Below are 72089 nucleotides of genomic sequence, written 5' to 3'. Positions count from 1 at the left end.
TTCTTTCAAGGTAATAATTTTATTTCTTTTGGATGTATACCTACAAGTGGGATTGCTATTTCATGGTAGTGTTATTTTTATTTTTGCGGAACCTCTATATGATCTATGCTAAATAATACTGCGTGTGCACTTGAGAAGAGTGTCTGTTGTGCTGCTGTTGAATGGAGTGTTCTTAATATGTGTGTTAAGATCATTTGATTTAAAGCGTTGTTCAGCTCCAGTGTTTCCTTATTGATTTTCTGTCTGGATAAAAAGTTCCCTACTTGAAAGCTGTTAATGTTTGCTCTATATATTAAGGTGCTCTGATGCTGGGTTCATATATATTTACTATTTTTATTTCCTCTTAATGGAATCCACTCATCAATGTTTTTTCTCTTATTACAGTTTTTTACTTAAAGTCTATTTAGTCTGATGTAAATGTGGCTACTTCTCTTTTCTTTTGGTTTCTATTTGCATGGAATATATTTTTTTGTCTCTCAATTTCAGCCCATATGTGTCCTTAAAGCTGAATTGATTCTCTTTTAGGCAGCATATGGTGGGATCTTTTTTTTTCCTTAACCATCCATGCATTCTGCTTCTGATTAGAGAATTAAGTCCATTTACCGTTAAAATAATGATAATAATTAATGATAATGATAATAAAATTATGATAATAAGATAAAATAAAATTATCATTATTTTAAATAATGATAATAAAAGTGATCAGCTCAGAGGACTTTTTGAGGAGGATGAATTTTATGTTGTGGAAAATCCCATTGTGAGAAATTAGATGTGTTTGCTATAAAAAGGGAAGGCAACAGCTAAGTTTGGGCATAGTAGTTATAGAGAGGGAGTTGAGTTTCTCCATATAACAAGGAGATGGAGAATGGTGGATTTCCAAAACCAAGCTCAGATGGAGGAACTGTAAGATGACGGAGGGAGAAAAAAGGAGGTGAGGGAAGCAGGGAAATGGCATCGTGGCTTGTAATCCTGTGCCCTGAAAGGACAAGGGGAAATCCCTTATGGGAGGAGGTCAAAGGCTAAAGAAAACAAGCATGTCCAAGGCTTGATACAGTGTAAAGGCTTCTTCAGCTTGCAACTGTTAACACCAAGTGGTACCCAGTTTTTTATTTTTCCCCAGTGAAGACAGACTTTTATCACTTGAAAAGCATTCCCTTAAGACTGGGGTTGCCATTCCCTCCTTCAGGGGGTCTTCCCAACCCAGGGATCAAACCCAGGTCTCCTGCACTGCAGGCAGATTCTTTACCGTCTGAGCCACAAGGGAAGCCTTGGTGCACCTGCTAATAAATTTGCTCGTTTCTTGTTTTTCTCTTACTGGTCTCTCTTTTCTCAGTCTAATTTGTTGAGTCTCAGCCAATGAACTTAAGATGGGTAGAGAAAAAATTTATTTTTCTCCCTTCCACAAGCAAGTTGTTTACATTCTGTCTTATATGAAAGGAAGTTTATTTGATGAAAATGACACATTTTCTAGAAAAGTCACAAAAAAGAAGCTAAAATATCCAAGTAATTTATCTTTAAGAAATCTACATTCAGCAGTTCTTATTTCCTAAGAAGAGAAATGTGTTTTGGTTTAGATTGTTTACATTTAGATTGTTGTTTTATTTCTTATGAAATTAATAGACATATATATTGAAACATCTGGAAAGACTAATTTTTGAAAACATCTTTTCTTATGTTATCCCACTCTGATAACAAACAGGAAGCAGTCATTCAGTTCAGTCCAGTTCAGTCGCTCAGTCGTGTCCATCACTTTGCGATCCCTTGAATCGCAGCACACCAGGCCTCCCTGTCTATCACCAACTCCCGGAGTTCACTCAGACTCATGTTCATCGAGTCAGTGATGCCATCCAGCCATCTCATCCTCTGTCCTCCCCTTCTCCTCCTCCCCCCAGTCCTTCCCGGCATCAGAGTATTTTCCAATGAGTCAACTCTTCACATGAGGTGGCCAAAGTACTGGAGTTTCAGCTTTAGCATCATTCCCTCCAAAGAAATCTCAGGGTTGATCTCCTTCAGAATGGACTGGTTGGATCTCCTTGCAGTCCAAGGGACTCTCAAGAGTCTTCTCCAACACCACAGTTCAAAAGCATCAATTCTTTGGTGCTCAGCTTTCTTCACAGTCCAACTCTCACATCCATACATGACCACTGGAAAAACGATAGCCTTGACTAGACAGACCTTTGTTGGCAAAGTAATGTCTCTGCTTTTGAATATACTATCTAGGTTGGTCATAACTTTTCTTCCAAGGAGTAAGCGTCTTTTAATTTCATGGCTGCAGTCTCCATCTGCAGTGATTTTGGAGCCCCCCAAAAATAAAGTCTGACACTGTTTCCACTGTTTCCCCATCTATTTCCCATGAAGTGATGGGACCAGATGCCATGATCTTCGTTTTCTCAATGTTGAGCTTTAAGCCAACTTTTTTCACTCTCCACTTTCACTTTCATCAAGAGGCTTTTTAGTTCCTCTTCACTTTCTGCCATAAGGGTGGTGTCATCTGCATATCTGAGGTTATTGATATTTCTCCCAGCAGTCTTGATTCCAGCTTGTGCTTCCTCCAGCCCAGCGTTTCTCATGATGTACTCTGCATAGAAGTTAAATAAGCAGGGTGACAATATACAGCCTTGATGTTCTCCTTTTCCTATTTGGAACCAGTCTGTGGTTCCATGTCCAGTTCTAACTGTTGCTTCTTGACCTGCATATAGGTTTCTCAAGAGGCAGATCAGGTGGTCTGGTATTCCCATCTCTTTCAGAATTTTCCACAGTTTATTGTGATCCACACAGTCAAAGGCTTTGGCATAGTCAATAAAGCAGAAATAGATGTTTTTCTGGAACTCGCTTGCTTTTTCGATGATCCAGCGAATGTTGACGATTTGATCTCTGGTTCCTCTGCCTTTTCTAAAACCAGCTTGAACATCTGGACGTTCACGCTTCACGTATTGCTGAAGCCTAACGTGGAGACTTTTGAGCATTCCTTTACTAGCAGGCATTAGTCTTACGGAAATAGTTGCCTTATGCAGGCCACCATGGCAGACAGGAGGTGGTGGGCCAGGGTGCAGAGTGGGGATGCCGTCTCCCCAGTGCTTCTCCTTTGAGGAGAAGCTACAGATGTCCCACCAACTGTTAGAGTCCCTGAATCTTGTGAAGATGGTACTTTGGACCCTCTTCCTTTTCTCTTTCTGTATTTGGGTGAGGGGTTGCAGAGGGAAAAAAATGATAGAGTTTGAGAATAGGTGGACTTTTTGTTCAGTTATTCATGGTTTCTTTTTTCAGCTTTAATTTTTTTAAAAGATTGAAATATAGTTGATTTAAAATGTGTTAATTTATGCTGTACAGGGACTCCCCTCGTGGTCCAGTGGCTAAGATTCCATGCTCCAATGCAGGGAGCTCCAGTTTGATCCCTGATCAGGGAACTAGTTCCCTCATGCTGCAGCTAAGAGTTTGCGTGCTGCAGCTAAGAGTTTGCTTACTGCAGCTGAGGGTTCACATGCTGCAACTAAAGATCCCGTGTGCCACAACTGAGATCTAGAGCAGCCAGGAAAAAAAAAGTATATATATATTTCCCTGGTGGCTTGGTGGTAGAGACTCCACCTATAATGTAGGAGATGCAGGTTTGATCCCTGGGGCAAGAAATCCCTTGGAGGAAAGCATGGGAACCCCCTCCAGTACTCTTGCCTGGAGAATCCCATGGACTGAGGAGCCTGGCGGGCTACAGTCCATAGGGTTGCAAAGAGTCGGAGATGACTGACCAACTAAGCACAGCACAGCGCGCGCGCACACACACACACACACACACACACACACACACACACAAATATAGTTCTCTGTGTTATAGAGTAGGACCTTGAAGTTTATCCATCCTGTATGTAAAAGTCGACAGCTTCTAACCTCTACCTCCCATTCCGTCTCTCTACCAATCCCCTCCCCCTTGGCAACTGCCAGTCTGTTTTCTATATCTGTGATTCTGTTTCTGTTTCCTAGACAGGTTCATTTGTGGCATATTTTCGATTCCATATATACGTGATATCATGTGGTATATGTCTTTTTCTGACTTACTCCACTTAGAATGGAATCAGTCCATCATCTAGGCCAGAACACTGGAGTGGGTAGCCTTTCCCTTCTCCAGGGGATCTTAGCAACCCAGGGATCGAACCCAGGTCTCCTGCCTTGCAGGTGGATTTTACCAGCTGAGCCACCAGGGCAGCCCTATACATACACACATGATTTATATATATTTATCTATTTGATAAATAACAACTATATATAGCTAATGCACATATAACATGTATATGTGTATCTCTATCTGCTTTCTATCTATCTAAAATCTTTAAAGCAAGGGATGATGGCTCCTTTGGAGAAGTACAAGAGGATCCATTATTTACCCCATGATTTGAGGAAAACAGACTCTAGGTCAAATCCTGAGTATGTTGCTGTTTCTTTTCATCTCCTTTTTCTGATTCTCTTGCCCTCTTAGTGCTTCCTATGCATCAGGTGCTCAGGTCTTAAGCCATTGCTACTCAGGAAACAAAAGATCTAATCCAGAGAATTTTTAACTTCATGTGCCCAAACCCTAAGATATACCAAAGGGCTTCAAGGGGCAGTTTTGTGCAGCTTCTAGGCCTGGTCTTTGATCTGTATCCTAACATCCCCTTTCTGCAGGATCAGTGCCTAAGAGAGCATTGACCTTGGAAGCTGTGTGTTAAAGGTGGCAGAGCCTGAAGATGGGAACTAGCCTGGGTTCCTGAATCACCACTTAGAGCCTCCTGCTGAGCAGGAGTATCTGTTTTGGACTTTATATGAGTGAAAAATAAGCTTCTGTTGTGTTTGAGCCACTGTACATTCTGGGATGGCTTTTTATAGCAGCTGAAGTTGCACTGGTTAGCCACAGGGTTCATAGCTTTCACTAGATAAGCAAAGAAGCCCATCACTATGGATAGTTAGGAATTCTTGACTCATGTTGGAGGCATAGAATGTTTTTGCAGGACTCAACCTCGGATTTCTTAGCTGGAGTTTGGGGTGCAGCAGATGAAGTGGGTGGAAGGATGAGGATGCAGTGGGAAGTGGAGGTGGTCCATGTGTGGTAGGTGGTATGACGAACGTCCTCACTAGGAAATCCTTCTAGCCTCCTCGCATCTAAACCCCTGTTCTGATGAAGACATCTGGATCCAACCCAACTACCTTGTCTTTTATTGAAGCCCAGGATGATGGTCTCATCTCAGGTCTCAGGGAGTTGGCATCTTTGATCATTAGTTCAAGCCGTAATGTTAATGATTTATATACTAATCCTCCCACAATATTTGTATTTTAAAGTGAAGCTGATGCCTGCTGCTTGGTGCTAGTACTTCTTCTTTTCTAATATTTATTTATTTGGCTGTGCCAGGTCTTGTTGCAGCAAGCAGGATCTTTAGTCTTTGTTGCAGCGAGCAGAATCTTTAGTTGGCATGCAGGATCTGGTTCGCCGACTAGGGGTCGAACCCAGGCCCTCTGCGTTGGGAGCGTGGAGTCCTAGCTCCAGGACCACCAAGAAAGTCTTTTAAAGCAAACCTGAAGAAAAGGAAATTTTAAACTTCGAATTCAATTCTGCTTTAAGCTGTATGTCTCTTTCCTGGTGGTGTTTCCAGTGTTTTGAAACCTGGGTGCAGAGACCTTCTTAGAAGATTTCAGGGAATCGCTGCAATCACAGTATCAGGTATCTGTCTGCTCTGCTTGTGTGTAAAGCCATTCTGAAGATAAAGATTTGCATAGGGTAAAAGGAGTGAATTCTCCCCATAGCTTGAAGCAAATAGAGTTAGTCTGATATATTGGGGTTATTGTATTGGAATAAAAGGGCCAAATAGCTTTGAGATCAAGAGAATTGTGAACATGCCCAAGCAGCCTTTGAGGAGGTCTTCAGTAGGGGGTCATATTATTTTTCATTAGCTAAGAATAAAGTTACTTGGGCTACAGTATTTTAGGCCAAAATTTTAATTAGTCATACCATTAGTTTATATTTTCTTTTGAAAACTTAATTAATAACTAACTGTGCAACTGAATCTCCTGAAAATTTCATCAGCAGAATATTTTTGTATTCTGCTATAAATTAAGCTGTATAATGAGCACATTTACTTTCTTTCATTTCCTTCTTAACACACACAGTGGTGAGACATTAGGATTTATATGACTCGTTACCTCATTTCCTGCCCAGGCCTTTCCTGCCCATTTCCTTGTTCAGTTTTCCTAACTTTTTTTGAAGGCTGGGAGGGAGCCACTGGATATTTTCAAGCTGCTTTTATCTCAGGATTTGAGTCAGTACCTAGAGTCCAATTGTTTTGGGTGTTGCTCTGATTAACACCTTCCTCTCAGGGCTTTTAATCCTGAAAAAGCTGTGGTAGTTTGGAAAATCAGGGTCCAGATGTTAACTAGCCATAGGAGAGACAAAATGATGTTCCCAGACACCATTATCTCTGGCAAAAACCAAAGCTGCAAGAAACAGACATGTAAATTCAGTTGAAGGGGTTCAAGGAGTTAATGAGGGATTAAGTGGACAAAGATTTAAACAGGAGGTTGCGGGGAGGGAGTTAGGGGGTGACACCATTTTTCAGGTTGGCAATTGAGGAGTTAAGCTTTTAGGAGCACAGAGAACAGTTAAAACCTTTGAAAGTCCCACTAGCAGTTCTGACCTTTATCTCCAGGGTCCAAATCCAGGCAAGGGTCTTAATTAGCTGCAGAAAAATCAAGCAATTTGGCAACATACCAACACACATTAGAAAAATAAGAAAACCCCAAACCAACCAGTAAATAAAATTTATTTTAAAAAACTTAAAAAAAAAAAACTTCTCTTTTTTTAAGTTAAATACGAGCAACATTAATATAAATCTTCTGATGTCTCTGTTTCCCAGTTTCTCACTTTTTTCCTAGTCTCCCAATACCATCTTAACACTTGATTCTTCTCCATGACCTTCACCCTATCCCATCTGTTTCTGTCTTGTTTTTCTTCTCTCTTTGTTGTCCTTCTAGCATTTAGATACATTTAAAAATTTTTTCCTGTATTTTACTTTTTTAATTATAAAATTTTATAAAACAATAAATTATAAATTTATAAAATTAATTATGCATTGCTTATAAATAAATAATTTTCAACAATGCAAAATGCATAGTTATGAAGAGTCTCCCATGTGTCCAAACAGTTTTTTTATACGTGTGAGTCTAATCACATATACACACACACAATTTTTTTAACAAAAAAGGATTGTATGTGCAATTCTGTAGCTTGTCTTTTTAAACTATTCATATATCTCATTATAGTTCTACATTGAATTGACCCAGGTGGTGTGCATTTTTTTTTTTTATTTTTTTATTTTTTTAATTTTAAAATCTTTAATTCTTACATGTGTTCCCAAACATTTTTATTTTAAAATTCCAGCATATTTTTAAATCCCTGATCAGAATATCTTAAGCTATATGTCCATTCAGTTCATGTAGGTGCTATGATTTATGAAATATGATTTTATTTGTAACTATAGCTCACATATTATATTTGGATGCATAATCAATATTTCTTTCTGCTCTTGTCATTATTACTATTTTTAATTTATTTTTATTACTATATTAATCTTTCATTCATTCAAATAATTATTTCTGTGTTTTTTTTTTTTTTTCCTGTTTAAGCCTTTCTTGTAAGCTTTGATTTTTCCCTCATTCGTTTATCCCCTTCTCTACTGGCTTGGAAGTTATATACACTATTTCTATTCTTTTAATGTTTCTCTAAGAATTTTAACATGTGTATGTAACTTAGAGTGTTTATTTGTTATCTTTGCTGTCCTGTCAGATACTTGAAACCTAAGATGACCAATTCTGGTTATCCTCTCTGACTTAACATGGTTAGTATATTTAGCTCTATACTGATTGCTTTTTAATGTCACAAATTAGACACTTTTTTGTTTTATGTAGTTGAAGATTTCTCCACCTCACTGTGCCTTTTTGCTTTCTTGCCTCCCAGGCTCTCCTCTGGAATAATTTTTACACTTCCTGAAATGCAAGTTCTAGAATTTCATTTTGTGAGAGTCATTTAGTAAGAAATACCTCTGTGTTTTTCCTTTTGGAAAATGTATTTGTTTGCCCTTATTCTTGATAGTTTTTAAAATTCTGCATTGAGCGTTATTTGTTCTCAGTTCATTGAAGATATTCCACTGTCTTTCAGCTTTCAGTGTTGCTTGCGATGAAGGTTAACTAACTCTTCCCTCTGGTTGCTATTAATACCTTTACTTTGTTTTTTGTGTTCTCCTCTGACATGATTGTTATTGTTTTTTTTCTTTTTAAATCTGTCAATCAGTTTATTTTTGGCTGTGGTACATCTTCGGTTGCTGCGTGTGGGCTTTCTCTGCTTGCGGCAAATGGGGACTGCTCTGAAGTTACAGTGCATGGGTTTCTCATTGTGGTGGCTTCTCGAATTCATAAAGACAGAAAGTAGAATGATGGTGCCAAAGGTTGAGGGAAGAGTAGAATCAGGAGTCGTTGTTTAATGGGCACAGAGTTTCAGTTGTGCAAGATGGAAAAAGTTCTGGAGATGGATGGTGATGATGGCTGGATAACAATGTTAGTGAACTTAATGCCATTGAACTATGCCCTGAAAAATAATTAAGATGGAATGTTTATGTTATATATATTTTACTACAATTTAAGAAGAAAAGGAAAAAAAAGTTGTTTTTTTTATAACTTATTGAGCTCTTTTCAAGGTTCTATTCTGTGATGTCTAGTCTTCCACAATGCTAGAATTAGAATCCCCACTGGACCAATGTTCCTTTGTGCTTGTGGTGTCTACTGGGTATTTGGCTTCCCTGATGGCTTAATGGTAAAGAATCTGAGTGCAATGCAGGAGAGGCAGGCTCAGTCCCTGGGTCGGGAAGATCTCCTAGAGAAGGCAATGGCAACCCACTCCAGTATTCTTGCCTGGAAAATCCCATGGACAGAGGATCCTGGTGGGCTACAGTGCATGGGGTCTTAAAGAGTCAGACAAGACTTAGAGACTAAACCACCACCACCAGTCACTGGGCATTCAGGTTTTGCTACGTGTGTACTCAGCCAGACTCCAACACTGTGGAAACCGAGATGATAACCTAGGAATTTGAAATCCTGCATTACCGAGTAGTCTGTATTGTTTTTTCTGTTCTTTGACATTCCTAGATATTATTTTGTTGTTGCTGTTGTTCAGTCGCCAAGTCAGGTTTGACTCTTTGCGACCCCATGGACTGCAGCACACCAGGCCTCCCTCTCCTTCACCCTCGCCTGGAGTTTGCCCAAGTTCATGTCCATTAACTCAGTGATGCCATCCAACCATCTCACCACACTGTTTACACATTTTATGATAATCTTTATTAGTACCAACTCCCCAGTTCTGCCTTCGAGGAATCGATCCATATTTTGTATCAGAAAAGCATGGATAAATTTGTGTCAGTATAATTTGACTTCAGTTGTCATCACTGTGTGTGCGTGTAGATACTTCTTTCACTCATTAATGTATTCACTCACTGTTGTGTAATGGGTACTATCTAGGCATTGGGGATGCAAAAGTGAAAGGACAAGTTTGGAGACGGTGCCTCTATCAGTAGGCAGGAAACAAGAAAGTTCTCAATTTCACAAAGAATTTGAATGCAGGGTGATGGGATAGACTGTGACAGTGAGAAGGGGACTGCAGGGGTGAAGGCTGTCAGGATGGAGTCTCTGGGAATGATACTTGATGTTGATGAGGAAACTGTGTATCTGAGGGAAGAGCTTTTCATGACGGGGGAATAGCAAGAGCAACGAATCTGAGATAGGGTTCAGTTCAGTTCAGTTCAGTCGCTCAGTCGTGTCTGACTCTTTGCGACCCCATGAATCACAGCACGCCAGGCCTCCCTGTCCATCACCAACTCCCGGAGTTCACTCAGACTCACATCCATCGAGTAAGTGATGCCATCCAGCCATCTCATCCTCTGTCGTCCCCTTCTCCTCCTGCCCCCAATTCCTCACAGCATCAGGGTCTTTTCCAATGAATCACCTCTTCACATGAGGTGGCCAAAGTACTGGAGTTTCAGCTTTAGCATCATTCCTTCCAAAGAAATCCCAGGGCTGATCTCCTTCAGAATGGACTGGTTGGATCTCCTTGCAGTCCAAGGGACTCTCAAGAGTCTTCTCCAACACCACAGTTCAAAACCATCAATTCTTCAGCGCTCAGCCTTCTTCACAGTCCAACTCTCACATCCATACATGACCACAGGAAAAACCATAGCCTTGACTAGATGGACCTTAGTTGGCAAAGTAATGTCTCTGCTTTTGAATATGCTATCTAGGTTAGTCATAACTTTTCTTCCAAGGAGTAAGCGTCTTTTAATTTCATGGCCGCAATCATCATCTGCAGTGATTTTGGAGCCCCAAAATATAAAGTCTGTCACTGTTTCCACTGTTTCCCCATCTATTTCCCATGAAGTGATGGGACCAGATGCCATGATCTTCATTTTCTGAATGTTGAACTTTAAGCCAACTTTTTCACTCTCCACTTTCACTTTCATCAAGAGGCTTTTTAGTTCCTCTTCACTTTCTGCCATAAAGGTGGTGTCATCTGCATATCTGAGGTTATTGATATTTCTCCCAGCAGTCTTGATTCCAGCTTGTGTTTCTTCCAGTCCAGCATTTCTCATGATGTACTCTGCATAGAAGTTAAATAAGCAGGGTGACAATATACAGCCTTGAAGTACTTCTTTTCCTATTGGGAACCAGTCTGTGGTTCCATGTCCAGTTCTAATGGTTGCTTCTTGACGGGCATATAGGTTTCTCAAGAGGCAGGTCAGGTGGTCTGGTATTCTCATCTCTTTCAGAATTTCCCACAGTTTACTGTGATCCACACAGTCAAAGGCTTTGGCATAATCAATAAAGCAGAACTAGATGTTTTTCTGGAACACTCTTGCTTTTTCGATGATCCAGCAGATGTTGGCAATTTGATCTCTGGTTCCTCTGCTTTTTCTAAAACCAGCTTGAACATCTGGAAGTTCATGGTTCTTGTATTGCTGAAGCCTGGCTTGGAGAAGTTTGAGCATTACTTTACTAGCATGTGAGATGAGTGCAATTGTGCGGTAGTTTGAGCATTCTTTGGCATTGCCTTTCTTGGGATTGGAATGAAAACTGACGTTTTCCAGTTCTGTGGCCACTGCTGAGTTTTCCGAATTTGCTGGCATATCGAGTGCAGCACTTTCACAGCATCATCTTTCAGGATTTGAAAGAGCTCAACTGGAATTCCATCACCTCCACTAGCTTTGTTTTTAGTGATGCTTTCTAAGGCCCACTTGACTTCACATTCCAGGATGTCTGGCTTTAGGTGAGTGATCACACCATCGTGTTTATCATGGTCTTGAAGATCTTTTTTTCCCATCGGAGAAACCTAAAATCCTAGGAACGAGGAAGTTTAGTTTGGTGCATGTTATCTTTAGTGTATGTGACATCTTAAAAAAATGTACTTATGAAATAAAAGTTTACCATTCATTTGAACTCAGCTGGTAAAGAATCCTCCTGCAAGTCAGGAGACCCCAGTTCACTTCCTGGGTCAGGAAGATCCCTTGGAGAAGGGACAGGCTATCCATTCCAGTATTCTGGCCTGGAGAATGCCACGGACAGAGGAGCCTGGTAGGCTACAGTCCATGGAGTGGCAAAGAGTCAGACCCCTGAGAGTAACTTTCACTTTCACATCTATTTGAATCAGCAGCAACTAATTTTCAACACTGAAATCAGCTAGCACTTTCCTCTACCATTTCAGTCTTCCTAAACAGTCTTTCACTACTCGCTCCCATGTGCATGCGTTTAATAAGTAAACTCTGAGGGCTATAATGATTTTGCTTAGGACTTTATATAATGATTAAAAATAAACTTAGCTTTGTGTATGGATAGAGCATTAGAGTCTCTTTGTGTAATTTAAGTGCCTTGAATAATTGGAGGACCTGAGCTTTCCAGTTAATTATTTAAATTTACCCTGTAACTTGCAAAGTGCTACCTCCTTTTAAAATACAAAAGTCACAGGCATAATCATAGAGATAGTATATAGAAAGATCAGCTTGCCAGTTCAGCTTGGCTTTGATTGAGAAATAATAGTAAACCCTAAATGTGTTCACATTCTGTGATTCTGATTTATATACTCCCCAATTAGTGCCCCATTTACTCTGCTCACCTGTTGTTGTTTTGTTCCGAATTTCATGGGTCTGTTGTTTTAAACTCTGTCTTGTATATATTTTCGGAGTGAGGCTGATTACTGCAACCCCTTGGTTTTGGGAACTTGGAACATTGCCACAGTGTCTGAACTGCCTGGATAAAGAAAAGTAGGTTCTGTAATTATTTTATTTTCTGCCCAGCATGTGATTTGTTATTGATGACATGTGCATAGGGTGCTTTCTCCATTAGCCTGGCTGATCCCTCTACTATGGTACTAATGTCACTGTCACTCTCTGCTCGAAGCTATAGTTTGTTAGGCAACTCTAGCATGGGGAAATGAGCATGTACTTTTTAATGTGTCTGAAATAGCTACACACTGACAGATGTTCCCACATGCTTGCTGATGTCATGGCTGGGGCTCATTTAAAGCCCGGGAAATTAAAAGAAAGAAGAAAATGTTAGTTGAGGCTCCAGAAGGAGAGATTATAGAGGCAGACAACAAGAAATTTTGAAAAAAGAAAGCCCGATATATTAACTTCCCTTTTAGGTCTGGTGCTCAGCACCCCGCTTCTCCCCTCAACCCCCTGCATATAGGGATGCATTCATGGCTCAGTCTGTTAAATGTGAGAAAATGCAATATTGAGAGCTGTTCTTGGGTATGCTCTCTTACAAACAAAACAAGCATTCATACAAACAAAAAACCCCAATAAATTCAGGTGGTCTTTACTGCCCCCCCCCCAAAATGCATATCACAGTGTTTACTTGGTAGGCCAATTATTTTAAAAACTGGGTTTCAAGGAAAGAGTCACTCTCTGGCAGAGCCCTTACATGACAAGTTCTGTTCCACAGTGGATTAAAATGGTCGAGGGGAGATGCTAACACAACTTCAACTACAGCAGTGTGAACACACCACTGTAATAATTCATTTAGAATGATGACACCTGAGACCTAATTTAAAAGTCCTAGATGAATACCAGTCTCACATTCAACCCCGAGGGCTGCTGCAAACATACCTAAGGAAGTCTAAGAACCATAGTGAGTCTAATTGAATTGGACTTAAACGGACCATTGAGATGGCCTCACTGAGCTCTGGGGAATTCATATTGTCTATAGTGTATCAGAATCACAGCTTGAACTGAATAACTGGTTACATTCAATCATGTTACTGTAACTCACGCTTGAGGTAAAGGGGAAACCTTTTGCTATCAGCAAGACTGGATGGAAAACAATTTCAAATCACTTTAAACCCAGTTGGCAACTACTTTGCCAATTATGGAATCCAGTGGGAAAGGTGTATGTGAGGGCTCAGGACTAAATGATTTATGTCAGGCATCTGGGCCTCCCGAGGAATGTGGGAGAGTGTGCAGAGGAGGGGCTTGTGGCTAATTATTTCTCCTAAGAATACTTGGGCAAGGTAATTTTTGCTTGCAGATGAGCCTCGCTGCAGGCTGGATAAAAGGCGAGGTAAGCACACGAAGTCCTAAGATCGCATTTAGAGACAGATAAAGAGGGAACCAAAGGATTCAATGCACTTTCTCATCTCTTCACTCTGAAACATTTGGAGATATAAAATAAAAAGAGCAAACCTAGTTCTCTGTTCTAACGGGCACGTTGGGATCAAGGTCTGTAATTTGTACTGCAGATATTGCATTGACTGCTTTCTAACACAGAGTTACCAACACAGATGACATAACTATAATTCATCTGATGAACCAGTGTGAATCTGAGACCCTCTACAATGACCCTTTTTTTTTAAAAAATCCAAATTTATTTTTGATGTCTTTGATTGTAGAGATGAGAATTCCTGTACTACCCAATGCTTTCCAAAGAAGAATGTCACCATTCTCTGGGATTCATGGATGAAGCTGTCCAGCTGAGAAATAATCCTGAAAGCTACCCCAAGAGTTTTGAGTTCTGCCAGCCCGCTCCAAACCAAAATAAAAGTGATGATAGAATTCCACTCTGGTAGTTCACAGTGGAGACATACAAGTTTATTGTATAGTCTCTTCAGTTCAGTTCAGTCACTCAGTCGTGTCCAACTCTTTGCGACCCCATGGACTGCAGCATGCCAGGCTTCCCCGTCCATTACCAACTCCCGGAGTTTGCTCAAACTCATGTTCATCAAGTCGGTGATGCCATCCAACCATCTCGTCCTCTGTTGTCCCCTTCTCCTCCTGCCTTCAATCTTTCCCAGCATCAGGGTCTTTTCCAGTGAGTCAGTTTTTCACATCAGGTGGCCAAAGTATTGGAGCTCATTACCTAAAGGATTTTAAAGGTGTTTTTAGTAATCTGGAAGAGATTATTAATGCTACAATTATATTAAACCCAGCACTGGGTTAAAACTTCATGTTGGTACAAGGCTGGCGCTCTTTTGCTCTCTCATCTTTCCTCTCTTTTAGCAGCTGCCTACCATCATTACAGTTAATATAGTGGATTAAACTTTTGGGCTAGCTGGCGGCTCTGAGTATCTCTCTGATGGTTTCCATTGTGCACATTCCTAGAAAACACTTCTGACCAATGAACCCCTAACTGCAAATGACACAGGCAAGCTTCACTGAAAATGACACCACTGGAGGGAAGCTTGCACTCATTGGGATATTTCCTCACTGGGGAAAGAAGGCCATTTCAATGGTTGTACCAAAGCGATATTGTGATGTGGCATTTGCTTTTCTAAGGCACTGAACAAAGCAGTGGGGGCAGCATGTACTCCTGCGTGCTAACTATGTGCTTAGCTGTGTGATGTCCGAATCAGAGTCCCAGCACGGCCATAAGATGCTGAGAACCACATACAGAACAGAGAAGGTGGACGTCACACAGTCTACACTAAATCATGGTCCATGTCTGGAATCAGTCTTAAGTGCAGACACTGTGATACGTGGGAGTTAAATACTGTTAGTAAGGGGGAGGGTTGCTTGGGAAGAACCCCAGCACTGATCGTGAGGAAAGCTAGATTCTGACTATTGTGTTATTGATGAGTCACTAAGTCATGTCCGACTCTTGCAATTCCATGGACTGTAGCCCACCAAGCTTCTCTGTCCATGGAATTCTCCAGGCAAGAATACTAGAGTGGGTTGCCATTTCCTTCTCCAGGGGATCTTCCTGACCCAGGAATCGAACCCAAGTCTCCTGCATTGCAGGCAAATTCTTTTACCAACTGAGCTATGAGGGAAGCCCTATTCTCACTATTGGCTGCAACCAAAGATGCTTGGTTTCTTCTGGTGAGTTTGTTCACCCCTCTGGGTCCCCTTCAGGTCCTTCTGTAACACAAGGGGAGGTAGACCAGATGGTTAAACCTGATTTCCCAATCATTCATCCAGTGTCCAGCTAGTGTCAAGATTTGTGCTGGGCAATGGGAAGATTATGAGAGTAAATTGAATATAGTTCATGCCCTTTTACATTTTATGGGATAGCAAGTTAGACTAATGTTAAAAAAAAAAATGATTCTGAGGTGATGTACCTTAGGAAGAGGGAAGTGTGTGGTGCTCTGGAAAGATAGGACCGAGTTGGCAGAGTGAGGAAGGCTTCCTGAGGAAAGTTGTTTAAGTTGAGACTGAAGGATAAGGAGGAATGAAGTCTGGATGAGGTAGAGAAGCATTTCAGACAGACAGGCTGCACTTGTGCAAGTTCTGCAGCAACAAATGGGTTGGGGTGGATTACGGAGCTTGAAGGAACATGTGGGCCAGCTGAAGGTTACATATATTGTGGTCAGCGTTTTGACCTCATCTCAAGGGCCACAGGAAGCCAACTGAAGTGTAGCCTGCTGAAGAATGAAGTTGATGTCTGAGGTTTCCTCAAGACCCACTGTTCTGGGGCTTTCCGCATGGTTGTAGGACCTCCTGAAGACCTATCAGATTCAATATTCAGGTTCAATTCAGGCACGAGACACAAAACAGTAACCCCAGCAATTCACTTCCAGTCTGCAGTGTGTTGTGGTCTGATGTGTAAAGACAGCTTTGTGTATGCAGGTTGGTGCCTTTGGCTTTGTTCTCCAGGGCTGAAGTTAGTCTGGACCAGACTCTTTGGTTCTCTGTTGGGCTCACCAGAAGGTTTTCAAAGAAAGTAAGAGGGGTTTGTTATATGCCTAAGGCTCCTCACCCAGTAAGAAGATGGGAAACAGTGTCCTTCTGAACACCAAACTTTTCTTGACCAACTCCCTCAGGACAAGATTTTCTGAGTCTTGCGTGTGTTGTTCTTTTCCACTCCTGGGATATAAAGACATTTGATAGCAGTGGGACCTCATTCAGAGGGACCTGGATTAGGTGGCTAGACAGTGTGCACGTGTGCTAAGTTGCTTCAGTCGTGTCCGACTCTTTGGACCCTATGGACTGTAGCCCGCCAGGCTCCTCTGCCTGTGGGATTCTCCAGGCAAGAATATTGGAGTAGGTTGCCATGCCCTCCTCGAGAGGATCTTCCCGACCCAGGGGGCGAACCTGTGTCTCTTACGTCTCCTGCACTGGCAGGTGGGTTCTTTACCATTAATGCCACCTGGGAAGCCTGGATCGACACCAGTGACATCACTTATGGAGTGCTGCCTGGTGAGGGTGTTTTGTATCCTTCTCCCATTCAAACACCTCAGAGCCTGGTGAGCTAAGTGGGACAGGCATGCTTACTTTACAGGTGATGCAGTGGGGGCTTGGGAAGATAGGCACCTTGCCCACATCACAGAGTAAGTGGAAGAGCTGGGAACTAAACCCAACATGGCAAACTCTGAGATCCAGACTTTTTAATCCCATGCTGCCTTCTGTGGAAGCTTCTGCTATATATTTGGGGGTGAGACAGGGGCAGATTTTAATCTCTCAGTATGCTTGTAACTCCTTCCTGCTTTTGAGTGGCTGTAAGTACGATAAACTCCACGGCCATGGTGCAGTCATCTATCTCTGAGACAGGACAGGCGGAACGTGGGTCTGCAGGTGATCCTTGCATGGCGGATGCCTGTGTGCACTCACCTGTCTCCATACAGGCAGCACCAAGCAGCTCAGGATTGTCTCTGCAGCATCTGTACAAAGTGTCAGTTGTCCTCTGCCCCTCGGGAGATGCTTTGAGAATTGTCCTTGTCTTTCAGGAAGAACATAAGTTGCATCTTCATTTGGATAAGACACCACCTGCATTTGGAATCTGTTTATTCTCTAGTCTCCAAGGTAACAGCAGAGGTGGTGATCACAGAAACCCTCACTTGTGAAGGAAGAGTGCAGAGAGAGGACAAGAAGGTCATTTTCCAGGTTTGGGTATACTCTCTTGAGGCCTTAGTGGCCCTGCTTGAGTGTACTGGAAGTAAGACAAAAATGGGAAAAATGAACTGCTTAATGTTCCCAATTTTGCAAAGAGTTATTGTTACCGTTTTCCTTTCAAGTAAATAGACAACGTGATTTAAAATGAAAGCAAATATGGTCTACAGTGTGAAAGGTACTTTAAAGCTCTCACTGCTTTGTAGTTTTTGTACTTTTTTTTTTTTATGGACCACCACCAGACGTCAAACAGCAGAGCTATGCACTCAGAGCCTAAACGATGCTTTACTCTGACGTTGTAAGTTATGTAGCTTCTCCAAAGCATATGTGGTATAGTTCAGTGTTTAGTTTTTTTGGTAGAATCAATATGATAACCTTTTTTTGGTGATAGACTATTGTAAAATGAGTTTTCATCTTAGAAAAAGACACCCAGATCGAGAATCTGAGAAGCAGTTTTGTGTTGTGCCAATGCGGAGTCAGTAGTCAAATCTGCCAGCATTTCCCCTGATGTTTCCGCTGGTATTACCTGGGAGGACACAGAGTTTGCATTATGTAACAGAGAGCCTGTCTTCCAGTAGGTGGCTCACAGGTAAAGAATCTACCAGGGGTGCAGGAGATGCCGGAGACGCGGGTTCTATCCCTGAGTTGGGAAGATCCCCTGGAGGAGGGCATGGCCACCCACTCCAGTATTCTTGCTGGGAAAATCCCATGGACAGAGGAGCCTGGCAAGCTGTAGTCCATGGGGTTGCAAAGAGTCGGACTCGACTGAATTGACTGAGCGTGCGTGCGCACAGAGAGCCCATCTTTAAGCTATGATGGCAGATCAGGGATGCATCCGACAAGGTTCCACTTTGGATTCCGCATGTCATTATTTCCTTTGGATTAATGAATGGGACTTCACTTATTTCTAGAGAGCCTGTTTGAAGGGTCCTGGTATTTATCCCACAGAGGTTTGCTGCAGACATCTTTTGGTATGTTATGTATATGTGTGTGTATATAAATGTGTGTGTGCGTGCTTAGTCGCTCAGTCGTGTCTGACTCTTTGCAACCCCATGGACTGTAGCCTGCCAGGTCCCTCTGTCTTTTAGGATTCTCCAGGCAAGAATACTGGAGTGGGTTGCCATGTTACATATACATATATAAACCTCCCTCCCTGCCTTCCGCTCTCCCTTCCTCATTCTTCCTTCCTCCTTCCTTCCTCATTCTTTGGCACTCCCCTCTCTCCAGTCATGCGTTCATCCCACATCTATGAAACATGTACCAGGCATGTTGCTGAGCACTGGATATTCACAGATAACTAAATCAGAGTCAGCTCTCTGAGCAGCCTCAACCAAGCACCACAGGGACTAGTGAGGAGAGTATGAATGAGTTCAGAGCGCTGCGGAGGTCAGAGGGACCTGCACTCTCTCTTGAGAAGAGAAGGTTGCCCATTTACACTGCCTGGGCCATCTCCTGGCAATGGGAGCACACGGGTTGAGCTGGGGAGAGAAAGGAGCTCCAAGGTCAAATGTGCGCCACGCAGAAAAGCCTCACCCACCTGCAAATAGGCCACTCCCAAGCTGCATGATCTCAGCCATGTGACGTCACCTCTTGGGCCCCATTGTGCCCATCAATACATGGAAGCCCTTAGGTCAGGAGCTCTGCCCAGACCTCTCCCATCTTCCAGGCTTCAGAGTGGAGGCAGTGGGCTGTGTTTGCCCCCGTACACCCACTGCCTCAGAATCTAGTACTCCGGGAACTTTTCTGGCAGTAGTTTGAAAATCTCGCTTGTTGAAACCCAGTTTCACAGTTTCCTTGCTTCACTTCGCAAAGAGCCAGGGCATTTTATTTGCTACCCACTGCTTAATTGTGGTAACTCTCAGCACAATTAAGGTCTTATTGAGGAAGAAAAGGCTTTGATCACCTTTAACAACTCTTGGAAATCCCTCTAAGTGCCTCTGCTAATTCTCACCTCTGTTAATAGTGTGGGTATGCTCAGTCACCCCTGTCCCACCCTCTCATAGCCCCTGCCTATGGTTCCCCAGGCAGAGATGTTCACTGGCTTAATTATCGTGGAAGCTATTGTTAAAATAATATCTGCAATATCAATAGCACTGGGTTTCCAAGTGCAGCTTGCTGGAGTGAGCAGGGCTGTGAGCACGTCATTTGGAGCCGCATCCCCTGCCCAGAGCAGAAGGGCTTCCTCGTGCCTTGTGTGGCACAGTCAGTGGAGCCAGAGCCCAGCTCTGCGTCTCAGTCCAGGGGATTCCAGGGAGAATGATGGGGCAGGCATGGCGAAGGGAGGGGCTCAGCCTGTCCAGCCTCTTGCGGTTCTTTCAGGAGCACGGAAGAGATGTGCCCACTTGATGTCAAACGAGGGGAGGTGCTGTGGGTGCAGGGAGCACTGTGCTCTCAGGCTTGGCCGCCCTCACTCCTCACCTTTTCTATTTCATATTCAGTGCTCCCAGTTCATTTAGGTTATGTTTTCTAACTCCTCCATCTCTCTCTTTTTTCTGATCTTCTTTCTCAAGTCTATCAAGCATTGTAGAAAAGCTTTTGTATACATATTTATTGGAGAAGGAAATGGCAACCCACGCCGGTATTCTTGCCTGGGAAATCCCAGACAGGGGAGCTTGGTGGGCTATAGTTCATGGGGTCGCAAAGAGTTGGACATGACTGAAGCGACTAAGCATGCATACATATATATATACATAATATGCTTAATATACATATTTTGGAAAACTTATTAATTTTTGCCTAAGTAAAAAAATTTATGACATTTCGAGTCACTTGCTTGACTTAGTATGGATAGAATGCTAGATTTCTAATTAAAAAAATAGATATGCAGCAACCAACAAAGGTTTACTGTATAGCACTGTATAGTATAGTCAATATCTTATAATTATCTATGCTGCTGCTGCTAAGTCACTTTAGTGGTGTCCGACTCTGTGCAACCCCATAGACGGCAGCCCACCAGGCTCCCCCGTCCCTGGGATTCTCCAGACAAGAACACTGGAGTGGGTTGCCATTTCCTTCTCCAATGCATGAAAGTGAAAAGTGAAAGTGAAGTTGCTCAGTTGTGTCCGACTCTTAGCGATCCCATGGACTGCAGCCCACCAGGCTCCTCCGTCCATGGGATTTTCCAGGCAAGAGTACTGGAGTGGGGTGCCATTGCCTTCTCCAATAATTATCTATAATGGAAAATAGTTTGAAAAATAGTATAGGTGTGTATATATATACACACACATATATATAAATGAATTAACTTGCTGTGCACCTGAAACATTGTAAGTCAATTATACTTCAGTAATGCAATGAAATGACGTGAAAGTCACTCAGTTGTGTCTGATTCTTACAGTTCATGGAGTTCTCCAGGCCAGAATACTGGAGTGGGTAGCCTTTCCCTTCTACAAGGGATCTTCCCAACCCAGGGGTTGAACCCAGGTCTCCCGCTTGCAGGGAGATTCTTTACCAGCTGAGCCACAAGGAAAGCCTAATAATATATATATATATTAAGGGGAAAAAAGAAGTGACATTTTGACCAAGTGGGGTTTTTAGTTTTTTAAATTAAATTAATTAATTTTCATTGGAGCATAATTGCTGTACAATGTTGTGTTAGTTTTTGCTGTACAGTGAAGAGAATCAGCTATATGTATACATATATCTCCTCCCTCCTGAGCCTCCCTCCTGCCCCACCCATCTCCGTCTCACCCCTTTGGGTCATCAGAGCACCGAGTTGAGCTCCCTGTATTATACATTAGCTTCCTACTAGCTATCATTTTCAAAAATGTTAGCATATGTATGTCAAACCTAATCTCCCAATTCATCCCACACTCCTCTTCCCCCCAAAGTTTAGTTAATATTTGGGATATAGTTAGGCCAAAAGATCAGAGAGCTGTCATTGAAGAGATGGTTTGTTACTCATGGTTCCCAAGGAGAGGGGCCACACCACGCCACGGTGGGCCACGCAGGGAAGCACCAAGATTGGTCAGCAGGGCCGGGGTCTGGAGAGAGAGGGACTGAGGGCAGGTGCTGCTGTGGGTCCACAGGAAGGAACCGAGGACGCCGAGTGAGAATCGTTTCAGTGAGATCTGGGCTGTCCCTAGCCACTAGGTATCTGGTCCTGGAGTGATTAGGGCAGGTGGCCAATGGCTAGGAGTGTGAGAGCTGATAAAGGAGATATTTGGGGTGCGGATTTATTGGTTTGTATTTGAGGAGCACTCTCATGGATAAGTTGTTTATTTTCTCTATGGACTGGCTAATCCTGGGAGGGGCAGTCCCTCCAGGCAGTCCCTCTGGTCCAGCCAGACCCCAGAGGTCAAAGCATCAGAAGACAGAAAATGAAAGGCATGGTCTGCACACGAGGACATCGTGGCCTGATAGAGAGCACCCGGCCAGGGTCTTAAGAGTCACTTATTCTGCCTTTTCTCTCCTGCCTACACCCAGTCCCTTACCCAGGACCGTTCTACTCCCAGGATACATCTTGAAGCGGTCCTGTTCTCCATTTCCATTGCTCCCTCCTGGTCCAAGTCACCAGCCTGCCTCACCTGGGCTGCAGCAACACGTTCCCACCTGGTTCCTCTGCTTCCACTTTCCCCCTTCCATTATCGACCTCTACTCAGCAGCCAGAGGGATTCTATAAGTCAGGTCTTATCACTCGTATATCACCTTGCTTAAACCCATCCAGTGGTTTCCCACTGCACTTGGAATGAAATCCAGACTCATTTCCGTGGCCCACCAGGCCCTACTAGCTCGACTCCGTACCCGCTGTCTCTCCCGCCTCCCCCTGTGCTCCAGTCTCACAACCTGTAACACATGAAGCACCACTAGCCTTTTCTTCCTGCTCCCCGGCAGCTCCTCATTCTTCAGGTTTCAGCGTAAACGGTACCTCGTTATAGACATGGATCACTTCAGATCCACGATACCTAAACATGTCTCTGAGACTGACATGTCTGCTGATCACTAATTTTAATGGTTAATTGACTTGTTCCCTTTTTTTCTGGATCGCTAATAGAGTAGTATAAGGGTTAGAAGCACAGTTCTGGGGTCAGAGTATCATGATTGATGCCTGACTTACAGTGTTCATCTGCTCTGATTTCAGGCTAGCTATTTAATCTCTGCGAGCCTCAGTGGTTCCATCAGTAAAATGGGCATAATAAGATTACCTGGAGAATACCCATGAAAAAAGCACACATAAGGAAGTACCCGTTTTTGAGGATGACATGAGATGCACCATGTGAAGTGCAGAACACTCAGTATTCTATGAAGATGAGCTGCTATCATCATCGAGATCCAAGCTCTGTGGAGAGGGAACATTTTGTGTTGCTCATTGTTGCCTCCCCAGTCCTTCACGCTGCCTGGCTCATGGAAGGTTCCAGTAAACACCTGCTGAGTGGGTGATAAGCAGCCCTCTTGGGTGGTGTTTGGTTCAGGTACACTCACTGCCCCGTCATTCCTGCAGGATGAGCCCTCCTTTTAAGGGAGAGAGAAGTGCAAGGGCTCTGTGGGCAGCAAGGATATTGGGGCTGTCTTCTCTACCGGGGGCAAGCCCCATCCCAGAACTCAGGACACTTGGCTTCTGGTTTCTCATCTGCCCCGAACATCTGTGCTCCATAAGGAAGGCCACCTAATAAGCTCTCTGGACTTCAGTTTCCGAAGTGCAAAAGGATGGACTGGACCAGATGACTTGTAAGACCACTTTCAACCCTGACACCTTTTCCCTTTTTTAAAAGAAACACTTTTTTTTTTTTTTGAGATATGTCACATACTATAAAATTCATCCAAAGTGTACAGTGTTTTGTAGTATTTTAATGGGATTGTACAATTATCACTGCAATCTAATTTTAGTGTATTTTCATCACCCCCAAAAGAAAGCCCACACTCATTAACAGTCACACTTCTTTCCTCCTACCTCAGTCTTCCACCCCTCGCTCCCAGTAACTAGGAATCTATTTCTATAGATTTGCCTATTCTGGACATTTCATAAATGGAATCATATAATATGTGAACTTTTGTGATTGACTTCTTTCATGTAGCATGTGTTCAGGGTCCATCCATGTTGTATCGTTAATTCATTCCTTTTTATTTTATTGTATTGCATCATAATTTACTTACCCCATTTATCAGTTGATGGATATTTGGGTTGTTTCCAATAGTTGGCTATTATCAATAATGCTGAAATTGCACCTCACCATAGTTCCGTTTAAGGGATTTAAAACACAAGTTTGTTTTAAGGGGAAGAAAAAGAAAGAAAAATGTAACTTGATTTTATGGAGTAAAATACTTGCGAGGTATTGTGTTATTCAGGTTAAAATATGTCATCCCATTTACTTTTCTCAACAACTTTATGTGAAAGCTGCTACTGTCTCCGTTTTCCAGAGCATGAAATTTGAGCTCAGAGATGTGCATTTACTTGCCTCCAAATATCCAGTGCAGAACTAGGTCTGCCTAACTTTAAAGTCTAGGCTATTTCTACCATGCATAGTGATTTGTTTTCACACTTTGCTTTCAAACGTTTGTTTTCTGGTTTGTTTAGCTCCGACACAGAGGCCTCCCTGGTGGCTTAGACCGTAAAGAATCTGCCCATAATGTAGGAGACCCAGGTTCAATCCTTGGGTGGGGAATATCCCCTGGAAAAGGAAATGGCAACCGACTTCAGTATTCTTGCCTAGAGAATCCCATGGACAGAGGAGCCTGGTGGGCTACGGTTCATGAGGTCATAAAGAGTCGGGCACGACTGGGCGACTATACTGACTGACTAGCCCAGACACTAAGATATGAGATTTTCCTTCCCATACATTTGAAAATCCTTACTCGACAATTTCACTCTGATGCGTTTACTCTGATGGGTTAGTGTGGTCCAAGGAGGAGAATCTAGGGTCTTTGTGCTGACAGTGACTTGAAGGATGCTGCAAGCAAAGGCTCCTCAGTGGGAGGAGAAAGCCTTGTCCCACCACCTTCTGAGGAAAAACAAACAGAGCTGTTTGACTCAGTTCTGTTCTATCTCAGTGCAGGGGTCAAGTGCAGTGATAGAGGTGAAGGCAAAACCTGCTGTTGTGGTTTTTTGTTGGTTTTTTAATGATTCCAGATGGGAAGCTAACATGATGAATACTGTTTTCTGAAAATTAGTTTAAACACTCATTTTCTTCTGCTTCCTAGTTGGCCTCAGGCAAAACAGCATTTTTATGTTTCAAGACTGAAGTTAGGGGGAGGCGATGTGGGGTGGCCCTGGTGGACACGCTGCAGGTCAAGGGAAGGTGGGTTTTAGGCACACGAGTTTTCAATCTGCCCCTCTCCAGCTGGTCCCTGCAGGCAGGAGGCGACCCAGAGGGCAGGAGCTGTGGGGAGTTGCCCAACAAGAGAGACGTGCAAGAGTTGTCTTTGTTGGCAAACACCGGCAATGCTGCCTTTCTCTCGCTAGTCCTTGAGTGCTCTGCCTTTCCCCCTTCTTTTGCACAGGGAAGGGAATCAGGGCAGGAGGAGGAGATGAGGCTGGCCAGGCTCTTAGACAACTACCATTTAGACTCTGGTACAGTGGTGCCCATTGCTGGCAAGCCCCACCGGGGTGGTTGCTGGGAGGCGTTGAGGAGGTAGGTGTGTGTCTCTGCCCGTGCAGGATCCTTTTCCGAGACAGAGACGAAGCTGAGGGGGCCCCCACAGTCCCTAACCCTCCTTCTCCTGGATGGTGGGGCAGAATGCAGGCTTGCCCAAGGCTGGATGGCGAACAAGGCAAAGATGACTTCCAGCACTCAGCCTTCATTCTTTCTAATCTTTTTCCTTTCTCTCAATGCCCACATGCCCTTACCACTTATTCTTTTTTTTAAGGTATTTTTTTTTTGATGTAGGCCATTTGTAAAGTCTTTACTGAATTTATTACAATATTGCTTCTATATTATGTTTTGGTTTATGGCCTTGAGGCTTATCGGATCTTAACCACCAACCAGGGATCAAACTCTCACTCCCTGCATTGGAAGGCAGAGTCTTAACCACCAGGGAAATCCCTCCACTAATCCTTATCACTTGCTTTTGCTTTCCTTCTATCAGTCTTTCCTCAAGTTAGGTGTTTATGTTTCTGTTGTATTGGCACGATTTTTTACCTGGTGTTTGAACCATTGCTGATTTGAATAGTTATCTAATTTAATGTTTTTTTTTTTTTTTTTACCAAAAAGATGAACTAAAATCCTGATTTTTTGTGGCTGTTGTTTTAGGTAGGGTCAATGTTAAGTTGCTTTAACAAAGTACACTATGTTTTTTTTTTCAACACCATTAAGCAATTAACTCAGTTCTCACACTCTCTACCAGGAGATGGTGTCAGATCTTATAGGTTAGGGTCTCAGTCCTACAAGACTGCCCCTCCCAACCAATTTCAGATGCCAGCAGTAAGTCCAGGCTGTCACTGGTGCTTCTGGCCAACTCGCTGTAGATCAGAGGTTCCTGTGACCCCTCTTCGGTTTCATCAGTGTATTAGGATGGCTCACAGAACTCAGAAAAATGTTTACTTACTAAGTTACCAGTTTATTATGTGTGTGTATATGTGTGTGTGTGCGCGCGCGTGCACACTGTGCGCACTCAGTTGTGTCCGACTCTTCATGACTGCATGGACTGTGGCCTGCCAGGCTCCTCTGGCCATGGAATTTTCCAGGCAAGAATACTGGAGTGGGTTGCCAGTTCCTTCTCCAGGGGATCTTCCCAACCCAGGGATTGAACCCTCGGTCTCTTTCACCCTGAATTGACAAGTGGGTTCTTTACCAGGTGAGCCACTAGGGAAACCCCACCAGTTTCTTATAATAGGATCTAACTCAGGATCAGCCAGATGGAACAGGTGCATAGAGCAACACATGGGAAAAGGGCCTTGGAGCTCCTGTGCTCTCTGGGTATATTTGCACCCCCTGCCCCGAAATATGAATGTGTTCAGCAACCTGGAAGCTTTCTGAACCACCTCCTTTTGATTTTTAAGGAGGCTTCATTACAAAGGCACAGTCGACTAAGCCATTGACTATTGGCTCCAGCCATACCCTCTTGCCTCCCTCAGTTCAGTTCAGTTCAGTTCAGTAGCTCAGTCGTGTCCGACTCTTTGTGACCCCATGAATCGCAGCATGCCAGGCCTTCCTGTCCATCACCAACTCCCAGAGTTCACTCAGACTCACGTCCATCGAGTCCGTGATGCCGTCCAGCCATCTCATCCTGGGTCGTCCCCTTCTCCTCCTGCCCCCAATCCCTCCCAGCATCAGAGTATTTTCCAGTGAGTCAACTCTTCACATGAGGTGGCCAAAGTACTGGAGTTTCAGCTTTAGCATCATTCCTTCCAAAGAAATTCCAGGGCTGATCTCCTTCAGAATGGACTGGTTGGATCTCCTTGCAGTCCAAGGGACTCTCAGGAGTCTTCTCCAACACCACAGTTCAAAAGCATCAATTCACAATAAATAACTAACAGTTATATAATGTCAAGCCAAAAAAAAACACAAAACAAAACAAAACAAAAGCATCAATTCTTCAGCACTCAGCCTTCTTCACAGTCCAACTCTCACATCCATACATGACCACAGGAAAAACCATAGCCTTGATTAGACGGACCTTAGTCGGCAAAGTAATGTCTCTGCTTTTGAATATACTGTCTAGGTTGGTCATAACTTTTCTTCCAAGGAGTAAGCGTCTTTTAATTTCATGGCTGCAGTCACCATCTGGAGTGATTTTGGAGCCCACAAAAATAAAGTCTGACACTGTTTCCACTGTTTCCCCATCTACTTCCCATGAAGTGATGGGACCGGATGCCATGATCTTCATTTTCTGAATGTTGAGCTTTAAGCCAACTTGTTCACTCTCCACTTTCACTTTCATCAAGAGGCTTTTTAGCTCTTCTTCACTCTCTGCCATAAGGGTGGTGTCATCTGCATATCTGAGGTTATTGATATTTCTCCCGGTAATCTTGATTCCAGCTTGTGTTTCTTCCAGTCCAGCGTTTCTCATGATGTACTCTGCATAGAAGTTAAATAAGCAGGGTGACAATATACAGCCTTGACATACTCCTTTTCCTATTTGGAACCAGTCTGTGGTTCCATGTCCAGTTCTAACTGTTGCTTCCTGACCTGCATACAGATTTCTCAAGAGGCAGGTCAGGTGGTCTGGTATTCCCATCTCTTTCAGAATTTCCCACAGTTTATTGTGATCCACACAGTCAAAGGCTTTGGCATAGTCAATAAAGCAGAAATAGATGTTTTTCTGGAACTCTCTTACTTTTTCCATGATCCAGCAGATGTTGGCAATTTGATCTCTGGTTCCTCTGCCTTTTCTAAAACTAGCTTGAACATCAGGGAGTTCACAGTTCATATATTGCTGAAGCCTGGCTTGGAGAATTTTGAGCATTACTTTACTAGCATGTGAGATGAGTGCAATTGTGCGGTAGTTTGAGCATTCTTTGGTATTGCCTTTCTTTGGGATTGGAACGAAAACTGACCTTTTCCAGTCCTGTGGCCACTGCTGAGTTTTCCAAATTTGCTGGCATATTGAGTGTAGCACTTTCACAGCATCATCTTTCAGGATTTGAAAGAGCTCAACTGGAATTCCATCACCTCCACTAGCTTTGTTCGTAGTGATGTTTTCTAAGGCCCACTTGACTTCACTTTCCAAGATGTCTGGCTCTGGATTAGTGATCACATCATCGTGATTACCTGGGTCATGAAGATCTTTTTTGTACAGTTCTTCTGTGTATTCTTGCCACCTCTTCTTCATATCTTCTGCTTCTGTTAGGTCCATACCATTTCTGTCCTTTAGCAAGCCCATCTTTGCATGAAATGTCCCCTTGGTATCTCTAATTTTCTTGAAGAGATCTCTAGTCTTTCCCATTCTGTTGTTTTCCTCTATTTCTTTGCATTGATTGCTGAAGAAGGCTTTCTTATCTCTTCTTGCTATTCTTTGGAACTCTGCATTCAGATGCTTATATCTTTCCTTTTTTCCTTTGCTTTTCACCTCCCTTCTTTTCACAGCTATTTGTAAGGCCTCCCCAGACAGCCATTTTGCTTTTTTGCATTTCTTTTCCATGGGGATGGTCTTGAACCCTGTCTCCTGTACAGTGTCACGAACCTCATTCCATAGTTCATCAGGCACTCTATCAATCAGATCTAAGCCCTTAAATCTATTTCTCACTTCCACTGTATAATCGTAAGGGATTTGATTTAGGTCATACCTGAATGGTCTAGCGGTTTTCCCTACTTTCTTCAATTTGAGTCTGAATTTGGTAATAAGCAGTTCATGATCTGAGCCACAGTCAGCTCCTGGTCATGTTTTTGTTGACTGTATAGAGCTTCTCCATTTTTGGCTGCATAAAATATAATCAATCTGATTTCGGTGTTGACCATCTGGCGATGTCCATGTGTAGAGTCTTCTCTTGTGTTCTTGGAAGAGGGTGTTTGCTATGACCAATGCAGTACTTGGATGCAATCTCAAAAATGACAGAATGATCTCTGTTCATCTCCAAGGCAAACCATTCAATATCACAGTTATCCAAGTCTATGCCCCAATCGGTAATGCTGAAGAAACTGAAGTTGAATGGTTTTATGAAGACCTACAAGACCTTTTAGAACTAACACCCAAAAGAGATGTCCTTTTCATTATAGGAGACTGGAATGCAAAAGGAGGAAGTCAAGAAACACCTGGAGTAACAGGCAAATTTGGCCTTGGAATACGGAATGAAGCAGGGCAAAGACTAATAGAGTTTTGCCAAGAAAATGCACTGGTCATTGGCTTTATGCATTTCGGACTCTTTTGTTGACCATGATGGCTACTCTATTTTTTCTGAGGGATTCCTGCCCGCAGTAGTAGATGTAATGGTCATCTGAGTTAAATTCACCCATTCCAGTCCATTTTAGTTCACTGATTCCTAGAATGTCGACGTTCACTCTTGCCATCTCCTGTTTGACCACTTCCGATTTGCCTTGATTCATGGACCTGACATTCCAGGTTCCTATGCCGTATTGCTCTTTACAGCATCGGATCTTGCTTCTATCACCAGTCACATCTGCAGTTGGGTATTGTTTTTGCTTTGGCTCCATCCCTTCATTCTTTCTGGAGTTATTTCTCCACTGATCTCCAGTAGCATATTGGGCACCTAATGACCTGGGGAGTTCCTCTTTTGGTATCCTATCATTTTGCCTTTTCCTACTGTTCATAGGGTTCTCAAGGCAAGAATACTGAAGTGGCTTGCCATTCCCTTCTCCAGTGGACCACATTCTGTCAGGCCTCTCCACCATGACCCGCTGTTCTTGGGTTGCCCCACAGGCATGGCTTGGTTTCATTGAGTTGGACAAGGCTGTGGTCCTAGTGTGATTAGATTGACTAGTTTTCTGTGAGTATAGTTTCAGTGTGTCTGCCCTCTGATGCCCTCTTGCAACACCTACCATCTTACTTGGGTTTCTCTTACCTTGGGCATGGGGTATCTCTTCACGGCTGCTCCAGCAAAGCACAGCCGCTGCTCCTTACCTTGGACGAGGGGTATCTCCTAACCGCAGCGTTTCCTGACCTTCAACGTGGGGTAAGTCCTCTAGGCCCTCCTGCGCCTGCGCAGCCAGCGCTCCTCGGGATGCTCCTCGGGATGTTCCTCGGGCACGAGGTGTCTCCTCCCAGTTGCCGCCCTTGGCCTCGGGCTCGGGGAGGCTCCTCAAGGTCACCGCCCTTGGCCTCTGGTGCGAGGTGGCTTCTCCCGGCCGCCCCTGACCTCGGACACAGGATAGCTCCTTCCGGCTGCCGTCCGTGAGCTTGGACACGGGGTGTCTCCCGGCTGCCCCTGACCTCAGATGCGGGGTAGCTCCTCTCAGCCCCCGCAAGTGGGAAAGTTCCAACCTCTAATCACATGGTTGGTCCTCCAGGCAACCAGCCCCTCCTTTGCTCATCATCCCTTTAGGTAGCCCAAGGGCTTTACAGAAGTCATCTCGTTGACAGAACAGAAGACACTCACAGACTCATATCTTAGGAACTTGCAAGGTTTTAAGATCTCTGTGCCAGGAACAGAGATGAAGACCAAATACACATTTCTTATTATAAGTCACAGTATCACTCAAAGGGATCCCCGAAATAAAAATCTTAAATCCGAGAGAAGTTTGTTTATCTCCAATATAGCTGTCTGAGACTTAGGTCCATGAACTCATTTAGGGGCTTGGATTCTCCCCATTGTGTTGCTTTGTCATCCTCTCTGGCATCATGCTTCTCTGAAGGCCTGAAGCTGCTACATGACCTTGCTGTTTCTCACTTGTCAGAAGGGCAGAAAGGGACCTTCATGTCGAGGGGTTTCCTTTCAGTAGGTGGAAGTTGCATCTATTACTTCTGCTTACATTCTGATGTTACATGGCAGTACTCTTCTGCAAGAGACGCTGCCTGTCTGGTTCCCAGGCGCCACTCAGTGGCGCAGAGCACTCTATCACCTTAAGGAAAAGGGCAGAATAGAAAGCAGAACACATCGGCAGTCTCTGCTGCAGATAAAGTGCTAGATATGAATTTAGTACAAATTGTACACAGATGGAGCAAAAACTGCCAAGGAAGTAAGGGAATGCCTGAGGCTTAGAAATATTGCACGTGAATGATGGATAAAGCTTAAGGTCTTCCTTCTGTCAAGGGTATTTGCTTTTAAATAAAAGATGAATTGAAATGTACCAGAAAGAGGGTTGGGGCTTGAATCAAACCACATGGGTGCTAATTTTTCTGTCCTCCTTGGGCTGTGTGCTCTGGTCCTACTCAGTTCAGTTCAGTCGCTCAGTCGTGTCAGACTCTTTGCAACCCTATGAATCGCAGCACGCCAGGCCTCTCGGTCCATCACCAACTCCCAGAGTTCACCCAAACTGATGTCCATCGAGTTGGTGATGCCATCCAGCCATCTCATCCTCTGTCGTCCCCTTCTCCTTCTGCCCCCAATCCCTCCCAGCATCAGGGTCTTTGCCAATGAGTCAACTCTTCGCATGAGGTGGCCAAAGTATTGGAGTTTCAGCTTTAGCATCAGTCCTTCCAGTGAACACCCAGGACTGATCTCCTTTAGAATGGACTGGTTAATTTTGATTTTGGCTAGGGTCATAATTTGCTCTTATAGTATAATCTGAAAAAACCAATTTATTGAATAAATGCTGAAGCCCCTTTCATTGTTAAAGTGTCTGTGTCTCATTGTAGAGCTTCATCCTCAACAATGTATAGGAGAGGACATTTTTTGGAAACATGGGTGTCTCAAGAAATCTGCAGAAATCTGCCATCTAGATGAGCTGTGAACATGTGCGCTCTCTCTTTTCTCTCCACCTCTGCCCTTCTCCCTCACCCAATCTCTCTCTCTCACACACACACACCCCAGGTGGTGATTTTGTGAATTGATGCCTGCTAAAATACATACCCAGGTCGCTCCTCTGTGCCTGCCCCTCACCTCCAATGGGCTACCTAAGATATGTACCTCTGGGACAGTTCCTATAATTGCTGATTAGACATGGTCTCTTTCCTCCCAGAGAAATTCTGGGCTCCATTTTTGTTCTGCTCTTGAGAGTTGGGTGACCATTTCCCTTTAGCTGGTCAGTGGTGAGAAACCCGCTGTTTCTCAGCAGTTGGTCAGCTGAGGTGTGCTACTTGGCAAGATACTGGATGACATAAGCAAATAAATGGTACCCTACAGGGAAGGAGAAACCCCTGGCTTTGGCAGTGAGGCTTCCCTTTCTGTAAGGGCTCATCGCCTTTGGGTTCTGCTTTCCTTCTTGTTCTTGGAGATCCTTTTTCAAACAGCCAATGAATAGTACTAAATCGGGATTTTTGTAGCACCTTAGAAAAATCATAAATAAAACGAGTTGCCGAACTTAAGAAACCTTCAAAGAACTCATACTAAGCTGGGCACAGCTCTGTATATACTGAGCTGCAGAGAGAAACGAGACACGGTCCATTCCCTCAGTTGCTCATGAATCTTTCCATGATGGTTTAGAGCGCTCTGCCCTGAGATAGTGGGATTGAACAGTAGCAGTGTTCAGAGTGTTTTATGGAGCTCTTGATTTCCAGAGAAACTTGACAAGGATTCATGGTTACTTTACGAGTGGAGTTAAAACTTTAAATATGTTTATGAGCTTGTGAATGTTCTTCTAAATCATAAGGATGGTAAAGAAATAATTTCTTAATCTAATTCCTTTCTACTCTTCTTGCTCATAAAACTTTAATCAAGAGTGATCGAAGATCACAGTAGGAAACAGTATAAATGTTTTCAGTTATAGTCATCAAGAGTTTTTAAATTCAACTCTTTTATTAGCCTGAGGAAAAAGGAAAGAGCATTCACAAATCTGTCCTTAAGGCTTTAAAAAAAAATCATAGTTGTCATTTTATTATTTTTTCTAATAATAATGATAACAGTAATAATGGTAAATGAGGCAGCTTTTGTTGGTTTTGAGTGTGGACTTGGGAACCAGATAGACTGAATTTGAATCTTAATCCTACAACTCACCAGTCCTGGGACCTGGGAGAAGTCCTCAGTTTTTTCATCTATAAAATGGGTGTCAATAATACATACCTTTTAGGTTGTTGAGAGGAAAATAATATTTCTAATGCACTTAGAAGAATGCCTGGTATATATTAAATACCACAGTAGTGTGTATTAAATGAATGAATAAATGAATATAAAAATTCAAATCCCTTAATACTAGTTATTGACTTTAAGATGGTGTCAATTTCTTACTATTTGTTATGTGTATATTCTGTTCATATGTTTGCTTTTAAAACCTTATCTCTTGATCAAGTTTGTGCAATTCAATTTTCATGCACAAATATCTTGTGACTTTAAAGGTTTTGCAAAAGCTCTGGGCTATGTGGTTTCTAAAAATATCATTTGTCAGTAATTTGATCATTCTCTGAGTCCAGCAAAATTCTATGGGATCTTATAGGGACATCAGGTTTTAAAAGTGAGTCTAAGGCATTTTGTAAATCTTACACCACGACTATGAAATAGGCTGTTCTCCTTTTCCATTTTTTCCCCTCCCTCAGACTGACTGATTCATTGATTAATGCAACTAACATTTCCATGTGGAAAACACTGAATACATTTTGTCAGAAAATTCATGAATCTATGAAAGATCTTACAGCCCAAAAGGGGAGGAACAAACCCTTCATCACTATAGTACAAGGTAAAGAGTGATAAGGGCTGAAAAGACACAAATGTAAAGTTATGCTCTTTCAGAGGAGAGAGATTATTTCCAAATGACAAGCTCCACTGGCTGAAAAGATGGCTATATTAAGCTGGGGCTTTAAGGGAGAGCTCTAATCTGCGTGGAAGTGGGATGGGAGGCAGCAGGAAGAGACAAGGCCAGGTCAGTACTACACTGGTTGAGTTGGAAATCCTCCTGGGACGTCCAAGTGCAGGGGCCACAGGGGGCCAGGCACTTCTGAGAGAAGTTAGGGTATATGTAAATTGTGGGTGTCACGTGCTTATAGGTAGCATTTAGGCATGAGGGCTGATGAGAATGGAGAAATGTAACTACAGAAACAATTCAAAATCCTTCTTGAGGAAACATACATTCTTTCACTGTATATATCCTTTGATAAATAAACATTTAACCCAGTCGCCTTTGGAAACTCTAACCCAGATCATCCTCAATTCCTAAGACCAAAAGAAAAAAAAGAGGAAGAGGTTTTTTAAAAAATACACAGTGCTCCACAGTTCCCATAAGATTGCTTGTCAAGGACAGATACAAATCTTAAGTGTCTACAAAAAGCTTTAGCCATCTGATCAGATAAACTTAACAAGTATGGTTTCCAATAACTTCAAAATCATAAAACTGAACTGGGTAAGAGTTTCCAGAATTAATGAGAAAACTGGATTTAATAAAAACAAATATTAATTACATGGGACTGAATGAATTCCTTAATGTTTTGTTTCTCCAGGTTTAAGGAAGCCCTTTTTCTTTTCTCTTAGAGCTAAGAGTAATTTGGTAAAATATACTGTTGTAAACAAAGCTGACACATTGACTTTTCTCCCTACCTGATCCTTCCAAAATTCAGAAGCCCTTGAGTTTTATTTTCATGGCAGTATAGTTAGCGATTTATCTAAGTTCAATAGAAATCTATTCTCCTTATAAGAGGATGTGGTTAGAAACATTGGCTATATTAGTAAGGCTTTTACTGGAATGTTATATCTGAGTGAGATATGCATAGGACCAAACAGTTTTAAGGAACTGCTTGAACTTTGAGTTGGCTTCCTGGCCTCAAGAGGCTTTTAAGTGTTCAATCTGAGATTCTTGGTAAAAAGTCCCAGCAAAGCAGTTTTAAAAAGAGCTTAGAGAGTCAATCACTAGTCTTGTTGCACTTATGTAAATAATAAGCCACATTTAATACAAACAAATTAGTTTTACTGTGATGATCCTTGAAAATAAAGAAATGGGAGTAATTGTAGAGAGAAAAATGATGCTTACACCCTTGTCTGTATTGGATTATATTCCTTTTAATTGTCTTGAGGTTTTATTATGTACTTGTAAATTGTACTGGATTTTGAAATCTTCCAGTTTCCTCAAATATTTGGCTATAATGCTCCAAAGTAACATTTCCATTTTTCCCTCCACTTCGGATTTGCAATCAGTAAGAATAAAGACTACCCTAAAATGTTTTCTGGAAGGGACTATTCCAGGTCTGGGCTTCCCAGGTAGCTCAGTGGTAAAGAATCTGCCTGCAAATGCAGGAGACACAGGTTCGATCCCTGGGTCAGAAAGACCCCCTGGAGTAGGAAATGGCAACCCACTCCAGTGTTCTTGCCCGGGAAATCCCATAGACAAAGGAGCCTGGTAGGCTACAGTCCATGGGGTCGCAGAGTCAGACATGACTGAGTGACTGAGCACACACACATTCCAGATCCTCCTTTCTACCCAAATGGCAGCCAAACGTCAGGGACTCGAGCTGTGGATACACATCTCACAGCTGAAGAAGGCTCCACTTGACATCTGGTCCAGTAAGGATGCTAGAAAGAAAATTGACTAGGAAGAAGAACAGCTGATGTCAGCATAGACTGCTTCTTCCTAAGACTCTCGATCCAGACTTCTTACTTTAAATAATTCTTTTTTTTTTCTTCCTTTTCTTTACTCTGGCATTGGCCTGGAAAGATAATGCCATCATTGTATATCCTAGACTATTGCTAAGGGCTTTGGGGTTAAGCTTTCCAATTGCTAAATTTGTCCTCAAAAAACTCTGATCTGTCCAGATGTTAAAGACCCTCTGGTCTGTCTCCTGTCTCTGGTTAACAATCCCAGACTCGGGGAACTCTGTTCCTAGGCTCTGTACAAAGAAAGGGACACAAGGCAATGGTAACTAGAAAAAACTGCCTGTTTGGTCTTGTGACTCTTACATTTTTACTGGCCTCTGTGGCTGTCACTTTTCCAGTCCTGAGTGACAGAGTCAAATGGAATTACTGGGAGGCATTCACGATTCAAGATGAGCTCCCTTTGAGAGATCCCTACTTCCTTGGTTAGGAGCAAAAGTAAATGAGAATATGGTCAGAAACCCCTCCTTAACTTGAAAGTATTGCAGAATCTGCTGCTAAAGCAATGACTGCTCAACAAAAAAATCCTTAGGCTCTCTGGTCAGAGTTGTTGTTGATCGTAGGATACGTGTGTGTACATACTCAGTCATATCTGACTCTGAGACCCCTTGGACTGTAGCCCGCCAGGCTCCTCTGTCCATGGGATTTTCCAGACAAGAATACTGGAGTGGATTGCCATTTCCTCTTCCAGGGGTTGAACCAGTCAGTGTTTCTTTCATTTCCTGCCTTGTAGGTGGATTCTTTACCACTAAGCCACCTAGAAAGCCCTGATCATCGGATAGCCATTGCTTATCTTCTGGTTGAGCCTGGAAGTGTTTGTGCTGTGGCTAGCACCACCTGCTACACTTGGATTAACACTTCTGGGGAAGTTGAAACTCAGTTACATGAAGATCATTGAACAAACCTCTTGGCTTAGAAAGGTGACTCCTTTAACAGGGTCTTTATTTGACTTATTTGATTTTGATTGGTTTCGGTCTTGGGGACCATAGCTCCAAAGTGCAATCCACATATTGGGAATTATCCTACTTATTATAATCATAATAATCTCCCTGGTGCTTTGTATTCACTCAAAAACTTTAAATGCGTGTTTGGAGTTGCTCACTACCAAGCAAGTGAGCTCACTAAGACTAGAACACCAGAAAAGGAACAAAGGGCATGACAGACTTAAAGATTCTAAACCTGAGGCTGTGGCCTGTGACTGTCACCGGGATCAAACGCACGCACATGATGTATGGAGAAATTTTATTCACATCTCTGTTAAGCTGAGAGTCTGATAGAGGAGAATTGTTATAAAAGAAATAGTAGGTCTCAAATGGAGTCACTTGTGCTAAGCCCCATGTCAGCAAGCCCCATGACTTGATTCTCAACCGGAATGCAGTTATAATCTCCCCCAGGGATGCAGTCTTAACTGGTCAGTCTGAAATTGTCTGGTCAGCTTCAGTAATCTGCCCCTAAGCCTCCTTCCGTCTCCTGTAGGTAGGTTCCCAAGCCTGAAATCATCCATTCTTTTCCCCCTTCTGCTATAAAAATCTTCTATTTTGTATAACTCCTTGGAGCTCCTAGATGGGGTGCTGCCTATTAATTGATTAGTAAAGTCCATTAGATCTTTAAATGTCTTTGGTTGAATTTCTGTTATTTAACAGGTGACATATTCACTCACCTACTAAATACTATGCACTTTCTAGGTGCTGGGAGGACCATGACAGACAGGATAGAGACCTTATTCTCTGAGGGTGGCGACTCTAGGGATGCAGGGGAAATGGGGATTAATCAGTGGAATAGCTCACAGAAGAGAACTTAGCATCCTCTTCTCTAGAGGACAGACTCTCATCTATCTTGGAGTGTTTAATGTGGAGGTTGTCTTATTTTAGAAAATAGAAAAGGAGTAGTGACTGGAAAGGTAATATTTTTAAAGAGGAAAGTTAAAGAAAAAGGCTGTAAAATACTCAGAATGTAATGAATGCATAGTCAATTGTCATTAAGAGGGAGACTAAACTGGCAGGGGATTATTATTTTTTTAATGCTTCTCTGGGAAGAAATAGTGTGGAATAACTGAAAATCACGCAATTAGAGCAGGAGCTTTGGCATCTTGCTGGAAGCCTGCTGAGCTGTTAGGCATGTGACTGAAGGTCGAGGAGGGTATGCAAGTAGCTATGGATTAATAAACACACTGGAGTGTCTTACTGAGATAGTAATATTTGGATTATAAAGCACTTTTAAAAACTATTTGAGCCCATGATTAATTGAGGCTCACAAATTTCAAGCAGTGAAATGTGTTTTACTGCAGTTGCTATTAAGAACTATCAGCTATCCGATTCCTTGATTTCCCTGGTGAATTTTATAATCTAAATTAAACAGAGAATGGTATAAATTTTCCCTTTTTGGGGTAGCTGATTAAAACCAATATCATCTCCATATACGATTACATAGTAGTTATATCTCACTCCACGGAACAATTTATTATGGATCTGATTACTTTCAGTATTTTTATGAATTGATCATAAGCCAATTTGAAAACTTACTGATCTAAAGTAAGTTCAGTAATAACAGAATATACTGCCTGTAAGAATTATTAATGAAATAAATCAGGATGCATGGAAATTAGGATTGCTCATTGTATAAATTATGTTGTCACGAGGCTGTAAATCACTGCCTGTAACATATTTCTAGCTCCAGATGTAATCTTGTACTGGGGCTTTATTACCAATTCATAACTATGCCTGAATAAGGGAAACTATTTTCTGAACAGATTCTTCTTTGAAAATGTTTTAAAAAGAAAGAAAAAAAAGATACACAAGTAGAAAGAGATTATGTAATTGTAAAATTACCTTAAAACGTCACTATTCTTTTAAAAATCAAAATAGCTTTACTTTCTTGAAGAAGCCTATATAGTGTGATAGAAGTTTACAAATGGAGAGTTTTCTCAAGTTTTTCTGGAAAACAATCCTTGCACACAAACTGCAGAGGCAATTCACCCTAAAAAACCTTGAGATGGAGAAGAAAATGACAGAATATTTTCGTTCCCTCTAACTACAGCTGTCTTCTTGCATTACAGACAGAAACTAAACAGAGAGGAAACCAAACAAAGAGTGTTTCAGGATGTTGTTTCATGAAATCACAAATCAGGAAGCAAAATAGAGCCTTCTTCTCGGAGGAAGCAGGGGCTGTTTGCTTTGACTCTTCTCTTTTCTCTCTCACAGCAGTGTTGGATTCTTCTCTGTGGGCCAGGAGACACAACTTTTTCCATCTTGCAGGAAAGGGTGACATCTATTTCTCCTGTTTCCTAGTTTTTTTTTTTTTTTTTTTTTTGAGAGACCAGGGAAAATTTTTAATTCTCTGTGCAAGAATCAGTTGGATTAACTTTACGAAGTGTCTGTGACAAACCACAGACCACTGGGAAGTGGATAATTAAGGTCTGTAGGTTTTGAGGGGAGGTATGTGTTGCTTCATTCTCTCTTTACCCCTTATTTCAATCTCCATAAAGTCCAGGACCCCTTGTTCTCTTGCTCATGACCCTGAAGGGCTGCTGCTACTCATCTCCCAATCGCCTGTGTGAATATTCAACAGACCGAACAATGGCTACCTTGATTTTCAAGTTCACTGTGCTTTACACATTCTAGTGGGTTTCTTCAGGGGCGTCAGAGGTGGAACCTTGCAGGTCATGTGGGCACTTTTGGAAGTCCATGCTTCAAATGCTTGACAGGGATCCCTGCTCCTGGCAGCGGCCCCTCCCCACCAGGTCTTTAGGATTTCTCCTCAAGACATGATACATGTCTACGTGGCAGTTACCATTTGTATGTGTATGTGTCTTTCCCATCTTCTTACCATATCTGTTCATTGCTGTATTTACTTTATCAAGGGATCTGAATTCATGCTGGTAGGTGAGCTTAGACAATGCAGAAGGAGAAAAGCAAATATTGTGTATTAATGCACATATATGAAGTCTAGAAAAGCGGTACAGATGAGCCTATTTGCAGGGCAGGAATAGAGATGCAGATGTAGGGAATGGGTGTGTGGACGGGGGGTAGGGGAGGGGGATGAATGGAAGGTTGGAATTGACGTGTGTGCACTGCCATGTGTGAAACAGATGGCTGCTGGGGACCTGCAGTACAGTGCAGGGAGCTCAGCTCGGTGCTCGGCGGTGACCTGGAGGGACAGGATGGGGGGGCGGGTAGGAAGGAGGTCCCAGAGGGAGACGATACATGTATATATGTGTCTAGCTGATTCAGTTCGTTGTACAGTAGAAACTAACACAACATCATAAAGCAACGTGCCCAGTAATAATAAAGGTGATGTTACCCAGAGGAGGGAGTAGAATGGAGTCAATGATGAGGAGACTGAAAATGGGGCAAGAAGTGTGTTCTCAGGTGCGCAGGAGGACGCGAAGGTGCCTGGAAGACAGGAATATGAGTAGGAAAACAGAACTCTCTCAGGATCTTAGGAATGCTGGCCAAAGAGGAGCAATCTGTATGCATAAGGAGGTAACACAGCACAAGACTGACTGGACAAAGGCCAGCAGAGGGCTCTTGAGTTTAAGGGACACACTTTAAAAAGAATCATGCAAGGACTGTTTACAGAGTCCTTGCACAGAGATGGGGGAAAACACACATTGTCCTGGAAGTTGAGACAGCAAAGGACTTAGATAAAACAGAAGACTGGGAAATGGGTTTTCATGGTGTAGAAATGACTGCTCTGTACCTGCACATGGACCAAAATAAGAAGAGATCCCCCCACCCTTCTGTAAATTGACTCCTGACTCCTCTTGTGTTACATGGTGCTCTCTCAATGACTATTTAAATTTTTATTTTTTCCGTAAGAATATTTTTAAAAGAAAATGTGTTAGCCTAAAATGACTTTAACGATAGTTTTACATGCCTGTAGGTGTTACTTAATGGAAATATATATATATATATATAATTTTGTATATTCATGGAGGAGGAAATGGCAACCTACTCCAGTACTCTTGCTTGAAAATTCCGTGGACAGAGGACCCTGGCTGCAGTCCATGGGGTCACAAAAGAGTCAGACACAACTTAGCAACTAAGCAACAAAAATACATTCATATTTATATTACACTCATATTTATATATCTATATTAATTTCATGTGTAATAAAGTTTACACATAAATAATAAAATTATATATATAACCAATAACCTAATGTAATTCAATATAGTGATCACTCCTGGAAATATTCTTTTATTTAAAAGTCAGTATCAATCTCTTACATACTTGACACTTTAAACAGAACAGTTCTAAGCAATGAGGATAGATGGTAACAAAAGAGAGAAGATTTCTGCCCCATGGGGAGCATAAGGTCTTGGAAGATGAGTTCTATGGAGGAAAAAAGAAGCAGATGAAGCAGGTAGCTGGGGGCAGAGGGTGTAATTTAGAAATGGTGGTTAAGGAAAGTCTTGCTGAGAAGGGACATTTGAACAGAGACCTGAATGAAGGGACTTCACAATGCCAACTTTGGATGCTGTTGTAAAAAGCTTTAAATGGCTGCTTAAAAGGCCATGCAGTCAATGGTTGTGTCCTGGAGGTCACAAATATACACCTATAGTATGAACAAGAAGTTATGGCAAATGTAATGACTGTTTTTATACCAAGGTTACTTGTGACTTACACTGAAATTTCAGAGACAGCATGAAACATGGATTCAAAAATATTCAGCCAAGTTAGATGACCACAAAGGGCTTTTTCATGGTAGAGGTTACATTGATGTGTAATAGAATACAAATGTGAAGAGCCTGATAAAATTGTTTCATGGCATGTGTTATGGACTGAATGTTTGTGACCTCCACGTATTTTTATGTTGAAATTCCAAGCCCCCAGTGTGATGGTATTAGGAGGTGGAGCCTTTGGGAGGTAATTAGGTTATGAAGGTGGAGCCCTCATGTTGGCATTAGTGCCCTCATAGCAAGAGACCTGAGTGCTTGGCCTCATCTCTGTGCCCTCCTTGTAAGGACTCAGTGAGAAGAGGACCACTGCCGACTGGGTAGAGGGCCCCTGATTTGTCAGTACCTTGATCTTGGACCTCCCAGCCTCTAGAACTCTGAGAAATCAATGTTGTTTAAGCCACCCAATCTATGGTAATTTGTGACAGCAGCCTGAGCTAATACAGTATATAAGAGTGGGAATGAGTCATGTCCCCAAATTAATACATTTTTTATAATGAGATCTTTAAGCTACATGCAAAGGTCAATTTATAAATTTTACATTAGAAGTACACATTTTCTGTAACAGCTACATCATCCATAAAAATCTGTACATTTAAGTTGGCCCCAACCTTTTCTTTTGAATCTTTTCCTTGGGAGATCAGAAGCTCATCTTATTTTGGGGGTTGGCTTATTTATGGACATAGCAGATAGGCCTGGCCCGTGGACACATTGCAGGTGGAAACTGCTGTTTTCTCAAACCTGCTGCACAGAATTTAGCAAGAAACAGGTGCTCCATGACCGTTTGTGGAATGCTGGCTGAAGCGTCTATCCCCAAAAGGAGTTTCCTTAGGCCGACTTGCATGTTAAACCATCTGCTAGTGGAAAACCTTCCCCAGGTTTTCAGCAGTGAAACTGCAAGCCTGAGGAGCGACCAGAAAAATCTGCTCAGTGTGAATGTGGATGGAGCAGAGGGTAAGACAGTATTACCTATGGGAAGCTTCTGTCCACTCCGTTGTCCAGGCTGGGTAGATGGTGGATGATGGGAATGAAACTCCAGCCTTCATATACTTCCAGTTGATAGTCTGATGTGGGTAGGGTGGGCCTTACCCAGAATGGGGAGGACCCCCTAATGCATTTCTTGTGCTAGTTTCCCAAAGTGCCTGAAGCTTCCACCAGGTCTCTTAGAGCCAGTTTGGGGTCCAGTCTCTCTCTTGCTCATTATCCTCTCAACACCCTCATTAAAAGAGGCAAATGTGGTGGTCAGAAGGGACTAGTTTTTTAACCAGGTCAGCTGACTAGTAGCCAAGAGGCCTACTAGAATGCCACAAGGAGTGAGTTGAGTTTGAGTCGCCCAGATGGAACTGGAGTCTTGAGATCTTTAGGAGACCAGGGGCAGATGGAGGACCGTGGAACTTTGAGGGAAGCAGAAGCATCTTATCTGATAGGCACAGTTCTAAGGTGAACCCCAGAGACCCTCTCCCTTGTATTATCTTCTCTCCTTGCCTGTGGGCAGATCTGAATAAGATGAGCTAATGTGCCTGTGATTATGTTACATTGTGTGGGAAAAGGGATTTTGCAGACTTAATTAAGATTCTGGGTCAGCTGACCTTAAGAGGGAGATCATTCTTGTGGACCTGATCCCTGGAGCCCTTACATTCAGATCCAGAGGTCAGAGGTTAAAGGAGTCAGATATTCGAAGCATGAGAAGGTTTGATGTGCTGTAACTGGCTTAATGTTGGAGGGAACCACGTAGAAAGGAATGTGGACAGCCTCTGTGAGCTGAGGGCTATTATGCCCCACTGACAGCTGGCAAGAAAACAGGAACCTCAGTCCTGCAATCACAGGACCTGAATTCTGCCAACACCAAGAGTAAGCTTGAACCCAGATTTTCCCCTAGAGCCTCCAGACAGTGACTCAGCCTGGCTGACACCTTGATTGCAGCCTTGGGAGACCTTGAGCAGAAAACTCAGCCATGCCATGCTGGACTTCTGACCTACAGGACTGCAAGTTAATAAATAGGTGTTGTTTTAAGTTTGTGGTAATTTGTTATGCAGTAGAAAATGAATATATTTTGCTAATGTCATTTTTTTTCTTGATATACACATGACTATTTTATCATTTTCCTTCTCTCCAGATGTGGCGGACTGTGCGTAACATTTAGGTAGAATCCTTCTATTTTGTGGCTGGGGAAACTGAGGGTTGTGGGGTGCCCTGTCCTTTTCCTTCATGGCTATATACAGATCATGGTATAAAATGTGAGTGAGGGTTTTGTTTTTTTTTTCCCATTTGGTTTTGCATGCCAGAGGGATTCAAGAACTCCTGCTTACTGCAACAAAAACCAAGCGCAGGCACTAAAGAGCACATTTTGAAGCCCCTCTTATGGCCCCCTTCTCACTGTTTCGCTCCCTGGCCCTGGATCTGGACCAGTCACCCTGAGAAAGTGCCCCACCCCCTAAGGACTGCACCGCCACTGGGCTGGAGCGTAGTCTCCACCCCACACAGGTGTGAGTTGTGCTTTCTGTCCCATTTACAGCCACCTAGGATTCTGACATTTTCCAGCCAGTCTGTCCCCTGGGGGCCTCTCACCAGCCTCTTGAACCTGCATGTTCTCCAGAAGCAGCAATAGAGCAGCAGAGGTTTCATTTTCTCCTTATTCACAAGTGAGGGAGAGAGACCACGGGCCTGGCAACATAGAGATGCTATTGAATCAGTGCTTCTGCTTCGGTTGTGAACCCGAAGCCCCGAGCCTCAGGGTCATCCCAGGGACTCATCCCCTGAAAGCTCTGACAAGCCCCAGGTGAACATTCAATCCATGTTAATTAAAGGCAGATCCGGGATTTAATGTCCCCAAACTGGATTCCAGCGCAGGTAAACTGTATTGAGACTGACAATCAAAAAAGCCTTTAAGGTCAGTGAAGAAAATGGAATTTTAGAAATGGGTTAATTCAGCAGTGACTTTGGGGTCATGGCTGTCTTGGGCTCCCACACTCACACCTTACCCTTTCGGGAGAAATAAGAAGGGGTCAGATTAACTGCTGTACTGTGGTGGCAAACACCATCACCACATCCCTGGGAGCTGGCTGTTTCTTTTCTGTGGCTCTCATTCCAAGTCTGCAGATTCTTTACCATCTGAGCCACCAGGGAAGCCCTCCTTCACCTGATAGTTTCATCATTACATTTATAAAAATCTGTGCATATAGGGATATGATGAGAATGGCCTCATCCCTGGTTCCTAGCACAGAACTCCTAAAGCACGTGTCATTTCCTGAGTAGTAGGGATGAGAAGAGCATCTATTGATGCTCATAATTAGCCCCTTTTAGTCATTCCTGGGTTTATGCTCATGAGGTGACTCTGGGTGGGCCCTCAGAGAGCTTCAGGATGGGGGCTGGTTGCCAGAGGAACTAACCACGTGACTAGAGGAATATTCAGCTCCAGCCCTTGACTTTCAAGTAGCGAAGCAGGTCTGGAGATTTAGTCACTGTTGCCAATGAGTTAGTCTCCCAGCTGGGCTTGGCTCTTGGCTGTGAATCGGGTTTAGGTTTCCTTCATGAGCATTATTGTGGGGCCAGGCAGAGGGCCAGCAGGGATCTGATGGGGATGCTATTCTCAGGGCAATGGCAGAGGGGCAAGGGAGCAGAGGAAACATAGGCCGCCGCTAAGGCCAGACTCAGACCAGGCACCCTGTTCTGTCTGCCCACATTTCATCGGATAAATCAAGTCATGTGACTGTAGCCCCATGAGGGATACAGAAGTATACTCCTGCCTTGGAGGAGGAAGACAGGGAATCGATGTTTTTGAGCTGCAACCCAAGTTACCCCAGGACAAAAGTTGAATATATGTGTGTGGTATGTCCCTGCCTATTCTTCCGTGTGTAAGCTCAGTTGCGCTCGACTCTTTGCGACCCCGTGGCTGGTAGCCTCTCAGGCTCCTGTGTCCACAGAACTTCCAGGCGAGAATACTGGAGTGGGTTGCCATCTCCTTCTCCAGGGGATCTTCCAGCCCAAGGACTGAACCTGCTTGTCCTGCATCTCCTGCATTGCCCGGCAGATTCATTACCAGTGTGCCACTGGTTTTTGTTGTTGTTGGAATATAATTGCTTTACAGTGTTGTGTTAGTTTCTGCGGTATAATGAAATGAATCAGCCAGCACATACATATGTCCCCTCTTAGACCTCCCTCCCACCCCCACCGCCACCACCTGCCCCTCTAGGTGATCACAGAGCCCTGAGCGGAGCTCTCTGCTTTATGGCAGCTTCCCACTCTCTGTTCCACACAGCAGCATATATACGCCAACCCTACTCTCCCAGTTCATCCCTCCCACCCCTCCGCCTGCTGTCTCCACGTGCCTGTTCGCTATTTTCGCTCCTCTGTTCCTGCCTTGGAAACAGCTCATCTGTGTCATTTTTCTAGATTCCACGTGTATGAGTTAATCAGCACCCATGCAGTCAGGGAATTCTCTGAAGTGCTGAAAGGCAGTGCCTGGACATCCACATATGAGGACAAGCCAACAAAACGAGTCCTGAACTGCATTCAGCTGTTTCAGCCCCAAAGCTTGCCTTGCATTTGTTTCCACTGCTCTTTATTCTGGCCTCTCCACATTAATTCAGGTCACTCTCTGTTAAAAAGCAAGACAAGACAGTGTTTCAAAGAAAAATGTTCTCTATGAAATATTTAAACATGGCTAAAACTACCAGCAAGATGGAGTTGAATGTTTTATATGATAACTGGTGTTCAAAATCTTGGTTCCCTTCGGGTAGGAAAGGAAGAACAGTGGTGGTAAAACCTGTGCCGTGTGGTTCTTACTCGTCACCCAGAGCAGTTTTAGGCAGATTTTGTCCCTACACTCAAAGGCAAACACCCATGCTGAGATGTTGGATTATCTTAGTGTATTCAGTGAGAGGAATGGAGGTTAGTATTTCTGGTACCTGTGATTCTAAGGAAAGGGCTGAGGAATGGGGTGTGTATTAATATTTGAGAATCTACTACAGATTGGAGACACTGGTTCAGAGAGGTACAGTAATTTCCCTAAGGTCTCATGGTGAGAAAGAGGTGATGTGTATGTGTGTGTGCCCTGTCACTCAGTCTGTCTGACTGTTTGCGATGCCGTGGACTGTAGCCCGCCAGGCTCCTCTGTCCATGGAATTCTCCAGGCAAGGATGCTGGAGTGGGTTGCCATTTCTTCCTCCAGAGGATCTTCCCAACCCGGGAATCGAAACTGTGTCTCTTCTGTTTCCTGCACTGGCAGGTGGATTCTTCACCGCTGTGCCACCTGGGAAGCCCCAGAAAGAGGTGAACCAGGATTCAAATTCCCAAAACCTATGTAATGATGCTTCTTTCCGTACTTCAGTGACTTGAAGTTCTCTGCAAGGCAATGGCACCCCACTCCAGTACTCTTGCCTGGAAAATCCCATGGATTTAGGAGCCTGGTGGGCTGCAGTCCATGTGGTTGCTGAGAGTCGGACACGACTGAGCGACTTCACTTTCACTCTTCACTTTCATGCACTGGAGAAGGAAATGGCAACCCACTCCAGTGTTCTTGCCTGGAGAATCCCAGGGACGGGCGAGCCTGGTGGGCTGCTGTCTATGGGGTCGTACAGAGTCGGACACGACTGAAGTGACTTAGCAGCTTATAGGGCAGGTTGCATAGACAGCTCACGTTTCAACAATGTGACCTTGTACTGACCTTTCAGCTCTTCAGAACTTCTACCAGTACTGCTCAGCAGTCCCTTGCCCCTGGCAGCTCTTCGAAGGTGCCTCCTTAATATTCTCCAGGATGGTTCCTTCAACTCCTTCTCAGATGACATAGTGTTCACTTCTAGTTACCTTGGTTACCTTTTTGCAGGTGAACTCTAGCCTTTCTTAGGTAGAAAGAAACCAAAAGCCAGAAGCATCCTAAAAAGAGAGGGGCAGGTCCACTTATTCATCTTGGGTCTACCAGGACCGGAGGGGTCCATCATGCCACATGGAAGTCTGCCGGGGTCAGGGGCTGCATGTGGCCATGAGCTTTTGGACTCTAGCCCTGGTTTGGGTGCTCAACAGAGTAGCAGTCATCACGTCTGACACCACTCCTTCTCTATGGGTATATATTAGCCAGATATCTATCTGCCACTTGAGGAAGAGACACTGAAAAGGGAGGGTGAGCTGAGAGAAGACCTGGCGGGATCGCTCCCTCACCTCACTCCCTCACCTGATGAGTGTGTGAACCAATTAATCCTGGGACAGCTCAAGAATATGGAATATGCCATTTGCACTGCTAAGTAGTCATGGCATGGATTAAATGTAGGTCCCATGAGGTGTGGATTTAGGGATAAATATGCAAAATATAGAACGTGAAGTCAATGGAAAAGAAGGAAAATTGCATGTTTCAAGGAAATGCAATTAGGTAATGGATTTGCTCTCTCTCACGCACAAAATCTCTGTGGCTTGACATACACTGTAAAACAATATCTTGTTGTGGGAAGAGCTTTTTCTATATCTCTTAAGGTTTCAACTAGATCCACGTCTTTCCATCCATCAGCTTGAGCACATGACTGCTTTGAGCTTCCGGCCTTCAAGAAGTTGTTGCTTGTGCCCTAAACGCATCAGTCAATGCTTCAAAAGGGGATTTCAGCAAAGCTCTATGTTAAACGTCAAATTTGTGCCCATGTCGCCAGTTCAGATGTTGAAGTCCTAACCCTCCGTACATCAGAGTGTGAACTTATTCGGTGGTAGGGTCTTTAAAGGGTATGAAGTTGAAATGAAATCATTAGGTTGGGACTTAATCCAGTGTGACTGGTGGTCTTATGAGGAGAGGAGAGTTAGGACAAAGACAGGCACAGCGGGAAGATGATGTGAGGAGGCACGGAGGAGATGACCACCCACAAGTCAAGGAGAGAGTTCTGGAACGGATTGTCCTCTCACAGCCCTCAGGGTGGGGGTGGGGGGCAGGCCTGCCAACATCTCTGTCAGACTTCTAGCCTCCAGAACTGTGACATGATACATTTCTGTTGTTTAAACCTCCCAGTTTATGGTACTTGGTTAAGTAAGTAGGTGTTAGTCGCTCAGTTGTGTCTGACTCTGTGTGACCCTCTGGACTGTAGCTTGCCATGCTCCTCTGTTCGTGGGGATTCTCTAGGCAAGAACACTGTAGTGGGTTGCCATTTCCTCCTCCATGGGGTCTTCCTGACCCAGGAATCAACCCAGGTCTCCTGTGGCTTCTGCATTGGTAGGAGAGTTCTTTACCACTGAGCCACAGTCGGTAAAGAATCTACCTGCAATGCAAGATATCCAGGTTCGATCCCTAAGTCAGGAAGATCCCCTGGAGAAGGGAATGCCTACCTACTCCAGTATTCTTGCCTAGAGAATCCCATAGACAGGGGTCTGGCAGGCTGCAGTCCATGGAGTCTCAAAGAGTCAGACACGACTGAGCGACTAACTTGGCTACAGCAGCCCTAGCGATGAGTAACCCCATTCAGAAACGCATGCATGCACCAGATAAGAGCGGGGAAGAGAGAAAAGGAGAAAAGGATTTCTTTGGGATAGTTTGATTGTCTCACAGTCTATGTGGATATGATTGTGGCTGAGCTTGGGTGTGGAATAGGTATAACACGTGGTATGTCCTTCATGGGTCACCACACTGAGTGACTGGTGTATCTCAAGTATATAAGAATATCAATGACCAGCTCAAACTTAAAAATAATTCTAAAATGAGGCAGTTGTCATTGTTTAAAAATTTTGTTTTCATTTGGAATAGTGCAGCCCACAAAAGCATGGTGGAGGTGCCAAAGGGAAGTGTGTTTCTTCTTGGTGAGAATTTACATTTATCTGGCCCTCCCTGCACCCCCAGAGGCCTCCTGCCCCAGCCCAGATCCTTCACAGGCTGGCTGACTGAAGGGAGCCCTGGGCCCTCTGAAAGCAGCTGCTGTGAATTCCTTTGGGTGGGGATTTGATCGGACTGTCTGTTTTTTTCTGTTTTCTGTTAAGATGAACTGCCAGTATGCGTTATGTCCAGACAACCACCTCGTGGAAACCCAGAAAAAGCTGCAGAATAGAATGGAGGTAATCTCCTTGAAGTGGCTTGTTGGGGCTTCCAGGGTCAATGTGGAGAAGCTGGACTCCATGGCGCCCCTGAGATCTGAGCCGGGTGGCGGGAGTGCCCGGGTGACTTGCCCTGCTGGCCTCTGCACACACTGCGAAATCACAAAGAGCCTTTCTGTCCACGGCAGCCTGTGATTTGGCTTTCATCATTGAAGCCAAAGACTCGGCAGTCTTAGGTAATAAAGGACACGGACATCAATCTCGAGGGAGAAGACTCCAGTTCCAGAATGTCTCTTTGTCTAGAAACAGCTGCGTGGAATTCAAGACTATCCAAGGATGCAAGATCACAGGATCACTTTCTTTCATTGTCTACTTGTTTGTCTGGGCTCCACACTGTGCTTCTGCCATCAGAGGAGCTGCCCACCACTGGTGAAGGCGTGAGGCCTTAGGTTAAAGATTTATTCTTTTCTGCGGAGCCTCAAGTCGGGTGTTAACCCTCTCCTCACCTTTCTTTCATTTAAAAATTTTTCAAAATTAATTTTATTTGTAAATATACATACAAAAATATATAAATCATACATGGATGACTTAAAAGAGTAAGCAAACAACAGGGAGGCCAGGATGCTTGGCATGCTGCAGTCCATGGGGTTGCAGAGTCAGACACAACTTAGCGACTGAACAGAAACAAAGCAAACAACACCCATGTACCCATCTTTAACTCCAAGGATAAATACGTTCTTCTTTCAGGGATAGTGTAGTAATGTGGGTGGAATCTTATTTCTCTTTGGGATACAATCTTTTGACATGGCTGTGTTATCAAGTCAGGCTATGAGGCTTGAGGATAAGAGGGTATAAGAAAAATTGACTAGGGTGTTGGTATGTCTTCCCACTAGTATACCAAATATTAGCAAACAAATTACTGTAGCAAATCTCTCTGTTAGTTGCATGAATGCATGTAGCCCAATTAAAAAAAAAAAATCTCTGTTTCAAAGTCAGTAAGGGTCGCTAGTGGTAAAGAACCTGCCTACCAATGCAGGAGATGTAAGGTAAGAGACGTGGGTTCGATCCCTGAGTGGGGAAGATCCCCTGGAGGAGGGCATGGCAACCCACTCCAGTGTTTTGCCTGGAGAGTCCCGTGGACAGAGGAGCCTCGTGAGCCTCAGTCCATAGGATCGCACAGAGTCGGACATAGCTGAAGCAAACCAGCACACAAGGATGTAACTGTGTAGATTAAGATTCATCCATCCATCCAATATTGAAATTATTTGTGATCCATTATCAAATGTTGGGCTTCCCTGGTGGCTCAGAGGGTAAAGTGTCTGCCTGTAATGCGGGAGACCTGGGTTCAATCCCTGGGTCAGGAAGATCCCCTGGAGAAGGAAATGGCAACCCACTCCAGTATTCTTGCTTGAAGAATCCCATGGACAGAGGAGCCTGGTAGGCTACAGTCCCTGGGGCCACAAAGAGTCAGACACGACTGAGTGACTTCACGCTCACTCAATCAGATGTCTGCTGCGTGCCTACTGTGTTCCAGGCACTCAATAAACAGGCCTAACAGGGGTGGGAGGAAGATGGGGGAAAGGGCAGGAGCAGAGCTGCTTCCTTCCCATGTGTCAGGGATTCTTGGCCCTTCTCCCGTGGACGAAATTCTGACTTTGTCGCGGCGGGCAGATTGTAAGTTTTATACTACGGAGTCATCTTTATCACTTCTTGGCTCTAACCAATTAGGCAGGTCTGTCTTCTTAGAGTCTAAGCACGTCCACCTCCCCTCCTCGATAGTCCTCAGTGGAGTACACCCCGGGAGAGAACCCTAGCAAACCCAGCCTGTGTCCGCGTATGTTCTGGGGGCTGTCTCTGAGCAGTAGCGGAGGAGGGGCTCCACTTCCAGCTGGGCCGGGTGGGGCATGCACACGGTGACTCTAGGCAGTGACAGTTCCGGGGAGTGAGGGCACCAGCAGATTGGCTGCCCCAGGGAAGCTGGGGAGGGGATCAGGTGGAAGATGGGGTTGGGGGGCAAGGACAGTGGACATAATGAGCTCAGGTTTGCTGGTCCTCTTTAAGAAATAAAGGATGGGACCACATGCATTGATGTATGTGTTGTGTGTCGGGCCCAGAGCTAGGCTTGACATAATTTCATCGCCTAGGTAGTTAGTCCTCCCGTTTTACAGAAGAGGAAATGGAGGCTCTGAGAAGTTAAATGTCATGCTCATGTCTTCACAGCCCAGAAGTGACGGGCCTCTTATTTGAACCCACTCTTCATTCACAACGCTGCTCAGTCTCTTGTTTAGGGCTTGACAACCCTTGACAGCACGGTCCCAGAAAGTGCTATGATAAGTCACCCTGTTCAGAGGCTGCCTCACAGATGCCTGCTGCCCTCGGGCGTACCTGCAAGTCTCTGCTGCGCAGGCAGGGGGCGGGGCTGATCCAGGAACAGAACAGCAGGCTGGTCAAGTTCTTCGTTTTGTTAACCCCTCTCTCACCCTCCATTTCCTTTTCAGTGGCTTCCCTGGTGGCTCAGACGAGAAGGAATCTGCCTGTAATGCAGAAGACCTGAGTTTGATCCCTGGGTTGGGAAGATCCCCTGGAGAAGGGAATGGCAACCGACTCCAGTATTCTTGCCTGGAGAATCCCCATGGACAGAGGAGCCTGGTGGTCTACTGTCCATGAGGTCACACAGAGTCAGACACGACTGAGCGACTAACACTCGAGAGGTCTAGCATCCTGGCACAATGGGGAGTCTGAACTTGAGATGGAGCCCCAGCTCTGCCGCCAACTGTGAGATTGCAGGCGAGCCTGTCTCATCTGTGAAGATGGTATCAGCAGGGTCTCTCATACATGAGAAGTAGAAGTTCTAGCTACAGAACCTGGAGTACAAAGCAGAAACTCACCGCGTGGGACTCACTGTTTCTCAGGTTCATTCCTTCCTGCCTTGCTTCACAATCTTGTCCTCTCTTCCCACAGCAGCACTTCCGGCCAAGGCTTCATCTCCATGACTCTCCCCTCATATTGCTTATTTTTCCAGGGACATTTGTGACCATTTGAAGTGGAACGGGCAGCTTCCTTTAGGAGCATCATTGCATTTGAAAGGGATATTATAAATAATAAATATAAATAATACCAGAAATATAAATAATACCAGACCAAAGAATAACTCTAATTCTGACATGGCGAATGGTGGTTTAATGAAGATGTTTGTGGGCAGACGGACTTTGGCTGATTCCTTTGATGAGCCTTTGATGCTGGTTCAGCACGGGATCCATCCTGTCGTCTGTACTTGGCTCCACATGTGAGAGTGCTGATGGAAGTTCAGGAAACATAACTAAGGAATCATTTAAAACCTGGAGCCCATTTTACCCTGCTTTTATACGTTCTTAGCTGTTGGGTTTATTGTATGGTGTGTATGCATGATGCGGTATGTGTCTGTCATGGTATTACCAGGGAGCTTCAGATACTAATAAGACTGAGGTCATCAAACTAGAAGACTGCCAAAATGGCAGGTCATTTCTCAGCAAAATGTCGTGTACTTACCAGGTGCTGATATCTTGTAGCTAACTGCTCACTTTATCTGCCTGAGTGGTTATTAGGGCCAAATTGCAATGCATGGTCCTTCAGCAATTATTGTGTTTGGGCACATAATGATGAATCTCCAAAAGTGTACATCTTACTGTGAGACCAACCAATCTTTAAACCCATAGACTTCAGCTCAATTTCTTTTAACTAGTAAGCAAATAGTGAGCTTTTTTTTTTTTTGATGTGTGTGTGTGTAATCACTCTTAAACTAAACACAAATGCCTGGAATTGCTTTGGGAAATTAATCACACACACAGGTGCGTGCACACACAAAATACTATTAAAGGTTACAATCTCTGGCTTTTCTTGATGGAGAGTCTTAAAACTGAGACTTTAGCGATGATCAAATCTGAATTCTTCACTTTAGAGTAAAGAAACTGAGGTCTGGAGAGGGGAAGAAAAGCCTGAGTTAGGTCAGCTGCTTATGAAAGAGTCAGGATAAGAATGCAGGTCTTCTCATTCCTTGTCCAATGGCTCATAAGTTCATCTTTCCTCCCTTCCTTTCCTCCTGCCTGGATCCCTGCTTCCTTCCCTCCCAAGTTCAGTTTTCTAGCAATCTTCCTCCCCTAACCACACATCTCACTTTCTGCAGATCTCTGCTCAGCTGTCTCCATATGAGTCAGGTCTTCTCTGAGCACGCAACACAAAGCTTTATTTTCTGAGCATCCAACACTTCACAGCTTAATTGCCTGACTGCTCTAGCTAGAATGGAAGCTCCAACTAGAACGTAGGCTTCATGTTGCTTTGCTCACTGTAAAACCTACAGCACCCACAACAGTACCTGGTACACAGTAGGTGCTCAATAAATACCTGCTGAGTCAGTGGATGAGCATCTCCGAGTGACAGGTGGAGGCTGCAGAGGAGGGAGTGAGCAAATGCTCCTTCATGTGCCCTCAGGATCATTCAGCTTCGTGGAGGAGGAAGCTTGCATTAGTCATCACCCATCTGTGATAAATTTTACAGAAGGCTTCCCAGGGGCCACCGGAGCACAAAACAGAGAGTCTCAACCTGGTGCTGGTGGGGAGGCTTACGACAGTTGGGGAAGACCACGCCCACATCAGGTGTCATCATTCCTGAGCTGGAATGATGAATGAATGAGTCATTCATACGCTGTAGAATGTATTCATCCCCAGTCATGTTTCAGTGATTTGTCAAATGAACTCCGTTTGGTTGCCTCGGGGCTGGTTTCAGCTCTGAATAGGCTGTGCCTGGTGAAGAGTTAGTTGGTCACGCGGTGATCCCTTAGATAAGATTGCGTTAGAGACACGGACCACTGTGCCTGTCCTAAGCCTGGGAATCTGTGCGCCATTCGCGGAATGATTTTTGAATGAGTTTATTCTGAGTGAAGGCAGAACTGGATTGATGTCTCCCTGGGGGAAATTCAGAGTTGGGAGAGAAAGCGAGTTAGCTCCCAGCGTGGCCACATGATGTCGCTGTTGCTTAAAAATGTAGAAGAACGAAGTCCTATCTTTTGTGAAGACCAGTTTGTGAAAGAAGTTTCAGGAACGCGGAAAACTGTTCCAGTAAGAGGAACACATCTACGCACTTCAAGGACATTTATAATAGCTGATTAACTTTGCTGTACAGCGGAAGCTAGCACAACATTTAACGCAACTATACTCCAATAAAAATAAAGACATTTATAAACATAACAACACCTGGTCTGTTCCCCAAGGCTACTGTTTTGTGCCCTTTATTTATAAGTCACTGTTTAATTGTATTTATTTATTTTTATTAATTTTTACTTTATTCAGCAATATCAAATCTATCTTGGTCATACTGCGTGATTTCTTCTGAAGTCAAAGCACCCATATGTCTAATAGCTTATATGCTCTCAAAGGATTTTAATGTTTCATTGAAACATCATGGAGCAGAAGAGTAAAAATGATGTGCTGTGCATGGAGATGTATGATGACCTTGGATTTCTGTACCTGAGGTCATCTCTGAAAACGATCACCTGTTAACATAGGTTCCATCTTTCTCCATTTCCCAAATCAACATGGTTTACTTAAAATTTAGCCATGGTCTGTTTTTTTTTTTACTTTCCCACTCATCATTCTTCCCTTTTGTTTCTTAGAGAATCTCTATCATTTTATCATTTTAATGATTTTTGTTTGTTTGTTTTTGAAAGTTCATTCATTCCTCAAACCTTTCGGGGGAGTACCTTGTTGTGAGTGAGATCCCATTCCAGGTACTGCAGAAGACAGAAAGTGGATGAGCATATTATCTTCCTATGTAAGGCCCTTCAAATCTCGTAAGTTTGTAGGAGCAGCTCCCAGGAATTGTAAGCTGAATGGTTCAGGCATGTCTTCCTACACCTCAGACCTCGTGCCAAGCTCTTTACTTGTACCTCATTTATATCTCGTGACACCTCTTGTTAACTCCGTTTTACCGATAGGAAAACCGAGGTTTAGGAGAATTTCATTAATAATTTACCTAAGGCTAAACAGCTATGTATACTGGAGCTGAGAGTTAAATCCGGGGACATTTGTCCACAGAGCCTGAATTATGCTTTACAGACTTTCAGTAATATTAGGCAAAATGAGGTAAATATTAAAAAAAAAACCAGAGATTCAAAGTGCTATGGAAATTCCTATCTGGAGAAGTTCCGTGGAAAAAGTTGCTTTGAGACTGGCTTGGAAGGATGAAGTTCTTGGTCATGATATCTTTACAAGATAAACCAGCAGAGGGGTCTTGGTTCCACACGTTGACTCAGAGACCCAGGCTGGAGGGCCCCCCACCCCCCATCCCTGTGTGTAGCTGCATCCTCTAAAATGTAAGCAGAAGAGAGTTTACACGAGGGTTTTATTACATTTGCCTGGTTGCAAGTCACATCATTCTGCCCTCATCTCATTGGTCAGAACTAGTCACCTGGTCCTGCTTAACCACTAGAGGGCTGGGGAAAAATAGGCAAGAGACAGAATATTGGTGAATGAATATTCTCTCTTCCCCACTATTGTGCTGCCTCCTTAGAAGACATGCGTTGTTATCCAGATTTGATAGACTTGGACACAGAAAGATGAACTGACTCACTCAAGATTCCACGATCACCTTGGTCATAGCTACCAAGAGAAGGTGGAATAGGCAACTGTTGATGTAACTTTAAGAGCCTCCACTTCTTTTCCCATGTCTTTCTTTCCTTGAATGGTTGGCTGAATGTTGTAGGAATTCTACAGTTTCGAATACTTTTCTTTGACTTAAGCCCTGCCTGGATCCTTTGAAAATTAAAATAGTTTCTAGAGAAATAGCCTCTTAAGCAATTCTCTTGGAATGAAGGGCTTAGGAGAGGGGCAAGTTTTCTGGTATGAATAAACAACGAAGCAAGCAAATAAGATTTGAAAATGACACTCATTCTCATCTCAAGCTTGGTATTCTCAGCACTTTCCAGTGGAAGATTAGTTTATAGGAGGGCATATTTCTCTTCTCCACCGGGGGTGCCTCTATACAAACCTATCAGCAGTGCTGTGGAAGACAGTCTAATGACCGGCCCATTGTTGTCTACAGTGAATGGAGCATTTGCTTGTTTCAAGTGACATACTAGGTAACTCTCTTCCAAACAGCAAGGCGCTTACCCAAGTGAAAAAAAAAAAAAAATGAAAGGGACAGCCAGATTTGGTTACTGTCAGAGCCACATGATTCGGAGATATCCTTGATAATGACAGTCGCACAGCTGGATAATTAATCAAAGTATGAGGAGAATATAGAGCACTCTGATGCACACAGCTTCCTCCGGTCTCCACGGGATCAGGCCATCATCTGTTTATTCTCCTTTGGAATGGCTTGAGATTATTCAATTATTCAATAGCTTCCCTCCTTGCTGTGATGGGATGTATGGTTTTTAATTGGCACCAGGGTCTTTCGGTTCCTGTGAACTTTGCTAGTCACTCTTGTGATTCCAGTCCCTGGAAGCCTGAATATTTATCTTCATCTAGAGCTGAGCCCAAACAATGCACCTGGAAGCACCGATCAGCTTCTAAAAAGAAGCAGTTCTGCCAGGCAACTGGTAGCAAGATCTTGACAAGAGTCTGATCCCAGTCTCTTGCTTTTTCTTCCTGCCTGCATGTTGTTCGCGGCATACAAGATAGGATTAAAAAGTAATAAACATTTAGCATGGAATTTCTCTGCCATTATGGTTAATTTTTTAAGTGTTGTCTTTTCTCAAGGAGAAAGTTTCAGATTTTAAGTTGGGTGCATAAATGCTTGCCCATCGTGGTGTTTCTTGGAAGTGCCTTCTGCTAAAGTGATTCAATATTTGTAATATATAAAAATGATTTTTTTTCAAACTTCAGAGAGAGATTTTTCTGTTTGTTCAAGGACATTGATTAAGAAATAGATTACCAGCTATTTTAGGGCCTTTGAACATAATGTTACAATGAAATCTCTTGAAGCAGTGAAGGTTTTGCTCTCTTTAGTGGCATTTTTCTCCTTGAGGTGCAAATTTTCCAGTTTTCTGTATTAACTCAAAATGTTCTTTTCGGCTCAGTCCCTGAGTAGTGCTGGCAGACCATATTCCTAACACTTTTCATGCTAATACTTGGCGTTGCTCCTCCGCCTGGTCATTTTAAGAGTAATAAGTTATCACAAGTCCAACACCTTGCTCTGGATTTTAAAGGCCTTATTTAACTTAACCTCAACAAATGTCGGGAGCTTCCCAGGTTGTACTAGCAGTAAAGAACCCACTGGCAATGCAGGAGACAAGAGACACGGGTTTGATCCCTGGAGGAGGAAACAGCAACCCACACCAGTATTCTTGCCTGGAGAATCCCATGGACAGAAGAGCCTGGTGGGCTACAGTCCACAGGGTCACAAGAGTCAGACTGAACAACTAACACTGACTGAAATACCACCCCTTCCTCCCTCCACTTAGGTCACTTTCTGTTCATTTTGGGGGCTTATCAGTTGAACTTTCTTTCTTATACCTTATCATGATCCATTTTAACATAAAGTATTATTTTGGAGTCAGTATTTGAAGATCAATCATAAGACAAAAATCACACAGAGTCAAAAGTATCCTTGAAAACATTTTAGGTTGCTCATCAATTGGAGCACAGAAGTCCTAGGGTATCTTATTCTGTCTGTTACCACGTCTACCTCTGGTCACAGTTTCCTCCCAAGTCAGACACTTTGCTTTTTCTTTGGTCAAATAGCAGATAGATTGAGTGCTTTGTGTTTAGAGATCACATTGTATGAAGAGTATATCTGCCCCAACTGCAAGTTGAATTTGCATATGTTAAATACATGTAAGAAGTAAAGTCCCCTGAAGTCAGGTCTGAGAGATGTTACCACGAGTGTTTTTATTGCCATGTTGAGTTGGATCTTGTCAGAATAAACATGAACTCCTGGGACTATTTAGAAAAATATGTTTTGGATTCTTCTGAGATAATTGTGAACCATTCCTTTTGCATTAAAAAAAAGGAACCCAAATACTCAATGCATTAGAAAAATAACAGAAAAACATTTTCTAAATCACCGTGACACTTATTTGAAATGGGAGAGAATCTGTATCTAATAGGGAAACAACAAGAAAAAAGAGAAAAAGAAGCAGAAAATGGAGAAGGAGGAGGGAAAGAAAAAAATTCCTGCATAAAGTTGAAACAGAGAAAAAGGTTTTTAAAGTAGATTAATGTTGCCTGTCAGGCTTCCCTGGTGGCTCAGTGGTAAAGAATCTGCCTGCCAATGCAGGAGATGCAGGTTCAATCCCTGGGTGGGGAAGATCCCCTGGAGAAGGAAATGACAACCCACTCCAGCATTCTTGCCTGGGAAATCCCAAGGACAGAGGAGGCTGGTGGGCTACAATCATGGGGTCGCAAAGAGTCATTTACAACTTAGCAAGTCAGCAACAACAACAAATGTTGCCTGTTAGAGACTGAATTGCGTCCCCTCAAAAGCCCTGTGTTGAAGCCCTAACCTCCAATGTGACTGTATTTAGAGATAGAAACCTTAAGGAGTTAATTACTTTTAAATCAGGTCATAGGAGAAGGGCCCGAATCCAACAGGACTGGTGTCCTTACAAGAAGTGGAGGAGACCACAGACCAATTAATCCATCTCTCTCCCTCTCTCCCTCCTTTGTTCCCTCTCTCCAGAGGATGAGGTGGTTGGATGGCATTACTGACTTGATGGACATGAGCTTGAGCAAACTCTGGGAGATGGTGAAGGACAGGGAAGCCTGGCGTGCTGCAGTCGATGGGGTTGCAAAGAGTCGGACACGACTGAGCGACTGCACGACAGCCATCTGCACGGAGGAAAAGCCACGTGAGGAAACAGCAGTCGTCTGCAAGCCGGGAAGAGAGGTCTCACTGGAAGCCAACGCTGCCGGCACCTTGGTCTTGGACCTGCAGCCTTCAGAACTGTGAGAAAACACTTTGCTGTTGTTTAAGCTTCTTGGTCTGTGGCATTTTGTTATGGTGATCCTCAGTTGACTAAGACACTGCTTAACTGAGATCTTGGTCCTGAAGACAGATGGATTGATGTTTTTTAGAGTTATTGTTACTGTTTTTTTTTTTAAATTTTCCTTTTTTGCCACGCTGGGTCTTTATTGCTGCGTGCGGGCTTTCTCTAGTTGCGGTGTGTGGGCTTCTTACGTGGTGGCTTCTCTTGTGGAGGAGCAGATGTGTGGGCTCAGTAGTTGTGGTGTGCGTGAGCTGAGTTGCCTCATGGCATGCGGAATCCTCCCAGACCAGAGGTCGAACCTATGTCCCCTGTGTTGGCAGGCGGGCTCTTAACCGCTGGATCACCAGGGAAACCCTGGATTGATGTGTTAACCTTAGGTCTCGTTATTTTGGCTGTGATAAAGGTGTAACTGCGGTGTTATAATTCATTGCGGAGCTGTCGGTTTGTCCATCTCAACAATTGCTTTCTGCTTGATAACGTTTATGAGCTGAGCGGAGTGCAGTTGCTTATTTATTCACATAACTGTTTAGATTACAATTAGCTGCCGTATCCAGATATTTCTCAGTGCACTCAAGGTTTTCAAATGGATTGAACTTCCTAAGTCCTGAAAAAAAGGTGATATTGGAACTGGAATCCATAGTTTGTTCTGGTAATAATGCTATTGTAGCAGAAGTATGATGGGAATCTTAAAGAGTTGTTGCTTTACTTCTTTAGCTAATAGAACATTCGTCTCGTAATTTAGAGCTACGCAGGTGGGAAGTCTCCTCCTGTAATGTAGCCTTCTCAATGAGGTGTTAAGTGTAAAGCTTACACTCTCATTTTCCTTTAATGAAGAAAAAAAAGACCTTAGATGGTACAATTCAAAGTTGCTAAAAGTGAAGTATGAGGAGTGGAAAAATGTGGGCACAATGTGCTCCTTTAATGAGGAGTCGCGTCCAGTGTTCAGGATTCATGGTAAGACGCGGCCGTCTGAGGAACTTTTGCAAGCTTCCGCTTGGTGCATGTCCCTGTTAATGTCATGTATTTCTCTGTATTTGGCCTCTAATATCCACAGCTGTTGAAGGGCTGTGCAGATATTTCACTAGTGCTGTTTTATGATGGGGTTAGGACACTATGGGGGATTTATAGTGTTGAGAGGGCGCTTAGATCCATTCTCTCTAAATGATGTTTGGCTTCTTTCTTGGTTTAAAATGTGTCCAGGTAGCCACAGTGCTAGGGAAAATCATTTCCAGCATATGCATGAATGTTTGTTAAACATAACGTTCCATGACCCTATGTGTCTTGTCTTAAGATTCCAGACTTGAGTGATTTCAAAAGTATCAGTCTGGTTGGGATCACATGATGGAGTGGCTTGAGCTTTCTGAAAATCAAGAGGTTGGAGTTTAATTCCATTTCTGTTTCTAACTGCCTATGTGTGATGGGTAATTTTATACATCAACTTGGATGGGCCTCAGTGCCCAGATATGTGGTCAAACATTATTCTGGATACATATATGTGTGTGTTTCTGGATGAGATTAACATTGAATTCAGTGGACTTTGAGTAAAGTAGATTTCCCACCATAATGTGGGTGGGCCTCAGCCAATCAGGTGCAGGCTTGAATAGCCCTGAAGACTAACTTCCTCTAGCGAGGGGGAATTCTGACAGAAGGTAGCCTTTGGGCCTGAACTGCAGAATTGCCTCTTCTCTGGGTTTCAGTCTGCCAGCCCACCAAGCAGATTTTGGACTTGCCAACCTTTGTAATCACATGAGACATTTCTGCCTTTTGGAGAGTCTTGAATAATACACTGCATAATTCTGGTCTCATCCCTCTCTCTGAGGGTCAAGTGTGCAATCTGTAAAGGAAGGAAATAGCACCGTATAACCTCTGAAGTTTTCTAGAGAGAAAAATCGCACAATTAAAAAACCTGCTAACTTTGAAATGTAAAATTTTTATAAGGAGTAATTAAATTCCAGAGAGACATTAGATAAAAATTTGAATATGCGTTCTCATTTATGGACATTTTAAGATTCAGAATCACTTTGGTGAGTGTCTGTGATAGTGAAATACACAGATCTCAGTGTATTTGCCCAAAAGCAAGCTATTCTGGCTGAATTCTGCTGCTGAGTCGTTCTCTTTGGTCACAGTCCTGTGCTCTCACCCACCACCATCCTGTGGGCATCCTCCTCCTCTCTGTGGGCATTGGTACCTTCCAGGTGCAGGTTCAAGCCTCCCAATTCCTGAGCCAGGTAATGACCAACGCAAGTGGAGCATCAGTGTATTCAGACCCCAGCTGGTGTCCAGAGATGAGGCTGGGCATGGCCAGCCATTCCATCACCACTGCTGTTTGCCTATTGTACAATTATTTCTTTGATTCTTAATCATTTTCCTAGCAGTAAAATGAACCCCGATTCATTGCACAATAGCACTAAACAGAAAATAAAAGCCACCCATTGTAGCCTCTAGAGATAATCCCTGTTCACATGTTGATGTGTCTTATTCCTTCTTTTACCAGGTAATAATAAAGTCTAGCCTTCCTTGTCCTCCCTCTGGAGGATCATCTTGTTCTGATGTATTTGCCAGGAGGAAGGTTTCTTTATTTCCACTCCTGGAACACTTGGGGGCACCAGGTATGGGTGTGCAAATTACACAATGCAGAATCTGGAAGGGAGCTCACCTTTTCACTGTTTATCCTCTAAGTTTCTAGTGATCCCACCACAGTCTTTGTGTTCAATGGATTTTCCTGAAGGCTTTCAATTAATGGAGGGGACTTAGATTATATCCCTGCCCAGAACAGAGACTAAGTTACAATCAAAGATTGGACACCGCTGTGTTAAATCATTCTGAACAAGGAGCTGTTTCTCTCAAGCTGCTTCTTATTGATGCCTAAACTTCTCATCATATTCCTGGGACCAGGAATGAGAAGTCACCTTCTCCTCCACCAGGATCTCAAAGCTCTAGCTCCTCAGGAGAAAGTTGTAAAATTCAAGTGACTTTGGTATAGGGAACCTTTTAATTCTTTTTCTAATCCTATCTTTTCAGATCATGTCCAGGACTCTGTACTTTGTACAGCCAAAGAAAGGCCCAGAAAAGTGTTTTCTTAAAAAATTGGTTCCCCATCTAAGACGAATTCTCTACCCTCCTCTGTATGTGTGTGTAGATACTCAGAATGAAAACAAAGGCAATGGTCTTCATTTTCTTTATTGGTTTTCGTTTTCTCTCATGCTTCCCTTTTCACTCATGGCAGAAAGCTGGGTAACCTGACCGGAATCACTGTTTTTGGGATGTGCGCGTGTCAAGCTTTAAATTGCGTACAAGGGTTGTTTCAGAGTGACTGGGGCGGATGCGCCGGCTGCTCTTTGTGCTCTCCTTGGGAATTGTTTCGGTCTTTTAAAAGATGTGTGTCGTCTCCGCTGTCATGTCATTAGAGTGAGCCATGAGGTGTGAGCTGGCGTGACTCAGGGGTGCTCTTTGTGGCACGGTCAGGGGTCCTCCTCCTGCTGGCTCAGCTCCACCTCGGCTCTGCCATGTGGTACTCCAAGAGCTGGCCGGGCCGTCCCGTTCCTCAGCCTCCACTCCAGGCTCACCTCGCAGCTCCTCATGGCCGAGGTACTGGCCAGGATTTACATCCTTCCCTGGGAGCATGCAGGAACATCTGGGGCATTGCTCCTGTGTCAGCCTGAAGCCCAGGGAGACCCAAGGCTTATGTGCTGTTAATCTGATCTTGCTTACATGTTATTAATATTTGGGTCCATCTGTCATGCCTTGGGTGGGCATGGGAATGCCCAGGGACAAGGGTGGCCAGATTTAGCAAATACAAATACTGGATGCCTAGTTAAATTAGAATTTCAGATAAGCAATTAATAATTGTTTAGTATTATTAAATAGGTAGTATTTGGGATGTAGTTGTACTCAAAATTATTTGTGTTAATCTGAAAACAAAATATAGCTGGGAATTCTATATTTTATCTGGCAGCCCTGCTAGGAACCCAAGGGGACCTAGGAGCACAGTTTCTCCTCTGGTTTCCTTTCTCGTTTCCTTTGCATGGAGTGAGAGTCTGCAGGCAGGCTCTATAGTGTGACAAGTTTTTGCTGACTTTGCCCTTCCCATTTGAGATATAGTATTTATTTAGAAATTAGGGTTATATTAGAAATAGTTACATCATTTTCATTTAGCATAGTAATTTTTTCCAAAACCTGAGTTTTAATAGCTCATGAGTTTCATATATGGCTTGATTTTTGGTTGGGCTTCAGTTCAGTTCAGTTCAGTAGTTTAGTCGTGTCTGACTCTTTGCGACCCCATGGGCTATAGCATGCCAAGCTTCCTTGTCCATCACCAACTCCCAGAGCTTACTCAAACTCGTGTCCATCACGTTGGTGATGCCATCCAACCATCTTATCCTCTGTCATCCCCTTCTCCTCCTGCCGTCAATCTTTCCCAGCATCAGGGTCTTTTCAAATGAGTCAGTTCTTCGCATTAGGTGGCCAAAGTATTGGAGTTTCAGTTCTTCGCTTCAGGTGGCCAAAGTATTGGAGTTTCAGCTTCAGCATCAATCCTTCCAATGAGTATTCAGGACTGATTTCCTTTAGGGTGGACTGGTTGGATCTCCTTGGCTTAGGGTGTTTTTAATTCAGAAGTGTTTATTGAGCAGCTCTTATGTGCTAATGTATTGTTTTGGTAGTGAACATGTCAGAATAGACCTTATATGCCAGTCAGGAAGGTAGATGATAGAGATAAGTAAATTTTGGCTTGTGATGGGTGCTGTGTGGACCACAAAACAGTAAGAAGATAATATGGGGTCAGAGTGTGAACAATAGATGTGATCACCACTCTTGGCTTCAACTAATTGGTCCAGGGAAAGACACAGGATAGAAACTGGGCCAATAAGAATCCTTCCTTGGGTCAAGAGAGAGGTCCTGGCAGTCTCTCTGAGAACAGCATTTGCAAGATGCAAAATTCAAGCTTTGATGGTGGTTGTGTTTGTCACTATGTGAAGAAATAAGTGGTGAGAGAGAATAAAGACATCATGCAGATAAAAGTGGTGATAAGGTCTTGGAGGCATTTTAATTCCTGCATTCTGATGTTCTTGATTCTGCAACTCACCAATCTCCTTGCCTTTTCAATTTGGGTATTCAACCCTTCTTTATACCCCATGAGGCCATAACTTATATTTTTGCTTGAGCTGTTTGATTGTTTATATCATAACCTGGAGCCCTGGCTAATATTAAATGGAAACATAATAGAGAAGAGCTTCCCTGGTGGCTCAGATGGTAAAGCGTCTGCCTGCAATGCGGGAGACCTGGGTTCAGTCCCTGGGTTGGGAAGATCTCCTGGAGAAGGAAATAGCAACCCACTCCAGTATTCTTGCCTGGAGAATCCCACGGACGGAGGAGCCTGGTAGGCTACAGTCCATGGGGTCGCAGAGTCAGACATGACTTCACTTTCATTTTCACTTTTAATAGAGAAAATAACTTTTAATAGCTATCCATACCCAGGCCCATTGAGGGTCCTCTCTGTCTACCACCTTGTGCTAAAGATAACTTATCTTCATCTCTGTAAATGTTTCTACTTTTCCCCACATGATTATTCATGCAAATAGATCCCTAGTGTCAGAGAAAAGAGTGTTTTTTGTTTGTTTTAAGCTGTCTTTTTCAAAGACTTCAATTTAGTTTTCAGAGAAACAACGATTCTACTTCTTTTCCTGGTTACAAGTCACATGGTGTACATGTACATGATATAAACATGTTGACGACAAGCACGCATACTCTTTTTAGACATTCTGCTACTGTAGCGTGGCCTCTTGGCCTCTGGGCTTCAGCATGCCATGGGCATCAGTGAGAATGCTTTATAGAGTAAAGTCAGCCGGGGAGAGGATGGCTAAAAGAGCTTCAGCTATATCTGACCCTGGCCTGGATTTCCCATTGCTGTGCTGTTCTTGTGATTTCTAGATTTGTGATGGTGATAACTCTGGGGACCCCACCATCAGACTTCCTGCCTTCTTGACCTCTCCCGAGAGGCCTCTGGCCATTTCCTCATCTTTCTCATCTTCATTTCTGGTTTCATGTTCTCCTCTGAGTGATGTTGGTGACCTGACCAGTCATCTACTGGGGCAGCTGCAGGAGGGGGCCCAGGGTAAGGATACCATCCCCTGTCTCCCCACATCTTCATCAAAATCCACTGGTCCTTGCATGACTTGTTTTTGACTTGGTGCAAAGAGAGGAAGGAACAGAGCCATATCTGATTTTAATGCTATGTGAAGGGAATGGGTGTAGACAGAAAATGCAGGTAGTAGGTTGATTCATAAACTGAATTAACCAGTAGAAGCAGGGTCTGAGAGCATAAGAAATCCATAAGAGCCCTGGGGTAGACAAAGAACTTTTTACAAGTACAAAATGGGACCTGAAGATCTCTTCTGTAGAGTTTGAGAGGCATGGAAACCCCCCAAATATCTGATTACATAGGATAAACTCAATTTCTTTTCAAAGTACATTCTTTTTCCCCGATATCATCCTTTTAACTCAGGCCTGGAGACTTTAATCAGACAATAATCTGAATTGCAGTCCATCTTATCATTTACCCTCAAAATTATTGTGTCTTTTCTCTCTGGTTAACTAAAGAATAATAACCCATTCAGAATCAAACTGCAATCAGCAATAATGTAGTTAGGATCAAATTGCATTAATAGCTTTCTTTCTCTTTATTAGTTCTTCAGTGTCCACAAAATTGCCCCCACAAGCAAATGCTGGCTTGAAGCACTCATATTGGGATCAGCATGGTGGTCATGTTTGCAATTCGTGACCAGCCTGTGCTCAGTTCTCTAAAATCATCTTTCAGTCCTGGCTAGAAGAGTGGGCCTTCTGGCCATTTCAAGACCAGATAGCCTAGATTCCCCAACCTGATTGGATGAGGTATACACACTTGCCTAATGTTGAGAGAATCAGATTCTTTCTCTCAAAACACTAACTGTGAAACTCTGAAATAGCTCAAGAAGTGGTGATCACCAGAATGGAAGGTCTTAGAGGTTCAGGGGCCTAGACATCCATGACACTGCTCTCAGGAGCATCTGTGTGGGTGAGCGGGGAGCAGTGGAATTTTATAGGAAGAAGCATTTTCTTCTCAGAATGAGGGAGGCAGTAAAGTCAAGAATCAATTATGTGAGCAAGTACAGTATAAATTAAAAACATGCTCTTCTTAGGAGGCAAGCATGTGGATAAAGCTGTTATTTCTAACAATAGAGGGTAAAAAATGACATTTGACTATTTTTGAGGTTTAGGTACCACATTAAAATAAACTTTAAATAATGTCTTGTATGTAGACAGTAGATTCACAAAGTTAAGGAGTATTTAGCACAGAGATCATCTGGTACTTCCCTCATGCCTCAGCCGATAAGGAGTCTGACCACAGTGCAGGAGACCTGGGTTCGATCCCTGGGTTGGGAATATCCCTGGAGAAGGAAATGGTAACCCACTCCAATATTCTTGCCTGGAAAATCCCATGGACAGAGGAGCCTGGCGGGCTACAACTTATGGGGTAGCAAAGAGTCAGACATGACTGAGTAACTTCGCTTCTCTCTTCTCATTGGGTGTACTCCAAAGGCCTACCACTTACAGTTAGACTCCGTAGTATGGCCTCATAGGCTTCTGTCACTGGGACCAAATCTCCTGGCCTCACTACTCATGCCCCCTTTGTGGGCAATCTGTACTCTGCTCACACTGGGACCTGCCATTTCTTGAATATGCCGTATATTTTGTCCTAGGTCTTAGAAGTTGAATCTCAGCAGAAATGGTAACGTGGGTAATGAGAAAATATACTCTGAGTTGGTCTAAGTCAAAAGCTAAAAATTCAACCCTATTGTGGCCTTCACTGAGAGACAGAAGGGATTAGCTGAATAAGCAGATCTGAGTTTCAAGGAACGATTCTAGGCTAAAACCACAAGTGTGCCCCCATGAACCTTAAGACACTTCTACTCAGAGAACGGCACAGACATCTCATTTTCTACATGTTATTTGCATAACACAGACATGACATGTTTTGAAAAATCCAAAAGAACAATCATAAGTGCTGCTAACTAAATGCTGGCTTTGATGGGACAAAATTGAAATATCTATCATTCTCTCCTCTGTGGTTTCTCCCAGGTCATTTTTGTCAGTTGTCTGATCCTCTGCACCAGCTTGACCTTCATTTCTTCTTGGGATGCTGATGTTAATTACTACTCTGAGCTTACTAGATGGTTCTAAATAGCCTCTTTCCAATAGCTCCTCCCACTGCTGTCCTGCTGTGAAATTGCCCAGCTCTGTAGCTCTTCAATTTCCTCTTTTATTTAAGTAGATCTCGACAGACATTTGAAAAGGACACACAGTCCTTTCAGAGCTGTATATCCAGTTTCTAATTTACTGCTGAAGAGCTGTACTCTCTGGGTGAATGTGACAAGCTGAGTTCTCAGCCCTTAACAAGTCATTTCAGTATTGAAACAGCACTTCCTACCCTGGGGATTAATAAGTGTGCTTCCTGTTTCTAAGTAATCATTTATTTGCAAACATCTATGTTTGTAGTGTTTTGGCCAGTAAATTTTTTTTGTTCCAGACTTATATTTAAAATATCTGTGTAGTATAACATTGAGATGCATTTGAAAATGAACACATTTGTTTTTAATGAGAGATGAGGCTGAAAGAAAATAATTTACTCCAGGATTCACTGAAACCATAGTTAATTATGTACCTCCTTGTGACACTTCTCCTATTGTTTATTTCTTTGTTGTTTCATCTGTTCATTCATTCATTTAGTATCTACCTGTTGCCATCTGAGCGTTAGACATCTCTCTGGACCCATGGTTGTAATAGCAACAAGAACAATAGCAACGATAGCAACATAATAAGAGAGTGTTCACTGAGTTCTTATTATGTGCCACACACTACACTAATTATTTTAGGTGCACTATAGCAATTTAACCAAAAAACCTCGTATCACAGATAGGGAAGCACCTCTGCCTGATTTGAGATTAAGTAATGAGACTCAAGGTCACATGGTTAGGACATGGGAGAGCTGGTGCCTGCTCCAGAGCTCTTAGCTTCCACCAGCATACCGATCTGGAGAGGGCCAGCTCTTGGCCTGAAACCAGCCCGAGTCCCTTTCACACGGACCTGACTGGGTCTTGGCCATCAGGCTTAGCAGCAGGTTACTTCCTCTGGCACCTGTGAAAGTCCAGGATGAGGGTGTACATCTGGGTCTTAGTTTCTTCTTTCTCCCTGCTGTGGGTTTGGGGTCATTAGACCCTCTATTCCAGTGCTGATGCTGTACTCAAAAATATTTGCTGATTTGACTGCCTTTGTGAATATTTGCAGGTGAGGTTCATTCATTTTCTGAGCTCTACCTTTTTTCTTATCCTGTGAAATGATACCAGCTCCTGCATATTTGCCACCTGAAGCTGGGAACTATCAGGATCCGGAAAGAGCACTGGGCTGCTCACTGTCAGGATAATTTCCAGTTCATATTAAAATTCTCACCTTCCTTAGTTCATGGAGTCTGGAGACAAAGATGAAGTCAGTGTATCGGGTGAAGGGTCATAATTGAATATTGAATCTGTGGCTAATTTTCCATATTTTGAGCCAGATTTCATCATTCTTTTCTCTCCTCCTCAAAGTTAATGAAGCATTTCTCCTCTTTCATTTCTTCCTTAAAGACCTTTTGTACTTAGAAAAAAAGATAATGAATCATGAGCAAATGCTTATACCCAAAAGATGCTTGAAGCTAGACCTGGTTGGACCAGGTATGCTAATTCAGTGAGGCAGCATCTCTGAGAAGACGGAATCCATTTCTAGTAAACCATGAATGAAATACCAAGTGATTCTTGATGGATTGTGTAAATTTATTTAGGAAAGCAGAGAAAAGCCTACATTTAAATTTGGAATCAAAAGAATTGAACATTTAGGGTGTCTTGCTGTGATAAAATACCACCCCACCCCCCCCGAAAACACCCCACCATAGAATAGGTGGCTTGTAAACCCAACAAAAATTTATTTCTCACAGTTCTAGAGGCTGGGAACGCCAGGGTGCTGACAGTCTGAGGCAAAGAGAATAGAGAAGATTGGCAAGGCAACTCCTAAAGAGAGAGACTTGAAGATCTCCACTTATTTAGTTTCCACGGGGCTCAGCTATGCGTTAGCCATCCCCTCTATTAACTATTGTTGCTGCTATTACCAGTTAGCCTTTGTTAAGTAATTACTATGTTCCAAGCACTAGGCTAATCTCTTGATGTGTGTTTGATAGTCTCGAGAGCCGTATGATCCGGGCACTCTTATTATCTCCATTTTATATGTGAGGAAACTGAAGCTCTGAGGCAGCAGGTGAGTTACTTCAGAACACCAGGTAGAAAATGATGTGGAAACTTGGGGTGGGCTGAACGCTTCTCAAATGGGCCCATCGTATTACTCCACATCCTTAAAGTGTCCTTGTAAAATACTCACTTTGTTGGGTGCCTGTTCCTTACAGCTGGCAGATATCTTAGGAAGCAGGTTAACATAGCTCAGATTGGAAGCAGCAGGATAAAAGTCTTCTACTTTCTATTATTATATAAAACTGTAGGGATTTTGGGCTTCCCTGGTGGCTCAGCTGGTAAAGAACCTGCCTGCTGATGAAGGAGATACAAGAGATGTGGGCTTGATTCCTGGGTCGGGAAGATCTTCTGGAGAAGGAAATGGCAAACCATTCTGGTATTTTTGCTTGGCAAAATTTAAATAGAATCATAGCAAAATAAAGCATCTCTTCAAAATGTCCAAAGTTAAGCCTCCATGAAAGTGTTTTAGTTTGAATATTCATTTCTTGAGTTGTATGACTAAAATGAGGCATCCATGCTTCATAAGCGTCTGAGCTCTGGCCAGAGAAGCAGGAATGGGTGGGGCTGGTACAGAGTTAATACAAAGAGTGCACAAATGCACAAACATAACAAACACTGTCTGAAAATTCAGTAAATCCTACACTCTGTGCACACACGGACCATGTGTTCTAAATATAGGCAGAGATAGTTAATATCAACAAAAGAAAAATTCATTTAAAGTAGTTACTGAATTCATCCTAGCTTTTTGTCATATATTTTCTATGTCAGCAGACACTCTGGGATTGTGTCTTCCCTTTTATAAAATTTAAGTAGATCCCTCATAATCAAAGGTTGAGAATCATTGTTGTAAGTTATGCCAAAAGGGTAAATGAGTGTTTATGATAGGAAGGGGTAAGCAGCTGTCAGTCACGCGTCCTATACACACGGCAGCAGCTCTTACTATTCAGAGCATTCTTTGTGGATGATTCTAATATAGCCTCACACCCTCATTAGAGTGACCGAGAAGACACTACCAACCTTTTGGAGTTAGTCTGTGAAATATTTCCATTTTTCTGTTCAGAGAATGAGGAACTCACATTCAGTGACTATCACTTTCTATTTCCTAGGGTTCAGAAAGAGCATTGAGGGTCAGGAAGCTAGCGTGACCTCATGTGTCTTGTTTACTTGGCTATGTGTCAGTGTTCTTGAGTTAGCAAACCTGGGCCTTATTCATTGCAGCCGTCAAGTGGGTAAAACAAAACTCAGCTCTATATATGGCATTAATAAACTAACATTGTTGAGCTTCTGTGGAGAGCGGGTGGCTGAGGAGTAAATGTTATGGCATAATTGAAATGATAAGTTTTTGAACTCCCAAAGCAAGAGAAATCCAGTCCCTCCTCCCTGCATTCAATTTTTGGATTATTAGTCTCATCCCATTTAAAAATAGCATAGACTGTGGCAAGATGGTGGGGAAAAGGTTCTCTGGAGCTTTAATCACAAATGACCTCCTCTTCAAATGGTCAGTGATAATAAACAAGAAGAAAGGATTTCCAAGGGGGCAGATAATAAGGTAAGATTTTAAAATTAATTTTTCAAGTTAATTAAAATGTCCAAAAGCACAATAAAAGTGCAGAAAATCTGGCAGGGGAATGGCAGCAGGCCTGATTAATGCAAGTCAACCGTCTTCTGAGGGTAATAGTAATAATGATGAGATTATGGATGTGGAAGAACCTGCTAAAGAGAAATGTGATGTATGTGGAATACAAACTGCATCCCAGTTACTATTTTATGGTGCACAATGGGTCTTATTAAGGAGAAATAGCTGCAGGAATTACCACTGAATTGCTCAATAAAAGTATTGTGTAATTAACATGCCATAGCAGCTGGAGCAATGCCTCCCATTGATATTCCATACTCTTCATTCATTTCCAGTTTGCTAAGAGGGTGTGAGTTCTAACTAAGACTGCCTATTTATCCAGTCACTTCGCTGACACTTTGAGCAGGGTGCTATGCTGGGAGATACAAAGGGCATGATGATACATCAGATACTGCTTTTGCCCTCAGGGGGCTTCTGGTCAAACATGGGAGTTAAGATATGAATACAACAAACTCTACTACAGTGCAGATTGTCTCAAAATCTTCCAGGAGAGGTCAAAAGAGAGGGAAAGTCTTGACCTTTCTAGGGGGGCAAGCTTGTCCTGGTGTGGTCAGGATTTATCCCCCTCACTTTTTTGGGGCATGGATAGGCCTACCTTCCGGCAGACCAGGATGTTGGTCCCCCTCCCTCACACCGTCTCCCTTCTGAGCCTGCCTCTGTGTTACTGCATACGTGACACTATGTCCTCTCTCTTAGACTGGGGGCCCCACGGAGAGAGGCGTTCTGTCTAGTTCGGCTTTATCTCTCCTCATGCGGTGCTGGGAGGTGCCCCATAAGTATTTATTGAGCTTGAATCACTGCTCAAGGCTTAGATGCTGGATAAATAGTTTTGCTCCCAATTGCAGTCTCAGGAATGGACTAGGAACTGACTTAGGTACATTTCTATCTAAGAACTTGTGCTGTGGGTCCCTCAATAGTCCACATCTCTGATGGCTCCCTGCTTTATTCCTGACAAGGAAAACAGGGAGAGCTAAACTTTAAAATGACTCTGTGGGCCTTGTAGTCTAGAATCACTACTTGTGGCAGATAAACTCTTATTATTGAAATAAAACAAAAAATGATTTTTTTCCTAAATGTTTATTGTAGAAAATTGGAAAACACAAAGAAGAACTTGCAGCGACCTGCAAGTCC

Source organism: Capricornis sumatraensis, chromosome 21, assembly GCF_032405125.1.
Source record: "Capricornis sumatraensis isolate serow.1 chromosome 21, serow.2, whole genome shotgun sequence".
In the NCBI taxonomy this organism is placed as follows: Eukaryota; Metazoa; Chordata; class Mammalia; order Artiodactyla; family Bovidae; genus Capricornis; species Capricornis sumatraensis.
Note: the sequence above shows the minus strand (reverse complement) of the source record.